A 72,089-nucleotide genomic window follows, 5' to 3' on the forward strand; every position below is an offset into this window, starting at 1 on the left:
ACAAAGCCAAACCTAAACATTGTTTTATTACAAACAAGAGAAAATCTGCAGATGTTGGAAATCCAAGCAACACACAAAATGCTGGAGGAACTCAGCAGGCCAGGCAGCATCTATGGAAAAAAGTACAGACTGTACTTTTTTCCATGGATGCTGTCTGTCCTGCTGAATTCCTCCAGCATTTTATGTGTGTTGCTTTGTTTTATCTTCTTTTCTTAAATCCTGCGACATTTCAAATGTCATGTGTAAAAGAATCACAGATCTCTACTTGTCCCCAAGCATAGAATGTCCATGTCAACTTTCTTTTTATCTATCCAATTTTTGAAACATGGGCATCAGGGCCCAGGTTTATAGCCATCACCAAATGCCTTTGAACTTGGAGGCTTGCAAAGCTAATCTTCTCAGTGGGTCTGGAGTCACAGATAAAGGATATCAGTCTTCCTCTCAAGGGATAGAACAGCTTTTAGAAAAATCAAGTAATTTTGCATCCTTATTACTAAAGATGATGTGTGTGTGTGTTTTAAATTTAATTCCAGATTATTAAAACTGAATTTAAATTCCAAAGCTGCTACACTGGGAATTAAATTCTGATCTTCTGGCTGGTAACTTAAGCACAGCCAAACCCAAAAGTGAAACTTCATCTGGTCTTTCTCATGGGCAAACCTTGATCTTCCACTTCTCAGCCAGTCTGACTATGAGCCATGTGATTTTCTCCCTAGCCTCTCCAAATTCATCTCTTCCATAGGATCTGAAGTCAATGCAGGGATTAATGGCGTACTTATGCAGGTTTATTCATTACAATGTCCACAAAGTTTCCAACTCCCTTCAATTGCAATAACTACAGCACACCAATGTTTATAGCACACTTATACAGTGTTACATCACATCATTGATGTCACATGTCGGGGCAACCCAATCTGTTGTAGATGTATCAGGCTACTCAAAAGTTAGCTTATTCAACAAAAAAATTGGCCTAGATCTTTTAAAGGGGGGGGGGGGTGTTGTTTCTGCAGATATTACTGGGATCATTCAGATATTATAGCCAGCCGGTGGTGTAGTGGCATCACATCATACTTCCAGGTGAGTGGTCCCAGGCATTGAATCCAGCCAGTTCCTTGGACGCTTTCCATCCATGCTGGGTTGAGTGTTGAGTTAGCAACTCGGCCTCATAAAAACAGACAAAATGCTAAAAAAAAACAGCAAGGCTGCCACCCAATGCACCACAAGGAGCAGAGAGGAGCAACATTCAGTTATTATGACATGTAATGCAGAGTTTACAGAGGCTGCACAGACTATTTACAGACAATGTGAAACAAAGTAAGTTGTCCCTGTCCTTCCACAGAGTTTCCTCTGAGATTGACTGAGAATTAATGCAAGAGGTAAAAGTGAAGGTCAGTGTCTATTCCTTTAATGTTATCTCCAACCTGCACACTCAGAGTTTGAAACTACACATTTGCACTTTTTCTCAAAGCCAGCTCTTACCAAATTGGAGTTACTTCCTTGACCCACTGTAGATAGTTTTTAATAATTTCTCTCAAGTAGAGAGATTCATTAAAGCACCTTGAAATGCTCTTTTAATTGCACTGTTAGTGCTCAGTTAACCATATCCATAGTTACCATAGGGCTCATGCCAAAATTCATAGTTTTCACTTTGCCCCCACCCCCTGCTCCATATACTTACCACTGCTACAAGCCTCATACCCACATCTCACAGTTGACATTCTTCAATGGCTATTCTACAATGACAACCATATTGCCCAAATTAACTACATAACACACCAAAAGGTGCTTCCCACTTTCTTCCTAGGAAACATGGTTCAGAACATAGGGAAGAAGGAATTAGATGGAAAAGCAGACCAATGTGAATTAACCCTATGGGTGGGATAGTAGTGGGTATCGTGGTAGAAACCAGCACTGATGCCCGTGTCTATTGAAACACCAGCACCTTGTTACATACACCTGTTAGGGTGCATTCTCCAGTTACCTTATAAGGTAACCGTAGCCTTCAGCCAGGAGCAAATGTCATCAGGTGGTTCCCAACCTTCACAGGGTGTTTCAACCCTTAACCACGACACTCTCCAGTTGGTGGGCCGGCAGTGGTGGCCAAATCACTGCCTATCTACCCCTGGCTTCCAGCTTCCCTCCTCTCGCCTACTCCAAATCCAACAAGAGGCTCGTTCTGCCTCTTCCCCCATCCTACGAGCTGCTTGTTTTTTGTTCCTTTCGTCCAGGCCCAAACCTGACAACACCCTCCATGCTGATTTGGCTGGGAAACCTCTGCAGCCAATCTCCACAGGGAAAAACCATGCCCTCCTTCCCTGGTCTTTACATTCCTGCACGAAGGGCTGGTACTTCAAGGGCTTTCTCTTGTGGGCCTCTTCCCATCCCTCCTCCCACGGCACAGTCAGCTCAACCAGAATTATTTTCTTGTCTTCGGTTGACTACAGTACAATGTCCGGGCGTAGGGTTGTGTGCACCACATCCGGGAACTGCAACCTCCCTCCCGCATCGACCCTCATCTCCCAGGACCTGACCGTTAGTAGCAAATTGGGCTTTGGCTGTTTGGTTAATAATACCATGATTAACTGCATACGGCATCTCAATTATTTGTCCCACATCTCCCTCATCCCTCAATCTATTTTGATCTTCAAGTTGCAGATAATATCAGCACTCATCTCTTACTTTCTCCTCTGCCCTCACCTCAAGTCATCCTATATCACTAATTAATTTCTGATACTAAATAACTGGAATCAGCCCAATCATTGGAGAAACAAAGAGGGTGAATGATATCACTAGCTTATATTACTGACAACACATACTTTAGAGGAATCCTAGAGGCATAATCTAGGCATGTACACTACAGCCAGGTGTGAGAAAAGTACAGCAGCCGTAAAAGCTCACCTTAACCATGATTATGTAAGATAATGTTTCCTGATTCGAACTGTGCTGTGAAAATTTGAAATGCTTATTAAAATTTGAGTGTCATTGGAATGTCAGACCTGAACAAACATCTTAAATCATAACACTGAAAAGTGTCCTTGGGCTAAGGCACACTGATTTACAAAGTCTTTTGCGAGTAAACTATTGACTTTGTCATCTGCTTCTAGCTTTTAAGACATTGCAAGCTTTCCACTGGGATGTATCAGGCTGAATTGTTTATGACTGAGCCCTTACCTCCATTTCTTCTGCTGCTCCCCCCAGCAAAGACGGAGCAATTCATCACAATTAGCTAAAGAGTAGCAGACACTCTTCCCTTCTCGTTCAATACTTAAGTGGATGAATGAATAGCTAAGCTATGATTGGACCCTCTAATTTAGGGAAGAAAGTATTTCAGGAAAGTTAAACCTCTTGAATAGCGTTTGAAAAGAAAAAGAATTGATTTTTAGAGCAGTCACTGTGTATTTACCAGGAAATGAACTTCACTCAGTATAACATTATTTCCATCCATATGAGAATCAAAAACATTCTATAATTTTCTCCTCAATTCTTTCCATACTATTGTAATGAGGTTGCACAAGAATCAAACGTCTTGCAGTTTGGTTACGTAATTTTAACAATGGCTTTACAGTTCTGCTTGTAATTTAAAAGCTGCTCAACAGAAGTCAGCAAATCTGAACTGCGACAAGAAAATGACTTTTACATTACTGAAAATATAACTTCAATGGGAAGACTAATATTTATTGTCCACCGCTGATTATCCATAGAAAGGTGAAGCTTCATCTGCTGTTTGTATGGTGATGGTACACTCGGTGGCCAGTTTATTAAGTACCCCCTGTTTGTGGGCTTCTGCTGCTGCAGTGCATCCACATCAAGGTTTGAGGTGTTGTGCAGAGATGCTCTTCTGCATGCCTCTGTTATAACGCATGGTTATTTAAGTAGCAATCACCCTCCTGTTAGCTTAAACCAGTTTGGCCATTTTCCTCAGATCTCTTTCCTTAACAAGGCATTTTTGTCCATAGAACTGCTGCTCGCTGGATGCTTTTTTTTTTCTTGCTCGCATCATTCTCTGTAAGATCTAGAGACTGTCGCATGTGAAAATCTCAGGAAGTTATCAGTTTATGAGATACTCAAACCACCCCATCTGGCACCAATAATCATTGTTACGGCAGATTCTGGAGTTACAGTATATAGCAAATACTAATTTTAACAGCAGCCAGTCTTCACTCCTGAACACAGATTGTAGGTTGAACTTAAAATACAGCTCTGTACAATGGTCTTCCATTTGAGCGCAGAAGCCTGTATATGCATGAATGTGGCACAGAGTCAGTGAGAACTAACATTCATTTTGGGTGTCTGGAATTTGGGTGAGAAGAAAGAGGTGTTTGAAACCTATATGTAATTCAAAGGAAGCATTGTAAATCAAAGGTACATTGTAACGATAGAATTGTCCTGCTGTTACCTTTAATCTTTAGCATATAAAAATGTCAAAGGCCTCTTCTTCTAAGAGTGTCTCAATATCAATGCTTGTTTCTCATTTTTGCAGAATAAATCACTTCTATAGCCGCAAACACGAGGAAATCTGCAGATGCTGGAATTTCAAGCACACTCATAAAAGTTGCTGGTGAACACAGCAGACCAGGCAGCATCTATTGGAAGAGGTACAGTTGACGTTTCGGGCCGAGACCCTTCATCAGGACTAACTGAAATCTCTTACTAGCTCTTCTTTCAGCTAGTCCTGACGAAGGGTCTGGGCACGAAACGTCGACAGTACCTCTTCCTAGAGATGCTGCCTGGCCTGCTGTGTTCACCAGCAACTTTTATGTGTGTTCACTTCTATAGCCATTAGCTTCACATCTCTCCAGCCATTTTGTTTATCAATAACATTTAGGGGCTTGTCCAGGATGCGTTAGTAACCCACCTAATGACCAGTGATCTCACCAGTCTAAGTGGATGAGTGCTTTTAAAATTAACACTCACATTTGGATCTGTTCGGGTCAGTCACCACGGGATCAGGAAGTATTACCAACATGGCGGAGAGCTGAACTGGTCGATGTAGAAGTAGTGTGGTGTGAGTGTGCGCATATGTGATTACATAAGAGACTACACTTTTGTGTTAATTTGGTGAGACAGGGCTACCAGTTGTGAAGGGTGGTAACTGACCATTCAGGACCCCAGTGGAGTGAGTGTAAACTCATTCGGAAACTGTATAGTAGTAGAGGATGCATTTGCAAGTGTGTGTGTGTGTGTGTGTGTGTGTGTGTGTGTGTGTGTGTGTGTGTGTGTTTTAATAATAAGTCTGTAACGTTTGTGTAACAGTTTAAAATGCAAAGGATTACAACAGGCATCCTGAGTTCAGATGCACATAAGTGGCAGGTTACAGAGTACATACTCTGCATTTTAAGTATGTGCTGTTTAATTGGTACCTGTCATTTATGCTTTGTGTGGTGTGGGAGTCGGTGTGGAGAGATTTGAGGGAGAGGTTATACCCAGATATATCTGTCAGGATGGCACCGCTTGAGGTCAGGTAATGTCAGATTGAGAACACTGATGACCCAAGCTAGCCCTTGACCTCAATTACAACCATCCATAAGCCCTTCACCCCCAGGAAGAAGCAAAGCATATTGTCAGAGTTACTCTCACTTAAGGTCACCTGTGAGAAAACAGATATCTGGCACAAGCTCGAGGAAGTAATTGAAATTCACCAGAGGCACGCCAAAGATACACGTGCACTGGTAAAAGCGAAGTGCCCAAGGAATATATGGGACAGTATGGCCTGACAGGGTGCAGGATGGTACATGGCAACTACCCAGAATGTCAGCAATGAAGAGAGATATCATTTCTTTAAAGGGGATGTGAGGCCGTGACCGGGAGGAGGTGAGAATAACTGGGGAATGATAATGTTGGTGACTCAGAGAGCTGATGAGACAGCCATGGATTATGCAGAACATAAATATTGAATTTATGAGGGGTATTCAGGGTTGGATAATCCAGTGAGGGATAATCCATTCTTCCTGAAAGTGCTGAAGAAAGGCCTCTCAGCCCACCAGGAAGCTTTATAGTTGGGGATAGTGGTGGGATCAACCTACTCCGATATAGTATCCTGGGCCAGTGAGATAGACCACAGAAGAGGGAAGAGAAATCATAAAGTGGCTGTAATGAACGTAGCTGCTGTGACATCACAGAAAACTTGCTTTGTGTGCCAGCAACTGGGGCATGCAACAAGGAACCACTGGAACAGACGTGGGAGAGTAAAGGAGATGATTTATTACAGCTGCAGCTTCTTGGGTCATGGTTGGAGGCAGTGTCCTAAAAACAGAGGAAAGTGTGAGAATCACTCACCAAAGCAGGCAGAATCAACAGCAGTGCCCGTTCTTTCGGATTTGACTGCTGACCAGATTATAGAGCCGATGAGGTCAGACAAACAGCTGATGGCCACTTCTTTTGCCAGTGGTGGGTATCCACAGATGTACACAACAAGTTTATTAGAGGACCAGCAACGTGAAATGTCAGGGGACACAGGGTCAGCAGTATCAATAACTGATCTACCTTTGCCCACGATTGGAGAGGTAATTTATATTACCAATGAGGGCAGAAGGAAGTCAACGCCTGGTACTTGAGATTGAGCGAATGGAGCTTCCTGTAGATTTCTGGGTGTGAAGGTACTATCCTGAGGATAGACACACTGAATAAGGCAGTTGCTATCGTAGACTCAGGGAAAGAAGAAAAAACATGGACAAGACAGGGACAGCAAACATGTGTGACCCACAGAACAGCTAACATGGCCCACAGAGATAGTAGCCTCTCCTGGAAGGGGAGACAGGAGAATGTGTGAAAATTATGTTAGGAGGTCCAAGGGTCAGGGTCAAGCTCAGTGCAGACACCTGAGGAGGTAGCAGTGATTACAGTAAAGGCTCACCAGAAAGGGGATTGTAAGGAGCAGAAGGGGAACAAGTGGGCAGACATCAGTATGAGGAGGGCAGTGGACGAATAAGAAGCAACAGAAATTACAAGGGGGCAGGAAGAAACTACAACTGCCAATTTAGTAAGATTACATCGAGATGTGAAGGACCACTGAAACCAGGGTAACACACTGAGGGATTGACCAAAGCAGCAGCAATATATTGTGGATTGAGAGAACCAGAGGGAAAGAAGATAGTCCTCCCAGAGCCAGGTGATCAAGTCATGGTAAGGGAGCTGGTTGAAAAGACAGGTTTCACTCCCTGGAGGATAGAACCACAGGTGGTGCTCTGGGTCAATGACGCCTGTGTTGGTGAACAGACCCGGTCAGGCCACCAGTGGAAACACTAGACTCAGGTTAAACCATGTGACTCACCTTGTTGCCCTCACAGACAGAGCAACAGATCAAGTGCACCCAGTAACAGTAACATGGTAGAGAACCCAAGTGATGAAATCCAGATGGCTGCCTCTGTTCTGACCACACCTGATGGAAGCAGATCCACAGCCAACTCAAAGACAGAGGACACTGAGAGAGCACGACAGCAAGCTGGGAATAGCATGTTAAAGTATAATGGTAACTACCCTCTTCAATGAAAGCTGGTTGTTGAAGGTATATGATTAGTTCTATATGTAACCCTCAGGTTCGACCAGCAAGTGTTTGTCTAGGGGAAGATAGCCTCTGGCCCAGCCAAACTGAGAAATCTTGTTTGTGTGGATGCTGCATGATATGTTGCCCAGTTACAAATCAGTACCACAAATATCAGACAGTACACCATATGCAATTAAACGATTGAGCTTTATAATTCTTAATCTGACTATAGGGTCAGTAAAGAAAATAAAAAGAAAAAGGGCCCATTTTAATGAAACAGTCTAAAGTGCACATTGGAGCTCATGGTTGTCCATCCATTCGTTCCCCATTGACCTCACCAACTCCCGGACCCTCACTCCATGTCCACTCCGTTCTACGGTCTACCAACTCCCTCCACTCGCATCTTTTCTCTTCATCTCTCCCCAACAAAAGATCACAAATACCTTCTCTCAGACACACAAGAAGAAACAACACGCCTCTCATTGGATGGCACACATTCCAAAGCCCCCGTTATCGCTAGTCATAACCCAAACAACTGCTGCTACAGATAAACCATTACATTAGCAGTGAAACATTACAGAGCGTTACATATAGCTCAAAATAGAAAATTTATTGGGGGAAGTAGATGGGAAGGGTTCCGAGTTACAGCAGAGATATCTGGCTCCAAAGCCTCAACAGTGTGGCAGATCGAGAAAGAAAACAAATTACACACAATATCTGCAGGCAGTCACCCCAGCCTGAATGGGGAGTGCATACAAATGAGATGGGCTCTTTCAGTGGTTGGGCCAGCAATCAAATGGGCAGTCCAGAAGGGGGTACCACTGGAGTGAGGTCCTTGCAGTGATTCAAATAGAGACCACCCCAACCCCTCCTGTACATTGCTGAGAGAGTTTGAGAGACTAATCATCAAGATTCGGACAATCCTTTGTCATGGCATGGAGTGTGAACTGTTGATACATTTACCTTGCTGGTGCCCCTACCCAGAGAGTAACCACTGACAGCCACTGCTGTGTTTCAGCTATCAGACTATAAAGGGGTGAAGATGAAAAATGTGATTAAACTACAATCGGCCTGCAGGGAAGGAGGCAGCAGATATAGAACTGACAAAGCTGTATTGTAAAGACTGTCAAATTTCTCGAACAGTCTCTGCTTAGAGTCATGTAGATAGCCGTGTGGGATAATGGCGTACAGTAGATGTAGATGCACATAGGGATATGACAGGTAATTGGGGAAGGGGCCCCAAGTACAGGGCATTTTTTGCTGCCCTATTTGAATAGATCCTTCTTAAATTTTGGTCTTTCCTGGAGCAAATTTATTTTTGTTTAGGAGGGCCAAAAGAAAGGACTGTTACGGCATATTCTGGAGTTACGGTACACAGCAAATACTAATTTTAACATTAGCCAGTCTTCAGACCCAAACATGGATTGTAGATTGAATTTAAAATGCAGCACTGTCCCTTCATTTGACCACAGACGTCTGCATATGCATAAATGCAGCCTGGAGTCAATGAGAATTAACATTTATTTTGAGTGCCTGGAGTGTGGGTATGAAGAAGGAGGTGTTTGAAAACTATATGTAATTGAAAGGAAGTGTTGTAGATTGGTTGTAACTATAGAATTATCCTGCTGTTACCTTTGACTTTTAGCATATAAAAATGTCCTGTAATATTGGGTCGAGCAGATCTCTTCTTCCAAGTGTATCTCAGTATGATGCCTGTTGTTTGTTTTTGATCTGGTGACTTTGTTCATGTCACTGTCACTTAGATCACATTTCTTCCCCATTTTGATGCTTGGTCTGAACATCAGCTGAACCTCTTGACCATGTCAGCATGCTTTTATGCAATGCGTTGCTGCCACATGGTTGGCTGATGATATTTGCATTAACAAGAAGGTGCATCCAATAAAATGACCACTGAATATACAAACCCACAATGCTGTTTAATGGAGATATTCAGGATTTTGACCCAGCAAAATGAACAGTGATATCTTGCTAAGAGTGCTGTGTCAACTGGATGTTCCATGTGTCTGCTACACTTATTCTACTAGGTGGTAGATGGCATTAGTTAACTATTGTTGATGAAGCCTTGGTAAACTGGTAAAATGGAATTCTGATACCGAAGGATGTGTTCAGAAAACATGATGGCTCAGCTATAAATTAGCCTATTTTAACTGGTGTTTTTGAGTTCCTGAAGTCTTTAGATGTAGCAATCATCAAAGCTAGGGGAAATATTTCATCACATTCCTTAGAGAAAACCTCAGCAGTTAAGTCCATTTATTAATCCCTTTTTAAACACATTGGAAGAACTCAGCCAGTCAGGCAGCATCTATGAAGGGGAATAAACAATCTACAAGACCCTTCATCAGGTGCTCATTCAGCCAGATCACCACCAATATGCCACACATCATGTTGTCAAGGAAGAGAATGAACCATATCGGATCAACTGCAAGAAGGTGACAAGTGTACATGGGACCAATCGAACACGCAGTGAATCGATTAGGCCTCCTACACATAGCGGGCTCTCTCTTTTTGCATGGGCTTTCAAGTGTGAAAGTTTTTCTGTCCTGGCAGGTCCAGTTTGTAGCTCCCATACTGTAAGTTGCCTAATATGTATAGTGGCTAACATGACTCAATACAAATGTTTAATCCTACAGTTCTATTGACGTTCTTGCTCCGAACAAACACAGCAGTTAGCAACGAGGGTCAGTACAAGAATGGCCACTCTACTCCAAGCACCAGATCTATTTTGGGCTGCAGCAATGGCAAAACCAGCCTCTGGAACCTGGCTGTAATGGAAGTAAACCTTCCTCGACCAGTTTTACCACCAGTAGCAAAGCTGGACGAAGCAGCGAAGCTCAAACAGCTCTGCCTGTACTTGGGAAAACTTGGGCAGAAGTAATTCAATCCTCTGCACCTATGGAATGAATCTGAACTGACAGACATGCTTGAGGCTTTGGACAACGCTTGGGGGACACAGGATGATGTCTTTATGATATGCTTCAGGCTCTCACAGCTGCAGCAGACCTCTCGGTGAGAATGTAGATGACTTCATCACAAGATTGGCCCTAGCGGTGCTGGAATGCTAGTACAAAGATTCCTAACATTCAAGTCAAATGCCTCGAAGATTGGGTACACGATTTTAATAACGGTTTTGTAATTCTGCTTGTAACTCAGCAGCTAAAAGCAAATCTGAGCTGGGACTGGAAAAAGTATTTTTAACTCATTCCTGAGATTTGGCTTCAATGAGAATGCTAGCATATATATCCATCAATATTTGTCCATGGAAAGGTAGACCTTGAAGTCCTGTTGTCTGCATGTTGGAGGTATATCCATAATGTAATGATGGGGACCTGCAGGATTTATTGCTAAGGGTAGTGTGTTATCTGGATGGCAAGTTGGAAGTGATAGTGTTACCATATGTCTTTACAACTGTTTCTAAATGATAATGAGACTTATAAAAACAGTTGAAACTAATTTAAATAGTTAACAATTGTTTAAAAAAAACACATTTAACTGATACAAATTAATTGTCCAAAGGTGGAGCAGAAGATGTGGACATTGTAGTGTCTGTACAACCACACATTAATGAAATAAAAGCATGCACTCAGGGGATGGCTTTAACTGGTGTATTCACATAACCGAGACAGAGACAGAACAGATCAATGTGCGGAGGTAAGTTATCAATCCATACGTAGTGCTAAGGGGAGTCATTGATCTAAAAGGAATAGTGTAGATCCATACATTACACTTTCTCCCCCTTTAGATTAATTTAACACAAAATTGTATTTGTAACAAAACATTCAATTTCCCTTTCACAAACCATATTCAAAAAAATAAACATGCTTTCACTATAGCAGTCTGTAACTAACTTCCACTATACAATCTTTTGGGCTTCCTACACAGTCTTCTGGGTGGTGTTCTGTTTCTTTCAGGATAATGCCTTCAGACCTGTGGAGTGGCATCAGTTTAGGTCGGTGTCTTGTCAAAGACAACTTTCTCTGTTGCAGGTGTTACGTTACTGTTAGTGGCATGATCATCACTGAGAGCTAAGTCCAGTGACTGTAATATGTCTGTCTTGTTGGATGCAGTTGACTCAGGTGTGTTCTTTGGTTGAGCATCCAGTATCTGGTCCACATGACATCTCCATGTATGATCTCCAACATCAACTGTGTACATCAGTGGTCCAGTTCTTGTAGCGATCCTACCGGGTGTCCACTTGTCTTCTTGGTAATCAAATGCTAGGACTTCCTGTCCAACTTCAAAGCTCCTTGCTGGTTTGTTTGACAACTAACTGAACTGTTAATTTTGCACTTCCCTCTGTCGATTTGGTTTCAGGAGATCTACATTCCTGCTCATGGACAGCATTGTAAGTGTTAGATTTGTCATCGCATGAACAGAGTTTCGATATACAAAAAGGAAGTTGTCCACCTTGTGCTGTAGAGAAATGTCCTCCTTCTCCATCACTTTAATGGACTTCTTGAAGGTTTGGATAAACATTTCAGCTAACACATTTGTTGCTGGGTGGTGAGGAGCTGACTTGAAACATCTGATGCCATTTTTCATCATGAATAGTCTATACTCTTCTGACGTGTATTGTGGTCTGTTGTCATTCACAATTTGTTCAGGTACGCAATTTCTGGAGAAGATAGTCCTCAAGAGTGGAAACAGTCTTTTCTGATGGGGTTGACTTCATTGGGATAACATCCAGCCGCTTCGAATGAGCATCCACAGCAATCAGAAATATGAAGTCTATGAATGGCCCAGTGAAGTCAATATGCCCTTTGCCATGGTGAAAACAGCCACTCCTTTGGGTGTAACAGTGCCTTTCAGGGTGTATTTTGCAACTTTATGGCATCCAGAACAGCTTTTGGTCAAGTCCTTAATCTGTCTGTCTATTCCCGGCCACCACACATAGCTCCAGGTGAGACTTTTCATCTTGATTGTACCCAAGTGTCCTTCATGCAAATTCTCTAACACTCTGGTGCACAGTTCAGAGGGAAACTCAACACGAAAACCACACATCAGCATTCTTTGACATACAGACAGTTGGTCTCGTCTCACTGAGAACTCTGGAAACATAGGATTTCCATGAGCTGGCCATTCTTGCATGATGATGTCATAGACTTTTGACAATGTCATGTCATTCCTTGTTTCCCTTTGTATTGCAGAATTTGTTACCAGCAACTGGTCCACCAATGTGGTGTGGAACACTTCAGCTGGGTCACAGTATGAAGACTTCCCTTCTTCAGTTGCCAATAGTAGAAGACGTGACCAAGCCATCAGTGTTGCTGTGTGGTTTGGTACCCCTGAGCTCTATGTCATAAGAATAGGCTCCTGGGAAATTGGGTCACTGTCAGATGAGGGAAGAGGAAAGGGCAGGCAGAGCAGGGTTCCACTGTGGCCATTCCCCTCAACAACAAGTATACCGCATTGGATACAGTTGTGGGGGGATGACTTACCTGGGACAAGCTGCAGCAGCCAGATCTCTGGCACTGAGTCTGGTTCTGCAGTGCAGAAGGGAGGGTGGAAAAACAGGAGAGCGGTAGTGATAGGGGACTCGATAGTTAGAGGTACAGATAGGAGGTTCTGTGGTCGTGACAGAGAATCCAGGATGGTTTATTGCTTCCCGGATGCCAGGGTCAAGGATGTCTCTGATCACTTGCATGACATCCTGAAGTGAGAGGGTGATCAGCCAGATGTCGTGGTGCACATCGATACCAATGACATAGCAAGGAAGAGTGAGGAGGTCCTGGAGAGTGAGTATAGACAGCTGGGTAGGAAGTTGAAAAGCAGGGCCTCGAGGGTGGTAATCTCAGGATTGCTACCTGTGATACATGCCAGTGGGGTTAAGAATAGGATGCTCTGGAGGAAGAACAAGTGGCTAAGGAACTGGTGTAGGGGGCAGGGTTTCAGATTTCAGGATCATTGGGACCCCTTCTGGGGCAGGTGGGACCTGTACAAGAGAGATGGGTTACACTTGAACTACAAGGGGACCAATATCCTTTCAGGGAGGTTTGTTAGTGCTATTGGGGAGGCTTTAAACTAGATTTGCAGGGGGATGGGAACCAGAGTGCCAGAGCTGACAGTGTGGCTGGGGTGAAAATAAATGATGTTAAAAGTTCAAGCAAAGCCACAAATAGAAAGGTTGTGAGTGGTGGTAAAAATCTTCTGAGGTGTATATATTTCAATGCTAGGAGTATTGCGGGGAAGGCGGACGAGTTGAGGGTATGGATTGACACGTGGAATTATGACGTTATAGCAATTAGTGAAACTTGGCTACAGGACAGTCAGGACTGGCAGCTTAATATTCCAGGGTTCCGATGTTTCAGATGCGATAGAGGCAGAGGAATGAAAGGTGGGGGAGTAGCATTGCTTGTCAGGGAAAATGCTACAGCAATGCTCAGGCAGGACAGATTAGAAGGCTTGTCTACTGAGTCCTTACGGGTGGAGGTGAGAAACAGGAAAGGTATGGCCACATTAGTGGGGTTGTATTATAGACGACCCAATAGTCAGCAAGAATTGGAGGAGCAAATCTGCAGAGAGATAGCAGGCAACTGCAGGAAACATAAAGTTGTGGTGGTAGGGGATTTTAATTTTCCATATATAGATTGGGACTTCCATACTGTTAGGGGTCTAGATGGTTTAAAGTTTGTAAAATGTGTTCAGGAACGTTTTCTAAATCAATATTTAGAGGTACCAACTAGAGGGGATGCAATATTGGATCTCCTGTTAGGAAACGAGTTAGGACAAGTGACGGAAGTATGTGTAGGGGAGCTCTTTGTTTCCAGTGATCATAACACCATTAGTTTCAACTTGATCATGGACAAGGATAGATCTGGTCCTAGGGTTGAGGTTCTGAACTGGAAGAAGGTCAAATTTGAAGAAACGAGAAAGGATCTAAAAAGCATGGATTGGGACAGGTTGTTCTCTGGCAAGGATGTGATCAGGAAGTGGGAAGCATTCAAAGGAGAAATTTTGAGAGTGCAGAGCTTGTATGTTCCTGTCAGGATTAAAGGCAAAGTGAATAGGAATAAGGAACCTTGGTTCTCAAGGGATATTGCAACTCTGATAAAGAAGAAGAGAGAGGTGTATGACATGTATAGGAAACAGGATGTAAATAAGGTGCTTGAGGAGTATAAAAAGTGCAAGAAAAAACTTAAGAAAGAAATCAGGAGGGCTAAAAGAAGACATGAGGTTGCCTTGGCAGTCAAAGTGAAGGATAATCCAAAGAGCTTTTACAGGTATATTAAGAGTAGAAGGATTGTAAGGGATAAAATTGGTCCTCTTGAAGATCAGAGTGATCAGCTATGTGCAGAACCAAAAGAAATAGGAGAGATCTTAAATGGGTTTTTTGTGTCCGTATTTACTAAGGAAACTGGCATGAAGTCTATGGAATTAAGGGAAACAAGTAGTGGGATCATGGAAACTGTACAAATTGAAAAGGAGCAGGTGCTTGCTATCTTGAGGCAAATTAAAGTGGATAAATCCCCAGGACATGACAGGGTATTCCCTTGGACCTTGAAGGAGACTAGTGCTGAAATTGCAGGGGTCCATTGCTGTTAGCCAAATTGCTGGAGCTGATGCGATGCCAAAGATGAAACAATTGTACTGCAACAGTCCTTTGTGCGTGTTGAATGTGAGTAACTTCCTGCTTGACTTCTCAATCTCCATTTACAGATAGGCTTCTGGTAAGTTAATCTTTGAAAACCTCTCCTCACCTGGTAAAGATGCAAAAATGTCTTCTATTCATGGCAGTGGATACTGCACAGTATGCAGCACTAGGCTGACGCTCAGTTTGAGGTCCTCACATATGCGAACAGCTCTGGCCTTCCCTTTCTTGATCACCGGGACAATGGCATGGCCCAATCTCTCCACTCAACCTTGAAGAGAATCCTAGATGTCTCCAAGCTCTGCAGTTCAGCATCCACTTTAGGATGTAATGTACAAGGCACTGGACGGGCTTTATGGAATCTTGGTGTTGCTGCTTCACCCAGTTCAATTCTGGCCTTCATGCCTTTGAGTTTACCAATCTTCTTCTCAAATACTTTCTCATCAGCATTAAGCAACTGTGACAGTCTCTGGTTACTGCTGCTACTTGGGCTGCAGTTTCCTATGATGTCACACTGAGAGCTTTAATTGTATGCCAGTCTGGTTGGATTTTCCTCAACCATTCACGTCCAAAAGGCGCTGGTCCTCCACCTTTCAATTTCTAAAGCTCTAACTGCTTAGCTTGACCTCCATAGGTCACAGTCATTTTCAGTTTACCTTTGGAGGCACTTTTTCACCTGTATAGGTCTTTAGCATCACCGAGGTCGTTTCTAATGGTAACTTAGAAAGCAGTCTATTGTGGACAACCTCTGAAATTATAGAGAAAACTAACCCTGTATCCAGCTCCACACCAGACACATCTATTATGATCCACCTGGTTTTGTGATCTGCTTCAGTAATATTATGCAGATCAAGGCATGACAGCTCACCTTTGTCAGAATCTGTGTTGTCTGATTCTGTTGCATGTTTAGTCACTTTATGCATTTTTTTAGTTTTGTGTTTGAAACGTTTCATTCTGTGTGGTTTTTCTCTTTGTGCTTTTTGTCTGACTTGCACACTCTCTCTATGTGACCTTATCTATGGCACTTCCTGCAAACTTTTTCTGTGAACCAACAGTAATTTGCATCATAGGAGAATTTGTCACATCAATAATATTTTTGCCTTTTTGCACCATCCAGAGACATTTTGTGCATTTCACATTCTGAACTCTTTTTCTGTAGTTCTGCTGCATCCTTTTCTGCAGTCTCTAACAATATTGTAATGGTCAATGCCCGTTCTAAGTTTAGATCTCTTTCTGAGAGTAATGCGTTTAGAGTGCTTTGACTATGCATGTCACATTCAAGCCTTAATGTGTCAGAAAGTCCACCTCTAAAGTCACAGTATTGGTAAATTTGTGCAATTCTGCAATGTATTCAGAAACATTTTCATCCTTTGACTGGTTCCTTTTATTAAATCTAAATCTCTCAGCTATTACCAGTAGTTTAGGGCTCAAGCGATTTTGTAAATTGGTAACAATTTTGTTGAACGTCTTGCTCGCTGGTTTTCAGGAGTTGCTAAGTTGTGTAAAAGCTTGTATGCTTTAGCACCCATGAAGCTCAGAAGTATGGACACATTCTTTTCCTCATCCACGTCGTTCGCGTTACAATACAGTTCAATCTCTTGATATGTGATTCCCAGTCATCATTAGCTCTATCAAATTTGTCAACTTTTCCGACTAAGACCATCGTCACATTATCTTTACTTTAACTTTACTCTTTGTGCATCTCTGATTGTCTACTATGCAGATACTCATGCACCATTTATTAGTGTCTGTGACAGCCTTCTCCGTACTGATAAACTCTTTCCTCTCATTGCCTCTCTCTGAAGTCTGTCATTCTGTAACTGTGTGTGCAGTTGGTGATATTCACTGACATTCAGCTTCATAGTCGTTGCTAATTTGTTGTGTCTGTGCAACTACATATCAATTAAATAAAAGCATGCATATGGGAGATGGATTTAACTTGTGCATTCATGGTGCAGTGAAAGAGAGAGCACAGATCAATGCGCATAGGTAAGTTATCAGTCGATACGAAGTGCTAAGGGAAATCATTGCTCTAAAAGAAATAGATCTGTACATTACAGAAGTCAAAAATGTACTGACCTGCATGTAGGATCTCGCCATTAGTTCAGGTTAGGGTGATTATTAGCTTACTATTCCTGCTCAAAACAGCATAAAGCAACCAGCAATGAAGGGTGATCATAACTTGACTTGCCAGGCCACCCATAACCAGTATGAATCTGTTTGGAGTTGACCTGCTTCTACATTAACCTGTTCTGCTCAGCTGTATCCACTCATAAACCCAGCATGGCTGAAGAGTCAGCCAGATTCCTGCCCAGCCATAACAAAAGGGAAACAGATCAAGAGTAGTAGAAATCATTTATGTACCAGAAGGAGCTGGACAGGAGGAAGCACAAGTAGGTTTGATTAAAGATGAATAAAAGGCCACTAAATGTCATCCCCATGCTTGCAAACCTCATCCTAAGGCAACAATTTTTCCTCTTTATGTAGACATAGTCCGCAACCTAAAACAAGGACTTGAAGAAGAAGAAGAAAGCAGGAGGTAGAATTGCAGGAGAAGGAAGAGGAACTGAAATAGGGGAAGGGTATAAAAGATAGTAGCATAGTGAGACTAAGGCCACTAGAAATTGAATAGTAATATAAAATCAAAGAACTGCATCAAATAAGACAAAATGTTATTTAGCATAAATAGGGAAATGAACATGAGTGGATTAAGGAAAAACATTTTCTCCTACTGAGTACGTTTCACTGCCTGAAAGGATAGTGGAAGCAGGTTCAATTGTACCTTTTATAAAGAGAAGTTAAATAATACCTAGTTATTTTAGTCTTTTAGAGATAAGCATGGGACAGGCAATCCAATTATTTAAGCCTAGCCTAATCACAAGACAATTTACAATGACCAATTCAACTACTAACCAGTACGTTTTTGGAGAGTGGGAGGAAACCGGAGCACCTGGAGGAAACCCACGTGCGCGTGGAAAGAAACGTACAAACTTGCTTACAGAGGACGCCGGAATTGAACTCTGAACTCCGACACTGCAAGCTGTAATAGCATTGAGCTAACTGTTATTCTACCGAGTCACCCCTTTTGTAGGGTTAATGGGAAAGAGCTGGACAAACACAGCCTCCATATCCTGCTACAATAATCCCACAGTTCCATGGAGATAATGACCATTGAAATGTAGCTGAACAGTTTTGTTATAAATTCCAATTCACATAAAGTTTGCCTTTGTTTTTTTTATTATTGTAATTTATTGAGAGTTTATTGAACTTCTGTTGGTACAAGGTTTTTCCAATGTTATTACTCTAAATGTGGACTCGGTTTTCTTCTCAAGCAAAATAAGAGACAGACTGAACACTGTATTGCACAGCAATATCAAATACACCCGTGATTCTGCAGAAGCATTTTGTATGTATTGCACAGCAGTAGTTAAAGTATTCTGTAGACACCAGGTGGCGATGTAGTCCTGCATTTTGTTGCAAACTAATTTCAGACAGAATATCAAAGAGAATATTATACAGATCATATAGTTAGAGGTCATTGTAACAGGAATTTACTGTTCTTTGTAAACCCCAATTTTATTATATTTTACCATGTTTACAATAGCTTTTTACAGAAGTTTAAGAGTTTCTCTGGAAGTAGGCTGGGCAATCTGATGGGCCTTTGCTAGCTCTTTATAAAACAAATCTGTTTAATCCTTAACCCATTTTCCAATTATTTTCCCAATTAGCCCTAAAATTGCTTACATACTTCACTTTTAAAAATGACAATAGAACCTGCAAATGATAATCAGGTTCTTGTCTCAAAGTAAATGTCTAAAGTTGAAAGTAAACTTATTGTCAAACATGTCACCGTATACAACCCTGAGATTCATTTTCTTAAGGGCATGCTCAGTAAATCTATACAATGATAACCAGAAGAGAATCAGTGATAGAGCACCCAACTTGGATGTTCAATCTGTGTGCAGAAGACAACAAACTGCAAATACAAAAAGAAGGAAATATAATAATAAATAACTAAGCAATAAGTATCAAGAACATGAGATGGAGTCCTTGAAACTGAGTCCATTGGTTGTAGGGCGTGAGCTTGAGTGAAGTTATCCCCTTTAGTTCAAGAGCCTGATGGTTGAGGCTTGATAACTGTTGCTGAACCTGGCAGTATGGGTCTTGAGTCTCCTGTACCTTCTTCCTACTGGCAGCAGTGAGAAGAGAAAATGTCCTGGGTGGTGAGGACCCCTGATGATGCTGCTTTCTTGTGACAGCGTTTCATGTAGATGTACTCCATGGTGGGGAGCATGCTGATGGAGATCATGGAGGAGATGTTGTTGCTGATCCAAATTGACTGGGCTCTGTCTGCAAGTGAGGAAATTGAGGTAAAGGTTATCCTGATGTGTGCATTTTTGCTGTCCAGCTGTCTCAGGATTGAGTGAAGAGCCAATGAGATGGCACCTGGTGTGGACCTGTTGCTCCAGTAGGCAAACTGGAGTGAATCCAATTTGCTTCTCAAGCAGGAATTGACATGTTTCATTACCTGCTTCTCAAAACACTTTATCAGTGTGGATGTAAGTGCAACTGGACGATAGACATTGAGGCAGGTCACCACATTATTCTTAGGTACCGGTATGATTGAAGTCTACTTGAAGCAGGTGGGTACATCAGACCACCAAAGTAAAAGATTAATGACCTCAGTGAACACTCCAGCCAGTTGGCCAGGCACCCTGTCTGGGCTGGATGCTTTTAGTGGGTTCACTCTCCTGAATGCTGCATGCATGTTAGCCTCAGAGACTGACATCATATGATTATTGGGGGATGTGAGAGTTTGTGATGGCTCCTCCAAGTTTTGATGGTCAAAGTGAACATAAAAGGCACTGAGCTCATCTGGAAGTGAAGCACTGCTGTGACCTATATTGTTTGATTTAATTTTATAAAAGCTGATAGTATTCAAGCCCTGCCACAACTGTTGAACATCCATCATTGATTCAAGTTTAGTTTGGAATTGCCACTTTGCCTGAACTATTTCAGGTTTCTTTCTTCCATGACCTTCAATGGCAAAGTGACATCTATCTATCTTTCTGTTTATTTTCTCATTCATGTTATCCATATCTCATGATAACAGTATTACGTTTGTGCATTTGGAAATATTCCTACCTTTACATATCTGAATTTGCTACCATATTAGGTGACTGGAAAATCAAGACTAAGATGATAGTTAGAAATTGCTACAAAAGTAATGGCTTGACTACTCATCATTGTTCAACTATAAACAGGATGGCACTTTCACAATTGTGGATAAGAGTAGAAATCCAGAAAACATGATCAAGTTCACTCTTCTTCACAAACTTTGTTGTAAATGGCATCTGGTTAAAAGACTCAACACTTAAGTGTTTAGATGGAGAGACGTCACTCTATATCTAATAGATCTCCATCAAACTCACCAGAAAATTTAGGTTTATCCATTCATGGAATTGTTTTGCAGGCATATTCAATTGAAATATTACCTATCAGTATCCAGGAGCTGAATATTAGCATCTGTGATCCTATTTCTGATAATGATTGTTTTTTTAAATAGCATCACTTTTTACTTCTTTCTATTTTATCTCTTCCTCTTCGAGTGTGGCAGATGTTTGACTGCCTAATTACAAAGGCCCATTACCAAATGTCTTACAAAGTATCTGTTAAGTGAGCAAAGAACAGAGAACAGCTAGTCGGATTGATTCACTGTGAGGGCAAGAACTAGTCCATCAGTCAGAAGCAAAATAAAACTTGAGAGTGGCCATGCAGGTGGTTTGAAACAATTCTCACCTTTATATTAGACTTGGCCAATCAAGCAAATAACAATGCACTATCTCGGGCACAACGTAAAATAACATGGAGAGCTGTCATTTACAACCCATTTATCGGACATATTGAATACTCTTTCCTTATATTATTAAAGTATACCATTACTAGCAGGACCCTTAACAATATTGATGTATAAAGGATCTTGTGATCCAAGCCCTTATCTCCCTGAATGCAGCAACACAAGTAAACAGAGTGGTAAAGAAGGGTGTATGTCATGCTTATATTCATTGTTAGGAGTATAGGACAGTAGAGCAAGGAAGTCATGATGCTGTTGTATGAAACTTTGTTGAAGTCGTACTTGTTCTATCATGTCAATCTGTTCAGAGGTCTGTTCTGGGACCCCTTCTCTTCGTGATGAGGAAGTGGAGGGATGGGTTAGTAAATTTGCTGATGACACAAAGGTTGGAGGTGTTGTGGATAGTGTGGAGGGCTGTCAGAGGTTACAGTGGGACCGATAGGATGCAAAACTGGGCTGAGAAGTGGCAGACGGAGTTCAACGCAGATAAGTGTGAGGGGGTTCATTTTGGTAGGTCAAATATGATGGCAGAATATAGTATTAATGGTAAGACTCTTGGCAGTGTGGAGGATGAGAGGGATCTTGGGGTCCAAGTCCATAAGACACTCAAAGCTGCTGCGCAGGTTGACTATGTGGTTAAGAAGGCATATGGTGCATTGGCCTTCATCAACTGTGAGATTGAGTTCAAGAGCCAAGAAGTAATGTTGCAGCTGTATAGGACCTTGTTCAGACCCCACTTGGAGTACTGTGCTCAGTTCTGGTCACCTCACTACAGGAAGGATGTGGAAACTATAGAAAGGTCGCAGAGGAGATTTACAAGGATGTTGCCTGGTTTGGGGAGCATGCCTTATGAGAATAGTTTGAGTGAACTTGGCCTTTTCCACTTGGAGTGACAGCGGACGAGAGGTGACCTGATAGAGGTGTATAAGATGATGAGAGGCATTGATCATGGGATAGTCAGAGGCTTTTTCCCAGGGCTGAAATGGCTAACATCAGAGGGCACAGTTTTAAGGTGCTTGGAAGTAGGTACGGTGGAGATGTCAGGGGTAAGTTTTTTTATGGAGAGTGTGGTGAACATGTAGAATGGACTGCCGGCGACGGTGGTGGAGGCGGAAACAATAGGGTCTTTTAAGAGATTCCCGGATAGTTACATGGAGCTTAGAAAAATAGAAGACTATGGGTAACCCAAGGTAATTTCTAAAGTAATTACATGTTCAGCACAGCCTTGTGGGCTGAAGGGCCTGTATTGTGCCGTAGGTTTTCTATGTTTCTATGTGCAGTTCTGGTTATCCCATTACAGAAGGATCGGGGGACTTTGGAAATGACGCAGAAGAGGTTTACAAGGATGCTGCCTGGATTAGAGGGCATTAGCACCAGACATGGATCATTTTCTCTGGGGTGTCTGAGGCTGAGGGCCACCTACCTAATAGAAGTATATAACATTATAAGAGGCATAAACTGTCAGAGTCTTTTAATTTAACCTGGGGTTGAAATATCAAATACCACAGGGAACAGCTTTAAATTTAAGATGAGAGGGGCCAAGTTTAAAAGGGGTGTGCAGGGCATGTTTTCTGACACGGTAAGTAGTGGGTGGCTGGAAGGTGCTGCCAGGGGGTGGTAGTGGAAGTAGATACGATAGAGACATTCAAGAGGTTTTTAGTGGAGAAGGAGCATTAAGGGTGGCATTGAGAAACCAGTGTCCGTGCACTGAAAGCACACAGAGGTCTCAGCCCACCAGCTCCGTCAGCCATCTCCATCTCATCTGAGGAAGCATCTACAGTTGCTAACTTGGCCTCATCGGCTAGCTCAGAACCTTCAAAACCAGACAGGAGGCAAGTTATCCCCAATCCAAGGTACTGCCTAAGAAGAGGAAGGAAGTGGATTAGCTACCCATTATTCACCCTGCTTTATTTTCCTTAATGTTGTTGGCCGTTCTGTCCATGCCCATTTGGATTTTCCACAATCCAGATGCCAACTGCATGCATAATATGATGCTGCAGGAGAAATTATTAATAAATCCCAGGTCCTAAGAAAATTGTCGAGAAGAATATCTGTGGATGAAAATCCTATCATGGCTAGATTTGGTATGGCATTATTGCCTAGAAGTACACACGCACACATATACACGTTACCATCCCAGAGGCAGCTTATTGGTCCAGGTAATAAAAATACAGGAATAAATGGGCCCCTTCTCCACTCGGGCTCCAGTGTGATTATACACAATTTAAAAGTGGCTTCAAACTAAAGTTGTTAGTATCACAGGTCATATGAAGGTACATTAAATACTTGACTACTTCTCACTCCCCTAAGCGAGAAAAAGGCTTGGAGGATAAACAGAGATTGAGGACAGGAAACATGAGAGTTCATGATGACATCAGACCTCAAAGTGTTCAATGTGTACAATTATCATATTACAATGTGTTAATATGGTACATTTGTTAAGTCTTCCAGTGTTCTATCCAATATATAAACTTCATCCAACATCCAAACGAATGGCAATAGAAACCATTTTGCCCAAATTGTTTGTTGTTACTTCGATAAGCATACATTCACCCACAAAAACACGGGCCGTAGGCACATTAGGAACCACAGATATATTAAGAACTATAATTCACAAGTTCCTCTCCAAGTCACAAACTAACCTGATTTAGAAAACCATTGGTGTTCCTCTATTATTGCTGGGTCTAGATCAGAGAACTCTATGATAGAAGGGCAGGATAGGAACAGATTCAGCACACCAACTGAAGCAGCTCAAGAAATGTGGCCTTTCACTGTCTTAGCAAGGATATTTAGAAATAGCTAACAACCTCATATCCAATTACCTGAGTACACGGGCTAAGAGGGTGCTTCTCAAAACACCAGTACAGTTTCTTACTGAGTCACAGGGCAGAGTTTTACAGTATATATGTATTCAAAGAGTCATAAGTGTATATATGGCACAAATCTTAAACTTTCAGCCCAGATAAGTGTAATTTCAGGAGTTATATGGGAACTGCTAATTCATGCAGGTGACCTCACACTAGAGCTGGAATTCGTAAAGGAACCGTTCTCAATGGGAAAATTTGGCAATAACGCAGCTGTCCTCTCATCTGTAATGGCAAAATAAGTAGGATTTCAAGTAAAAATCCTGCTAGCAGTGTGTCAGCTGGAGCGAGGATCAGGGTGGTTGGTCTTGTCCCTACAATGAACACAAAGGAAGGAGAAAGCTTCATCTGTAACCTTTGGCCTATTCGTTGTCTTCATCACTCATTTCCTAAAAGCTGCTTAAATAGGTAGGATACACCTTACCTATCACCTGCCAACATGTAGTCTTTCCCCTCCCCCTATTTACTTATTCTGCACTCTTTCCAGTCCCGATGAAGGATTTCAGCCTGAAACATCAACTGTTTATTCCCTCCAGAGATAATGTCTAATTTGCTGGGTTCCTCTGGCATTTTGTGTGTGATATTCATTGACTACAAAGTACTTAGAGCAATACTGAAGTCACAGAAGGCAGGTCATTTTCTTTTCTACTTATGATAGAACAATTATTTTCAGCACAATTTTAATATCAAAGTGAAAAGTAAGAGAAATATGTTGTGTACCAGCAGATTTTTCCATGTGATCTCTCGAAAATATTTAAAATTTTACCTTACCCCTCAGTACAGAGGGGAATTCCTTCCAAAATGGGTTGTTTGATGTTGATTTGCTTCTTTGGTTGTTTCACGTTCTCTTTTGTTCCTCACTGTATTCTCTACTTAAAATTTTTATCTACCAGCTATGAGCAATGCTAATTGTGTAACACTGTTCAAGAAAAACTCAAGTTGTGATAATATTAAGCAATGTTCAGTTTACTTAAAGGTACCAAAACATAATGGACAATTGATTTTGGCAATGTTGAAAATGGATTTTCAGAATGGTCACAAACCATATTAAACAAGTCAATTTTTTTTTGCCTATGTAATCAGCCTGCATATAACTAAAGCTAAAGTACAAAAGAAGTCAGCACTAACAAATTAAGTAATTTTTTAAGTCCAATCATACAAATGTAACTAAAGTAAATACAGACACAAGTAATCATTTGTTATACAGAAGTTCTGGGGGTAAGTGAAAACATTCCTGTTGCAGGCAGATTTGAACACAATTTTATTGAAAACTACAGAATCAGTAAACATTTGCAATTACTACTATGTCACTGATAAATGAACCATGCATTGAAGAGTAAGCAGATTTTTATAGTAGAGTCAGCGTGAAACATAAAGGTGCTGGCTCCACTTTTCTGGTTGATCTCAGCTACAGAGAAATAACAATGCTCATCATGAAACTACCCACATGTCAGCATTAGCACCATTATCACATGAACACTCTTAAGTAAAATGAGAGAGTGCAAAATGAAATTTAGCAGATTTTTCAGTTTTATTTCTGTTGAAGTTAATGCACTATTGTCAATCATTATACACAATCACAAGTCAATTTAAAATCAATATTTTCAAGTTTAGTTTATTTTTGTTTTTAATCCGCTCATCATTCTTCCATTTTTTTCATTTTATCACCTTTCTTAATATAATTACAATTATAATTATAATTTAAAAAACTGCTTTTTATTACAGCTGAGATTTATTATCACATTCTTAGTTTTAAGGAAATATTTCTGTTGTGACTCTCATTCTTGATAAATTGCCCAGGTCCTATTGTTGGAGTCAGTAGTTCTAAGAGACATCCTTGTTAACATATAACCTCAGATCAGTCTGTGTGATCAATGAAAGAGCATTTCAGCAGAGCAGGCTCCAGAATGCCTCTAAAATGAATTGCAGTTTAGCAACATGTTTCACATTTCCTCTCTTTAGAGGAGAAGCCTTCAAATCAATTGTTTTGTTCTGGGTGTCTTTGCTCCCTATATCTACAATACAGCAAGTCAGTACAAGTGATTCAGTTAAGTAATTTCCTATCCAAAAGCATTCAGTAAGAGTACAGCTCAAGCTGTTAGATCCAAGACACCTTCAGTTCAGCTTGTATAGGATATCTTATTAGCATTGTAGACACAAGGGTGCCTCTGAAATGATTTCTCTCTCATGAAATTGATTAGCTTTGTAATTGAAACAGACATCTCACCAGTAATTTCTCAATAGCATTTAGGGGTAGCTAACCTTCGCAGCAATGTACAGGTCCGGTAAATGTACAAGAAGTTCTTTTAGACTCGTATGCTATTTTACCAGGAAATTTGAAAATAATGTGCAGTGCTACTGGGTAGTAATGGTGAAATGCTCTTTGGAGTTCTCATTTATTGGACTAAGTACCCCAGAATCTATTTGAATTTCACCCCTTTGAACCTGTCATACTTGGGCATTTCTGCTTCATGCCTCGAGGAAAGGTTATTGTAACCAAAATGAGAGTGATTCTATTACTCATGGGGCAGAGGAAGAATTTATTTTATTATTATTTTTAGTCATTTAAAGATTCAGCATGGATTCCCCCTTTCCAGCCCTTCAAGTAACCCATGATTTAACAGTGGTTTAGTCATGGGACAAGCCAGCCGGTGGTACAGTGGCATCCACACAAGACTTTGAGGTGAATGGTCCTGGGATTGAATCTGGCTAGCTCTTTGCACTTTTCCAATCCATGCTGGGTTGAGCATCGAGCTAGCAACTTGGCCTCATAAAAAAAAAGACAGAAATGTTAAAGAGACGGCAAGTTTGCCGCCCAATGAGTCACAAGGAATGGAAAGGAACAACAACAACAATCACGGGACAATTTACAATGATCAATTAACCTACTAATGGGTACATCTTTGAACTATGGGAGGAAACCGGAGCAGCCAGAGGAAAGCCACACATTTCACTGAGATTACGTACAAACTCTTTACAGAGAATGCCAGAAATGAACTCTGAACTCTGACACCCCAAGCTGTAATAGCGTCACCATTAGCTAGAAAAGCAATAGCAGCAAAAAGCTGGAATATTCAAGGCTCTATAACACTGAGGAAGCAACAAGGCAACAAGGCAACAAGGCTAAATTCAGGCATCCTTATCCTGTCTGTAATGTTCTTGGTCCCAAAATCACCAGTCCTAAGGAACAGTGAGCCGGGAAGCTGCCAAAGACCTGAGCAACATCTTACCACAAGATCTGCAGCTTCAAATAAAAGCTAAATATACAGATAAATTCTTTCCAGTTAAAGAGAGAAGACCATTTGGAGAAGAGAGGTCTAAGGAGAGAAAACCTAGAAATACAAATTAACAGTGAATATGACAACATTATCACTGTACACCATGCAAATTAATTTTATTCCACACAACATACAAGAACATCTTTGAGAAGCTACAAATGAAAACACGGAAGTTTAACCTTTATATACATTTCTGCATTCATTAGATGACTCAGTCCTCAATTTCAGACAAAGGGATTCCATTGCAGGAACTGGACTCCAGCACTGTGCAATGGGATGTCATTCTGTTTACACTTGTTGAATATTGTGTGGGTTTGTAACTTTGGGATTTGCGCTTGCATACCACTTCTTTAAACATCTCTCTGAATCTGGTGGACATGAGATTATAGAGGATTGGATTGACAGCAGAGCTAAAATAGAAAAGCACTCCAGAGATAACATGTACAATCTGATACAATATGAGCATTTGTCCATTCTTGTACGCAATCTGGATCCACATTAATCGATCTGTGTGAAAGGGCGCCCAGCAGATTCCAAACACAATTACCAGAATAACTGCAAAGAACAAAATATAATCAGTAGTATAATAAAATTACATATGTATGTAAAAGACTTATCTTTAAATGAAAAGTTTATATTAAAAAGACTATAAAACATAACTGACCATAAGGAAAGTTCAACTAAACTTATTAGGTTACCCAACCCTATCAGTAACGGAAACATTCATGGAACTGAAAGCTCAGGACTACCAGGAGTGGCAAAATTACACCTGATAATTGTTCCCAGCCACTCCAACATCAAAGTTTATCATGGGAACTGACCTACTTCTTAATATCTTTCTGCCTGAACCAACAATCACGGGATTAAAATTTCCCTTTGGTGAATGTTGTCAATTCAAGAGCGAGTGCGGCTGGAAAATTTATTCATAGATATGATGGAAGGACTGGTAGTCAACATGATTAAAAACTTTGGGCAAAGTTCACATCAGTGAGCACTGCCATTAGTTCTGACATAATCAGCTGACACAGAACAAACCACAGAGTGGAGAAATGAGCCTCATTCAGCATGATTTAAAGGGATACCCTCTAGATTCCATTTAAATGCCAGAAAAAAAAACCTTTAGGAATTAATTCCATGAATCAGTTATAGTGATTATTAGCTAATCAGATGGCTTAAATGTTTACCACCTCAGGAATCATTTCTTTCCCTCTCCAATTGGAACTGATGTAGCAAATTCACTCTTCCTTCAGGCAGAGAGGAAAGAAAATTTCTTGTAGCGGGAACAGACAGAGCTATCACTGTAAGAAGCTTAGAGAGAAGAATAAAAACGTGAAAGTGTGATCAGTTTTCTAGTTCTGCAGTCCCTTTTCAGCATCAGTATTAAAGTATTGATGACTGCCGCCATTACAATAAAAACAGAAGAACCCATTGAAATGCATTAAATATTTTATATAGAGTCTAATTTCAAAATAGCTGCAAATTGTACATCATTTGTCATTTAAATTTTGTATATAGGCAATGGTTTGAATGTAACTGCTCATCTCCTTTCTTGCCACGTGCTTGTTTGGCACAATGTATAATACCATAAAACCATAAGACCATAAGACAAAGGAGCAGAAGTCGGCCATTCTGCCCATTGAGTCTGCTCTGCCATTTTATCATGAGCTGATCCATTCTCCCATTTAGTCCCACTCCCCCGCCTTCTCACCATAACCTTTAATGCCCTGGCTACTCAGATACCTATCAATCTCTGCCTTAGATACACCCAATGACTTGGCCTCCACTGCCGCCTGTGGGAACAAATTCCATAGATTCACCACCTTCTGGCTAAAAAAATCTCTTTGCATTTCTGTTCTGAATGGGTGCCCTTCAATCCTTAAGTCATGGCCTCTCATACTACATTCCCCCATCATGGGAAACAACTTTGCCACATCCACTCTGTCCATGCCTTTCAACATTCGAAATGTTTCTATGAGGTCTCCCCTCATTCTTCTAAACTCCAAGGAATACTGTCCAAGAGCGGACAAATGTTCCTCATATGTTAACCCTTTCATTCCTGGAATCATTCTGGTAAATTTTCTCTGTACCCTCTCCAATGTCAGCACATTCTTTCTTAAATAAGGAGACCAAAACTGCCCACAGTACTCCAAGTGAGGTCTCACCAGTGCCTTATAGAGCCTCAACATCACATCCCTGCTCCTATACTCTATTCCTCGAGAAATGAATGCCAACATTGCATTTGCCTTCTTCACCACCAACTCAACCTGGAAGTTAACCTTAAGGGTATCCTGTATGAGGACTCCCAAGTCCCGTTGCATCTCAGAACTTTGAATTTTTTTTCCCATTTAAATAATAGTCTGTCCATTTATTTTTTCTGCCAAAGTGCATAACCATACACTTTCCAACATTGTATTTCATTTGCCACTTCTTTGCCCATTCTTCCAATCTATCCAAGTCTCTCTGCAGACTTTCTGTTTCCTCAGCACTACCGGCCTCTCCACCTATCTTCGTATCGTCAGCAAACTTAGCCACAAAGCCATCTATTCCATAATCCAAATCGTTGATGTACAACGTAAAAAGAAGCGGCCCCAACACAGACCCCTGTGGAACACCGCTGGTAACCGGCAGCCAACCAGAATAAGATCCCTTTATTCCCAATCTCTGTTTCCTGCAAATCAGCCAATGCTCTATCCACATATGTAACTTTCCCGTAATTCCATGGGCTCTTATCTTGTTAAGTAGCCTCATGTGTGGCACCTTGTCAAAGGCCTTCTGAAATTCCAAATATACAACATCCACTGCATCTCCCTTGTCTAGCCTACTTGTCATTTCCTCAAAAAATTGTAATAGGTTTGTCAGGCAGGATTTTCCTTTAAGGAATCCATGCTGAGTTCTGCCTATCTTGTCATGTGCCTCCAGGTACTCTGTAACCTCATCCTTGACAATCGACTCCAACAACTTCCCAACCACCGATGTCAAGCTAACAGGTCTATAATTTCCTTTTTGCTTCCTTGCCCCCTTCTTAAATAGCGGAGTGACATTTGCAATCTTCCAGTCCTCCGGAACCATGCCAGAATCTATCGACTTTTGAAAGATCATCGCTAATGCCTCCGCAATCTCCACAGCTACTTCCTTCAGAACACGCGGGTGCATTCCATCTGGTCTGGGAGATTTATCTACCTTTAGACTATTCAGCTTCCTGAGTACTTTCTCTGTCGTAATTGCGACTGCGCACACTTCTCTTCCCTGCCACCCTTGAGTGTCTGGTATACTGCTGATGTCTTCCTTAGTGAAGACTGATGCAAAATACTCGTTCAGTTCCTCCACCATCTCCTAATCTCCCATTACAATTTCTCCAGCATCATTTTCTATCATCCTATATCTACTCTCACCTGTCTTTTGCTCCTTATGTACTTGAGAAAGCTTTTAGTATCCTCTTTGATATTATCTGCTAGCTTCCTTTCATATTTAGTCTTTTCTCTCTTAATGACCTTCTTAGTTTCCTTTTGTAAGCTTTTAAACTCTTCCCAATCCTCTGTCTTCCCACTAATTTTTGCTTCCTTGTATGCCCTCTCCTTTGCTTTAACTTGGCTTTGGCTTCTCTTGTCAACCACGGTTGCATCCTTTTTCCATTTGAAAATTTCTTCTTTTTTGGAATATACCTGTCTGGCACCTTCCTCACTTCTCGCATAAACTCCAGCCACTGCTGCTCTGCCGTCCTTCCCGCCAGTGTCCCTTTCCAGTCAACTTTGGCCAGTTGTGATGGAGTCTGGTTAATTGCGACACACTATGACCAGAACATTTTGGCCCAATTAAGCAGCTGCTCCAATTAGCCAAAACTTCACAGAAATAGTTAAAATATATAAAAAGGACAAACTGGTTAAGGTTGTCTTTTCCGGGCAGGTGAGTGTGGGGGAGGGAGTGGCAATAAGCTCCCACTACCTATTAAATGCCTCAAATGGCGTGCATCTCAAATAGCCTCTGACAACCAAGTCCTGCTCCCGTCATTCAGCAGAAAATAAAGAGGTGAGGCTACGCTAGAGCTTTCCAGAGCTCTAGTTATACTCAGTCGTGAATATAAGTATTTACTACAGGACATCCTTCCCCTCAGCAGACAGCTAGCTCATTGCCAGGTATGTTACTGGAATTGAAAGAGTTAATTTATGGACCTTTACACAGATTGGACATCGTCTCAAGCAAAGAAAGTCACTGAAGAATATTAAATGCTTGGATAAGTAGTTGGGAATAAATTATTATCTCTAATAGCCAAATCTAGAACAAATAAGCATAACCATAATAATAAAGCTCTGTCGTTCAGGGGCAAACTAGAAAGCTAATCTCCAGGGGCAGCAAAATCTCAAACTCTCACCTTATAAAAGCCATTGAGACCAGTGAGTTGATGAGAAATTTTAAACTGAGACTGAGGATTTTGGATAGGCAGGGAAATTAAGGTAGTATCTGGCAACAAGAAACAAACCATCCATAATCTTATTGAAAAGACTGGAGGGGGCAGGGTAGATGCCGAAGGGTTCAACCCCATGTTCCAGCAAAAGTGCATAGGCCAGAGGATTGTTTCTGCACTGTTGTGAAGAGTTACACACAGCAAGACAGTTGCTTTTTTTAGCAAACACTTCAGAGGATTGTGCTGTCTCCTTTAACTATTCTCTGGTACAACACAGCGTGATATGTTAAACGTCACTGAATCTCCATACACTTTGGCCTTTGGTTCCATGGTAGCTGCAGCAGGATGCAACAATAAAATCAGTGGCTGTACACAACTGCATTAAGCAGGTGTTGATACCATATAGAGCAAACACTTTCATTAGATTTCCCATGAAGTCTGGGGTCACAACAAAGATCACAGTTGTGGGGTTCAATAAAAGCCCTGGAGTTAAAGAACTGATTTCCAGGAATAAAAATATATGAAATTGTTATGAGTTTTCTAGTTCTGCAATCACTTTTCAGCATCAGTATTAAAGTACTGTATTGTTGTTGCTACTATTACAATTGAAAACAGAAGAACCTATTGAAATGCATCAAATATTTTATATAGAGTCGAATTTCAAAATAGCTGCAAATTGTACTTCCTTTGTCATTTAAATTTTGTATGTAGACAATGGTTTGAATGTACCTAAAATGCCCATCTCCTTTCTTGCCACGTGCTTGTTTGGCACAATGTATAATACAGTGGAGTCTGGTTAATTGCGACACACTGGGATCAGAACATTTTGGCCCAATTAAGCAGCTGCCCCAATAGCTGAAACTTCATAGTTACAGTTAAAAGATAGAAAAAAGACAAACTGGTTCTTTAAGGCTGTCGTGGCCAGTGGGGGGTGGGGGGGGGGGGTTAGTGACGATAAGCTCCCACTTAAATGCTCCTAATGGTGTGCACCTCAAATAGCCTCTGACAACCAAGTCCAGCTTTAGTCCTTCACAAGTGGTTTAGCTACTAAGCCCAGCAGAACCAATGCTACTGACAGGAGAAGGGGCAAAGGCTGGTACTAGCAACTTAAAACTAGTTGCTTCGGGTAGATAAGAATCATCAGTCATGGTTAGCAGCTTATCTAGGTTAAAGAAAACCCTGATCTCAAACCTCCACTGTCTTGCAGCTATGCCCACCCATCGGAAAGGATTCAGGAGTAAACTCGGTGGAAAAGTCCACAGCTGCAGTCCATAAGGCAGTCCTCTGGTGAGTTCAGTGCTGACTGGCAACTCCTGTGATGCCACCGGTGCCAAAATGTATCAGTATCTGCCGTTCCTTTGGATTCATCAGCTGTGTGGAGAGGAGAAACCTGCTGCATGGACAATAGATTGTTCTCGATATCGTACTGCACTGGCTTACATATTATATAGACAGCTACAATGCATTATCCATGGTCAACCTGACATATGGATGGCCTCAACACTTAACTGAGTAACAAACTATGTATTTAAATGAAACACAGAACAAATTAGAATATTACAAATACCTCTACAGCACTATAAAACTCCGTATTAATTCCTAATAGTTATTGATGGAGGAATTAAACTGTGTATTCTTTTGATTGACTAAATCAGCGGTCCCCAACCACCGGGCCGCAGACTGGTACCGGGCCGTGAAGAAACGATATGATTTGGCGATAGGAGTCAGCTGCACCTTTCCTCATTCCCTGTCACACCCACTGTTGAGCTTGAACGCACGCGAGGTCATTACGCACGCGTCATCCATGTCAGCGCAGGAAGGAGATCAACTCCTCGAGCTTGCAAATGATGGCGGGCTGGAAAACATATTTGACATAACATCTCTGCTGGCATTCTGGATCAAAGTCAAGACTAAATATCCTGAGATAGCCACGAAAGCACTGAAAACGTTGCTTCCATTTCCAACATATCTCTGCAATGAATGCAATGAAAACTAAATTGCGGAATAGACTGGACATAAGGAACCTCCTTTGAGTATCGCTGTCTCCAATCACCCCTCGATAGGACCGTCTTGTTGCCGGGAAACAAGCCCAGGGCTCCCACTGATTCAGCAATATTGGTGTGTTGCAACTACTTTATATGTTCAAACGGGGAAAATATGTTCTGTGTGTTTAATATCCAAACGTTACTTAAAATGTTATGATGCTATTGACTTATATAACCATATAACAATTACAGCACGGAAACAGGTCATCTCGGTCCTTCTAGTCCGTGCCGAACGCTACTCTCACCTAGTCCCACCAACCTGCACTCAGCCCATAACCCTCCATTCCTTTCCTGTCTACATACCTATCCAATTTTTCCTTAAATGATAATATCGAACCTGCCTCTACAACTCCTACTGGAAGTTCGTTTTCGTTCAACACTTACTTCAAGCTCCCCTGATAATTGACTTGTCGCTATATTCATGCGAGGAAAATAAGCGCTGTGTGTTTAATATTAAATTCGTTAGATTAACCCTTTTAGAAACGAAATTGAGTGTATTAGCCACTTATCACCTATATTGCGTTCGTGATTAACACCCCCCCCCGAAACAGAATCGCCAAAGACGAATTGTCAGAAAAGGGCACGTACACGCATGCGCAAATCACACATGTGCACTGGTGCCCGCGCAAGGCTTCATGGCCATTGTAGTCTTTCTCAGGGTAAACCCAACGTATTTGACTGATACTCTTGTTCGTTGGCAACCCTACCACCTCCCCCCCAACCCCGGTCGGCCGGTCCACAAGAATATTGTCAATATGAAACCGGTCCGCAGTGCAAAAAAGGTTGGGGACCCCTGGACTAAATGAACTAAATCAGCACACATAATGGACTGTCTTCATACAATGTTTTAGATGATTGTATCCTTCAAACGTTCATTTTCATTGTAACATTCAAAATGGTTGTTTATACCTTCAAATTCTTTATAGTTCTTAACTTAGTGAAATTGTTTTATTTTCACTCCCGGCCGTTCCTGACATCGCCAAACCTAAATATTGGAAACTGCAGTGAGCAAAACAGTTCTGAATTGTCTTGTCGCTTATTTCTCACCAACTATCAGTAACAAAAATCACTGCTTTTTGAACACACACAAACACAACTGGTGTTATTTTAAAAATGATCTTTGTAAGCATGGTTTAATGTCTAACAGCCACACAAGTGTGCACGACTGACATGAGTGAGAAACAGTTCAGCAACAGTGTCCCGCCTCAGTTAAGTGGCATATTGTCCCAAATATGTGAAGGGAACCCCAGCTATTTTCCCAATGTAGATTTTGTTCTTTAAGAGTTGGCTCAAATAAAAAGCTGTCCCAATTAACCAGAAACCACTGTATTCAGAAACAAGAGATCTGATTTAATGAAACACAAAATATGAAAGCTAGATGGATCACAATGATAACTCAGAAGGAAGACTATGTAAGTCGCCCCATTTGCAAAGATACTGTCACAGGAAATATGCCGACAGCACACTGGCCAGATAAATGGAGTATCAATCAAGTTATGAAACTGTGGTTGTCAGAGGATAAAAACAACAATCACAAAATAGAAGAATGGATAGCCTTAATAGACATTTGGAGGAAGCCATTACAAGAATGGTTAATGGTCTGTGAAGTTCTCAAAGATCGTTAAGAAAGTATAAGCAAGGAGATTAGTAATGACTTAATCAAGGAGTGAATCTTCAAAACCGATTGATCGCAAGATTCTAAAGCAGGAATTGTTCTGAAAAGACATCAGCGACAAATAAGATTCTTAATAAGTCAATAGATTCTGGCATGGTTCCGGAGGACTGGAAGATTGCAAATGTCACTCCGTTATTTAAGAAGGGGGCAAGGAAGCAAAAAGGAAATTATAGACCTGTTAGCTTGACATCGGTGGTTGGGAAGTTGTTGGAGTCGATTGTCAAGGATGAGGTTACAGAGTACCTGGAGGCACATGACAAGATAGGCAGAACTCAGTATGGATTCCTTAAAGGAAAATCCTGCCTGACAAACCTATTACGATTTTTTGAGGAAATGGCAAGTAGGCTAGACAAGGGAGATGCAGTGGATGTTGTATATTTGGATTTTCAGAAGGCTTTTGACAAGGTGCCACACATGAGGCTACTTAACAAGATAAGAGCCCATGGAATTACGGGAAAGTTACATACGTGGATAGAGCATTGGCTGATTGGCAGGAAACAGAGAGTGGGAATAAAGGGATCCTATTCTGGTTGGCTGCCGGTTACCAGTGGTGTTCCACAGGGGTCCGTGTTGGGGCCACTTCTTTTTACATTGTATATCAATGATTTGGATTATGGAATAGATGGCTTTGTGGCTAAGTTTGCTGATGATACGAAGATAGGTGGAGGGGCCGGTAGTGCTGAGGAAACAGAAAGTCTGCAGAGAGACTTGGATAGATTGGAAGAATGGGCAAAGAAGCGGCAAATGAAATACAATGTTGGAAAGTGTATGGTTATGCACTTTGGCAGAAGAAATAAACGGGCAGACTATTATTTAAATGGGGAAAAAATTCAAAGTTCTGAGATGCAACGGGACTTGGGAGTCCTCGCACAGGATACCCTTAAGGTTAACCTCCAGGTTGAGTCAGTGGTGAAGAAGGTGAATGCAATGTCGGCATTCATTTCTCGAGGAATAGAGTATAGGAGCAGGGATGTGATGTTGAGGCTCTGTAAGGCAGCGGTGAGACCTCACTTGGAGTACTGTGGGTAGTTTTGGTCTCCTTATTTAAGAAAGGATGTGCTGACGTTGGAGAGGGTACAGAGAAGATTCACCAGAATGATTCCGGGAATGAGAGGGTTAACATATGAGGAACGTTTGTCCACTCTTGGACTGTATTCCTTGGAGTTTAGAAGAATGAGGGGAGACCTCATAGAAACATTTCGAATGTTGAAAGGCATGGACAGAGTGGATGTGGCAAAATTGTTTCCCATGGTGGGAGAGTCAAGTACGAGAGGGCATGACTTAAGGATTGAAGGGTGCCCATTCAGAACAGAGATGCGGGAAATTTTTTTAGCCAGAGGATGGTGAATCTATGGAATTTTTTGCCACAGGCGGCAGTGGAGGCCAAGTCATTGGGTGTATTTAAGGCAGAGATTGATAGGTATCTGAGTAGCCAGGGCATCAAAGGTTATGGTGAAAAGGCTGGGGAGTGAGACTAAATGGGAGAATGGATTGGCTCATGATAAAATAGCGGAGCAGACTCGATGGGCCAAATGGCCGACTTCTGCTCCTTTGTCTTATGGTCTTATGGTCTAAATAAACACAGCCACAGGGAGGAACGAAACTATCTTGCAATTCGTTATATTAGCCTATTGTAACATCTCCCAGCTTCAGCAAGCAGCCACCAGAAATTGGAACAATAACTTGCTTTACTAAGATCCAAATGGAAGCAACAACCTGGGCTATCTGGTTCTTATGAGATAAGAAACAATGGGTTCACCCCATGACACCTCCAGGAGCATCCAGGGCCTCAAGTGTAGGATGAAGAGCTGGCTGCAATGATAATTAGAGATAACTGGTAATCTGAATCAAAACATCAAAATTTGTAAATGGTGGAAATTGGCAATGAGACATAAGTGGAGTGAGGGCCTTGTATAAACTATCAGAAGCAATCAATTCCATTGATCTGTACCTGCTTGATTCAGTACCAATAACTGCACTACTTCACAACTGAAATGGAAAAAGGTGAGATTGTGGAACCCAACTACAACAGAACTAAATGGATGAAATAGATTAGATATGGTATTGGCCCACTAACATCAGAGAACATTATTATCTTTGCAATTAAAGACTGATTAAAGCTCATACATTGCCACCCATATGCAGCTCTGTGGGGACAAAGGTTCTGTTTAACCCTTTTTGCTAATGCAATGATGGCTCGGAGAAGGGGATTGGGAGGGGTGGGTCGGGGCAGGGAGGCAACTAAAGCATAACTGTACTATGGGTGCAGCTCTTTCATAGATGTGAATTGTATATTTGATACATTTGTTATGAAATGCACACACCTCCTTTATACTATGCTCTATTTTAAAAAAATAAAATATTTGAAAAAAACTAGAAAAAAAGCTAATACATTTCACGATTTGTCAATAATAAATCTCCAACCAAGTTCAAATTTAGTACAGCTCAACACTGAAGGCTCACATCTCACTTCAAAGGCACATGCATGATAAACCAATTTGATATTTTAAGCACGCTACCAATCAAATAGATTTATCAAATTATTTCTGCATCTTCTTCCTCAGTGGAGATAATAGATCCCATGTCACAATACTGAAAGGGAACAGGGAATTATCCCTGCCTTCCTGGTCAGTATTTATCCCTTGTTAAACAATACAAGAATGGATCATCTAGTTATTGTTGCATTATTGCTTGTTAGAACTTACACATCTATAAGCTAGCTATTTTGTTTCCTTCTTTACAATACCGATGACACCCCAAGACCAATGTAATGGCTGTAAAACTCTTTAAGATGTGTTGAAAAGGAAATACTCAATTGCAGATCCATATTTGATATAGCAATCAGCCAGTAGTATGGTTTTTAAGAACCTATTGGCAAGAAATTTCCTGATGGAGTAAATACCTTCTGCAGCAGAAGCAATCCTATATCAGGTGTTATATAGACTATAATATATTCTACTCACAAAATAAGATGCAAATAAGATCACAGGACCGTAAGACATAGGAGCAAAATTAGGCCATTCAGCCGATCAATTCTGCCCCACTATACCATAATAGCTGATCCCATACACTTGCCTTCTCGCCATATCCTTTGATGCCCTGACCAATCAGGAAACGATCAACTTGCGCCTTAAATATATGCACGGACTTGGCCTCCACCGCAGTCTGCGGCAGACCATTCCACAGATTTACTATTCTCTGGCTAAAGAAAATACTCCTTACCTCTGTTCTAAAAGGTCACCCCTCAATTATGAGGCTATGCCCTCTAGTTCTGGATACCCCACCAGGAGAAACATCCTCTTCACATCCACCTTATCTAGTTCTTTCAACATTCTGAGGGTTTCAATGAGATCCCTGCGCATTCTTCTAAATTGCAGTGAGTAAAGGCCCAAAGCTGCCAAACGCTCCTATATTAACCCCTTCATTCCTGGAATCATCTTCATGAACCTCCTCTAGATTCTCTCCAATAACAACACATCCTTGCTGAGATATAGGGCCCAAAGCTGATGACAACACTCCAAGTGTGGCCTGACTAGTGTCTTATCTCCTCAGCATTATCTCCTTGCTTTTATATTCTATTCCCCTTGAAATAAATGCCAACATTGCATTTGCCTTCTTTACCACAGACTCAACCTGTAAATTAACCTTCTGGGAGTCTTACATGAACACTCCTAAGTCCCTCTGTACCTCTGATGTTTGAACCTTCTCCCCATTTTGATGATAGTCCACACTACTGTCCCTTTTACCAAATTGTATTATCATACATTTCCCTACACTGTATTTCATCTGCAAATAGGCTTGATTAACCTATCCACTCATTCTTAAGTGGGTAATAACCCACAATTCATTTGATATTGTGTGTACGGTGGGTAGAGCATTGCCCAAAGTATAAGGTTACATCCAAACAACACAGATAAAAGCTGCTGGTGAATGCAGCAGACCAGGCAGCATCTGCAGGAAGAGGTACAGTCGATGTTTTGGGCTGAGACCCTTCGTCAGGACTAACTGACAGAAGTGCTAGTAAGAGAGGGGGAGGGGGAGATCTGAAATGATAGAAGAAGACAGGAGGGGGAGGGATGGAGCCAAGAGCTGGACAGTTGATTGGCAAAAGGGATATGAGAAGATCATGGGACAGGAGGCCTAGGGAGAAAGAAAGGGGGAGGGGGGAAGCCCAGAGGATGGGCAAGGGGTATAGTCAGAGGGACAGAGGGAGAAAAAGGAGAGAGAGAAAAAGAATGTGTGTATATAAATAAATAAATAACGGATGGGGTACAAGGGGGAGGTGGGGTATTAGCGGAAGTTTGAGAAGTCAATGTTCATGTCATCAGGTTGGAGGCTACCCAGACGGAATATAAAGTGTTGTTCCTCCGACCTGAGTGTGGCTTCATCTTTACAGTAGAGGAGGCTGTGGATAGACATATCAGAATGGGAATGGGACATGGAATTAAAATGTGTGGCCACTGGGAGGTCCTGCTTTCTCTGGCGGACAGAGCGTAGGTGTTCAGCGAGATGATCTCCCAGTCTGTGTCGGGTCTCGCCAATATATAGAAGGCCACATCGGGAGCACCGGATGCAGTATATCACCCCAGCCGACTTACAGGTGAAGTGTCGCCTCACCTGAAAGGACTGTCTGGAACCCTGAATGGTAGTGAGGGAGGAAGTGTAAGGGCATGTGTAGCACTTGTTCCGCTTACAAGGATAAGTCCCAGGAGGGAGATCGGTTGGGAGGGATGTCCAAAACTTGTTTTTTAATAATTTATTTATTGAGATACTGCGCAGAAAAGACCCTCCCGCCCCCTAAAGCTGCGCTGCCCAGCAGTCCCCCAATTGAGTCCCAGCCTAATCACAGCAAAATGTCCAATCAACAATTAACCTACCAACCTGTATGTCTTTGGAATGTGAGAGGAAACCAGAGCATCCGGAGAAAATTTAGCTACCAAGCACAGAAACAAGCTATTCAACCCAATCACAGTATTGTGTTATTTATTTTCCTCTGGAGCAAATGGTCCCTTCTCTCCTTCATAAACAGAAGCAGTTACTTCCATTACAGTTCTGTTGGATCTGATGAAGTGCTCTGTGGAGGTCCACAGACTCTGTCACTGACTGGTGGGTGCTTTAAGGACCCTATGGGCAAATTGCTTGGGATGTTGTGAGCTGCTTCCTTTCTATGCACTCTGGCTCTACACATTCCAATTGTGGAGTCTTATGGTTCTCAGTGGCTTCCCACATAATAAGTGTCTCTGGGACAGGAAGATGTACTTGCTCAAATGCCTTTTAAATGCTGTTATTGCATCTGCAACATCATAATTGCATCTGCAAGTATATCATAAAGTATTTGAGATAAAACTTCCCTCTGACATATTTTGAACTCCCACAGATGTTGAGTCGGTAGTGAAGAAGGTGAATGCAATGTTGGTATTCATTTCTAGAGGAATAGAGTATAGGAGCAGGGATGTGATTTTGAGGCTCTATAAGGCAGCGGTGAGACCTCACTTGGAGTACTGTGGGCAGTTTTGGTCTCCTTATTTAAGAAAGGATGTGCTGACATTGGAGAGAGTACAGAGAAGATTCACTAGAATGATTCTGGGAATGAGAGGGTTAACATATGAGGAACGTTTGTCCGCTCTTGGACAGTATTCCTTGGAGTTTAGAAGAATGAGAGGAGACCTCATAGAAACATTTCAAATGTTGAAAGGCATGGACAGAGTGGATGTGGCAAAGTTGTTTCCCATTATGGGGGAATCTAGTACGAGAGGACATGACTTAAGGATTGAAGGGCGCCCATTCAGAACAGAAATCCGAAGAAATTTTTTTAGTCAGAAGGTGGTGAATCTATGGAATTTGTTGCCACGGGCAGCAGTGGAGGCCAAGTCATTGGGTGTATTTAAGGCAGAGACTGATAGGTATCTGAGTAACCAGGGCATCAAAGGTTATGGTGAGAAGGCGGGAGAGTGGAACTAAATGGGAGAATAGATCAGCTCATGATAAAATGGCAGAGCAGACTCAGTGGGCCGAATGGCCGACTTCTGCTCCTTTGTCTTATGGTCTTATGGTCTTATAGATGTTCTGCCATTGAATTGCCACAATTTTGTGGGATTTACTTGATTAAGCAGGGTTTCTTGTACACTGGAAGTTACACAAGAGCAACAGTAAAAAAAAATCCACAAATTAGAGTTGTCTTGCAGCCTGCAATTTGAAGATAGTCAACTGACCTTCTAAAGTGTACAATCTTCAGGGAGCTCCCCCTAAGCTTTCCAAGCATTTAAAAATATGCAATTCAGTCTAAACATCAACATACGCATCTGCAAAAAACTGTGATGCTAAAAAAACTCACACATCAACATGGAATTTTCAACCGAGTGTCAAGCTACACAATGCTGTTGACATGTTATCTTAACTATAATCTTTGCTAAAAATTTACAGCTGAACGTTAGTAAGCTTAAGTGAACCAACACGTTAATCTCTGCTTTATATCCTCACTAAATGAAGCTCTTTCAATGTTATACTCGCATTTGATTTAAATAACCTCATAATGTAACTATTGCACATTAATATTACACCTGTATTGATAGTCCTCTTTACGACAAAGTACATATACTTATTTTTATTGGAATTTAAACGAAATTACTCAAGGCAGGAATAATTTGGGGAATCTTATTTCCATTTAATTAGCATCGCACAGCTCATCACAATCTTGTTTTCATTTGAATTGTTCTATTAAGTCAGTAAGATAGGATCATGAACGTCTATTTATCATCACAATTCACCTTTAAAACTGAAATGTCAGTTCAAGGAGATGAACTGTGTTCTTCAAAGTGCCTTTTTTTATGAACAGAGGACTGGGATTTGACTAAGTGAGTCATTCATTGAACGATGCGCCAAGATTTTGAACTTACACAGCATTTTGGTGATTTGACGGTTCTTTGCCTTCTCCTGTCGGTTCCGGCCGGTCTGGTTATTGCCATTTGTCGAGGAGGGCTTGACCCCGGAGAATGCTTTCTCTCGCCTTAGCTGCAGACCGATTAGCAAGTACAGTACACTCAGGGTGATCATCGGGATGAAGTAAAAAAGCACGGTGGTGATCTGAATGATGACATTATACACCCAAATAGGCTTTAGCAACATGCACAGTGCGGATTCCTCAATGAGTTCTCCAGACGGTGTCTTCAGATACCGAATGCCGTGCAGGCTAGTGTTGGGAACGGCCAAACAAACCGAGAGAACCCAAAGCGCTATAATAACACGTTTCACATGAGTTCTGGTAACAATGTATTTCGCTTTAAAGGGATGAACCACCGCAATATACCTCTCGGCACTGAGCGCCGTCACGTTAAGTACAGAGGCAAAGCAAACAGTCTCGAAAAGGAACGTTTTGAAGTAGCATCCCACCTGACCGAAGAGGAACGGGTAGTTCCTCCACATTTCATAAACCTCCAAAGGCATGCCCACGATTAGGACCAGGAGATCCGAAATCGCCAAACTGAATAAATAATAATTGGTTGGTGTTCGCATAATCTTGTGCTTCGCGATAACAAAGCACGTTAACGAATTTCCAACGGAACCCACCAGAAAGATGCAGAGGTAGGTAACACAAGCCGGTATGAAGAAGTTCCATCTCCTGGGGCCCAAATTCTGAAGCAGGAACTCTCCTCTCGTCACGACACGGTTCTGTTCGTTAGTGGAGGTCCGGGAGAAGTTCTGCTGTTCTAAGGTTGAGTTGCACAAGTACTGGAAGACGGTTTGAAGAAAGTGCATTTGATTGTCCTGCAAATACAGCTCGGTGCAGTTTGGGATGAATTCTTCTCTCGGCGATAGTTGCATGTCTTAAAAAGGTAATGAAAATGGGCACGTAAAGAGGATGAAAACAAATTTTACCTAGTTTTAAACTGCTAAGTTCGTCATTTTCCATACTTTGCAACATTCCATAGTAATTTGGAAATCTTTTACAACTTTCTTAAAAATTTCCGACAGAAAATACGATTAACTCAAGAAAGCCAAGGACACTAAAAGTTGGCCCTTAAAAAGAAAAACTGAAAAATTACGCAGGTTGAATATTTCGGAATTTGAATGTGTAAATTTACAAATGTGGCGGAGTAGATGGGAATATTATACACACAGTGTGCGATGATTTGCTATATTTTCCCCTGGATATAAAGTATATCTACTTACCGCACTGGATTGAGCCGAAGCGGCGTTTCTCCGCTGGAAACTAGATCGTGATTAGCGTTTATGTGACTGACACCACGAGAAGCTGATATGCAGTTTGACAGCTCGATGTGGGTTTACGCAATACACCATTGCTTATACTGAGTAACTGTCCTCACTCCCTCCCACTGCAAGGCGTCAAGAGTAATTGCCACTGCGACAGGTTTACAATTCGAAGAGATTGAGAGAGGCTCACGCCGTTATAATGACCTTGTACTTTGCCACGATCCTGATGCGTGGTAGAAATCATCTCGTACTTCCAGTTCTTGTACTGATGTGCGCAGTTTTAAAGTGAATAGTTTTATTCTGTAAAATCAAACCCCGTGAAGAGAAACGGACTTTCCTCATGGAATTATCATGTAGTGGCCATTACAGAGTCTTGGCTGGCACCAGGGCAGGAATGGATTCTCAATATTTCTGGATTTCAGTGCTTTAAAAGGGATAGAGAGGCGGAAAGAGGGGAGGAGGGGTGGCATTACTGGTCAGTGATACTATTACAGCTACAGAAAGGGTGGGTAATGTAGCAGGATCCTCTTTTCAGTCAGTATGGGTGGAAGTCAGGAACAGGAAGGGAGCAGTTACTCTATTGGGAGTATTCTATAGGCTCCCTGGTAGCAGCAGAGATACAGAGGAGCAGATTGGGAGGCAGATTTTGGAAAGGTGCAAAAATAACGGGGTTGTTATCATGGGTGACTTTAACTTCCCTAATATTGATTGGCACCTGATTAGTTCCAAGGGTTTAGATGGGGCAGAATTTGTTAAGTGTGTCCAGGATGGATTCCTGTCACAGTATGTGGACAGGCCGACTAGGGGGAATGCCATACTAGATCTAGTACTAGGTAATGAACAGGGTCAGGTCACAGATCTCTCAGTGGGTGATCATCTGGGGGACAGTAACCACCACTCCCTGGCCTTTAGCATTATCATGGAAAAGGATAGAATCAGAGAGGACAGGAAAATTTTTAATTGGGAAAAGGCAAATTATGAAGCTATAAGGCTAGAACTTGTGGTTGTGAATTGGGATGATGTTTTTGCAGGGAAATGTACTATGGACATGTGGTCGATGTTTAGCGATCTCTTGCAGGATGTTAGGGATAAATTTGTCCTGGTGAGGAAGATAAAGAATGGTAGGGTGAAGGAAACATGGGTGACAAGTGAGGTGGAAAATCCAGTCAGGTGGAAGAAGGCAGCGTACATGAGGTTTAGGAAGCAAGGATCAGATGAGTCTATTGAGGAATATAGGGAAGGAAGAAAGGAGCTTAAGAAGGGGCTGAGAAGAGCAAGAAGGGGGCATGAGAAGGCCTTGGCGAGTAGGGTAAAGGAAAACCCCAAGGCATTCTTCAATTATGTGAAGAAAAAAAGGATGACAGGAGTGAAGGTAGGACTGATTAGAGATAAAGGTGGGAAGATGTGCCTGGAGTCTATGGAAGTGAGTGAGGTCCTCAATGAATACCTCTCTTCGGTATTCACCAATGAGAGGGAACTTGATGATGGTGAGGACAATATGAGTCAGGTTGATGTTCTGGAGCATGTTGATATTAAGGGAGAGGAGGTGTTGGAGTTGTTAAAATACTTTAGGATGGATAAGTCCCCAGTGCCTGATGGAATATTCCACAGGCTGCTCCACGAGGCGAGGGAAGAGATTGCTGAGCCTCTGGCCAGGATCTTTATGTCCTCGTTGTCCACGGGAATGGTACTGGAGGACTGGAGGGAGGCGAATATTGTCCCCTTGTTCAAAAAAAGGTAGTAGGGATAGTCCAGGTAATTACAGACCGGTCAACCTTACGTCTGTGGTGGGAAAGCTGTTGGAAATCTCTGGGCATTTAGAGAAGCATTGTCTGATCAGGGACGGTCAGCATGGCTTTGTGAAGGGCAGGTCATGTTTAACGAGCCTGATAGAGTTCTTTCAGGATGTGACTAGGCATATAGATGAGGATAGTGCAGTGGATGTGATCTATATGCATTTTAATAAGGCATTTGACAAGGTTCCACGTGGTAGGTTTGTTCAGAAAGTCAGAAGGCACGGTATCCAGGGAAGTTTGGCCAGGTGGATTCAGAATTGGCTTGCCTGCAGAAGGCAGAGGGCAGTGGTGGAGGGGGTACGTTCAGGTTGGAGGATTGTGACTAGTGGTTTCCCACAAGGATCTGTTCTGGGACCTCTACTTTTCATGATTTTTATTAATGACCTGGATGTGGGGGTAGAAGGGTGAGTTGGCAAGTTTGCAGACAACACAAAGGTTGGTGGTGTTGTAGATAGTGTAGAGGATTGTCAAAGATTGCAGAAAGACATTGATAGGATGTAGAAGTGGGCCGAGAAGTGGCAGATGGAGTTCAACCCGGAGAAGTGTGAGGTGGTACACTTTGGAAGGACAACCTCCAAGGCAGAGTACAAAGTAAATGGCAGGATACTTGGTAGTGCGGAGGAGCAGAGGGATCTGGGTGTACATGTCCACAGATCCCTGAAAATTGCCTCACAGGTGGATAGGGTAGTTAAGAAAGCTTATGGGGTGTTAGCTTTCATAAGTTGAGGGATAGAGTTTAAGAGTCGCGATGTAATGATGCAGCTCTATAAAACTCTGGTTAGGCCACATTTGGAGTACTGTGTCCAGTTCTGGTCACCTCACTATAGGAAGGATGTGGAAGCATTGGAAAGGGTACAGAGGAGATTTACCAGGATGCTGCCTGGTTTAGAGAGTATGGATTATGATAAGAGATTAAGGGAGCTAGGGCTTTACTCTTTGGAGAGAAGGAGGATGAGAGGAGACATGATAGAGGTGTACAAGATAATAAGAGGAATAGATAGAGTGGATAGCCAGCGCCTCTTCCCCAGGGCACCACTGCTCAATGCAGGAGGACATGGCTTTAAGGTAAAGGGTGGGAAGCTCAAGGGGGATATTAGAGGAAGGTTTTTCACTAAGAGAGTGGTTGATGCGTGGAATGCACTGCCTGAGTCAGTGGTGGAGGCAGATACACTAATGAAGTTTAAGAGACTACTAGACAGGTATATGGAGGAATTTAAGGTGGGGGCTTATATGGGAGGCAGAGTTTGAGGGTCGGCACAACATTGTGGGCCAAAGGGCCTGTACTATTCTATATCATAACAAAGTGGCTTTTAAACTATTTGAGTTCCTAAAGAAATTAAAAACAAAACGCTGCACGAGTTGTTGAAATCCCATGATAATTATGCTTTTATTGTACTCATATTAATGCTCTCATAAAATAGTCTGGAAGTATATCGTTCATCCTATATCTAGAGCTGTAGGCACGTGATTTTTATGGTTCGAAATATAACTGGGTGTTGGACTTCCTAACCAACAGACTTCAGATAGTCAGGATGCACAAATGCTCCTCACCTCCCCCTTCCCCCTGCCCACCCCTCAGGCCATGTGCCGAACCCATTGCTGTGCACTCTGCTCACACGTGACTGCACAGCTAGACACCCGAGTGATCACGTTGTCAAGTTCGCTGATGACACGACGGGGGCTCATCACCAACAACGATGAAACAGCCTACAGAGAGGAGATGGAAGAGCACAAGGCCTGGTGCCAGGCAAATAACCACTTCCTCAGTGTCAAAAGACAAAGGAGATGGTTATGGACTTCAGGAGAACTGGCATCACTCACCGCCCCCCCCCCTTACATCGGTGGCACAGCAGTGGAGTCTGCCAGCGTTTCAAACCCCTCCGAGAGTGTGCATCACACACAACCTCTAGTGGTCCCAGAACACATCCAACACAGTCAAAAAAGCTCATCAATGCTTTTACTTTGTGAGCAGGCTGAAGAGAGCTGGGCTTTGTACTTCTCTGTTCATGTCAATCTACAGATACATAGTAGGGAGCATCCGCAGTAGCTGCAAAGTGGCTTGGTATGAACCTGGACTGCAGTGGACAGCACGGCTCGATGATGGAGAGTCAAAACTGCCCAATGCGTCACTGGTACCACTCTACCTGCCAATAAGGATGTATATATAGAAAGGTGCTGGAGAAGTGCCAGTAACATCATAAAGCATAACATCTGCTTTCCTCATGAGCTGATGTCCCACTCCCATCAGCGAGGAGCTTATGTAGCATATATGCCAAGATCACCAGACTTAAGATTAGCTACTTTCCTAAGGAGCAAGTCTGATCAATACCTCCACCCACTAACTCCACTGCTACTTTATTATTTTCCATCAGCCACCTTTTGCACGGCCTAGCGTAACTTTATGGAGATACAATCAATCTACTTGTAAAAGCTATCTGATGTATTTACGTTTGTTGTGCTTTTTAATTATTATTATTATGTTCTTTACCTTTTGTGATTTTGGGGGGCTGCATAGGATCAGGAGCAATAATTATTTCCTTCTCTTTTACACTTATGTATAAGAAATTACATTAAACAATCATGAATCTTGATTTATTTTCATCCACATATCAGAAGTTTTCATGTTGTGTATAAATCTGAGCAAATTGCACTCCATTCATAACCCCATCTTTTCAGACAGTAAACATTGCATTCTAAAGATAGGTGCATGGCCCTACATACAAACATGCTCCCACAATAAAACATCCAAAAGTCCAGCATAATTACATACATTGGTTCTTGTAAATAGCAGAACTAGTTTGTTCTCCCTTCCTTTTAATAATCTTACTATTAATTGTCCGCTGTACTTTTGATGCTACTTATTACAATATTGTGGAGTACTACATATCAAGTGATTTTTTTGTGTATTTTCCAATATATGAGTAAAATCAACTGAGACCATAAGACACAGGAGCAGAAGTAGGTCATTCGGCCCATCAAGTCTGCTCTGCCATTCAATCATGGTCTGATCCAATTCTTCCAGTCATCCCCACTCCCCTGCCTTCACCCCATTCCCTTTGATTCCTGGCTAATCAAGGACTTATCTATCTCTGCCTTAAATGCACCCAATGGCTTGGCCTCCACAGCCACTCATGGCAACAAATTCCACAGATTTATCACCCTCTGACTAAAGTAATTTCTCCACATCTCAGTTCTAAATGTTCATCCTTCAATCCTGAAGTCATGTCCTCTCGTCATAGAATCCTGTACCATGGGAAATAACTTTGCCATATCTAATCTGTTCAGGCCTTTTAACATTTGAAATGTTTCTATGAGATCCCTCCTCATTCTCCTGAACTCCAGGGAATACAGCTCATGAACTGCCAGACGTTCCTCATACTGTAACCTTTTCATTCCTGGAATCATTCTCGTGAATCTTCTCTGAACCCTCTCCAATGTCAGTATATCCTTTCTAAATAAGGAGACCAGAACACCACACAATACTCCAAGTGTGGTCTCATGAGTGCCTTATAGAGCCTCAACATCACATTCTTGCTCTTATATTCTATACCTCTAGAAATGAATGCCAACAATGCATTTGCCTTCTTCACAACCAACTCAACCTGAAGGTTAACCTTTAGGGTATCCTGCAAAAGGACCCAAGTCCCTATGCATCTCTGCATTTTGAGTTCTCTCCCCATCTAGATAATAGTCTGCCCATTTATTTCTTCCACCAAAGTGCATGACCATACACTTTCCAACATTGTATTTCATTTGCCACTTCTTTGCCCATTCCCCTAATCTATCTAAGTGTCTCTGCAGGCTCTCTGTTTCCTCAACACTACCCACTCCTCCACCTTTCTTTGTATCATCGGCAAATTTAGCCACAAATCCATTAATACCTTAGTCCAAATCATTGACATACATCATAAAAAGCAGCGGTCCCAACACAGACCCCTGTAGAACTCCACTGGTAACCTGCAGCCAGCCAGAATAGGATCCCTTTATTCCCACTCTTTGTTTTCTGCCAACCAGCCAATGCTCCACCCATGCTCATAACTTCCATGGACTCTTACCTTGCTAAGCAGCCTTATATGTGGTATCTTGTCAAAGGCCTTCTGAAAATCCAAGTACGCCACATGTACTGCATCTCCTTTGTCCACCTGCTTGTAATTTCCTCAAGGAATTGCAGTAGGTTTGTCAGGCAGGATTTTCCTTTTATAAAACCATGCTGGCTTTGACCTATCTTGTCATGTGCCTCCTGGTATTCTGTAATCTCATCCCTAACAATCGATTCCAACAACTTCCCAACCATTGATGTCAGGCTAACAGGTCTATAGTTTCCTTTCTGCTGCCTCCCACCCTTCTTAAATAGCAGAGTAACATTTGCAATTTTCCACTCATCTGGGACAGTGCCAGAATCTATCTATTCTTGACAGATCATCATTAATGCCTCCGTAATCTCTCCAGCTACTTCCTTCAGAACCCAAGTGTGCATTCCATCAGGTCCAGGAGATTTATCCACCCTCAGACCATTAAGCTTCCTAAACACCTTCTCAGTCGTAATTTTCATCGCACAAACTTCATTTCCTTGACACTCTTGAATGTCCGGTATACTGCAGATGTCTTCCACTGTAAAGACTGATGCAAGATACGCATTCATTTCCTCTGCCATCTCTGCATTTCTCAGTACAATATCTCCAGTGTCATTTTGTATTGGTCCTATGTCTACCTTTGGCTCTCTTTTACCTGTTATGTACTTAAAAAAGCCTTTAGTATCTTCTTTAATATTAGTCGCCAGCTTCCTTTCATAATTCATCTTTTCCTTCCTAATGACCTTCTTAGTTTCCTTCTGCAAGTTTTTAAAAGCTTCCCAATCCTTTATCTTCCCACTAGCTTTGGCTTCCTTGTGTTCCCTCTTTTTTGCTTTTACTTTGGCTCTGACTTCACTTGTCAGCCACAGTACTGTCTCTATTCCCTTTGAAAATTTCTTCCTATTTGGAATATCTCTGTCTTATACTTCCCTGATTTTTTGCAGAAACTCCAGCCATTGCTGCTTCTGCTGTCCTTCCTGCAAATGTCCCTTTCCAGTCAACTTCGGCCAGTTCCCCTTTCATGCCATTGTAATTGCCTTTATTCCACTGAAATGCCAACACTTTGGATTTTATTTTTTCCCTCTCAAATTTCAATGTGAACTGGGTCATATTGTGATCACTGTTCCCTAAGGGTCTCTTTACCTTAAGCTCTCTTACCACCTCTGGATCATTGTACAACATCTAATCCAGCATAGCCGGTCCCCCATGGACTCAACAACAAGCTGTTCTTGTTGCAAGGACGAGGCTGAGGATGAATCCAAGTGCAGGACACAGGCGCGGAGGCAGAGTCGTGAGGCGTTAGCACCACTGCAAATGGGGAACCGGTATCCAGGAGAGTCTTTACACAGAGACAAGGTTTACGTAGAGTATCCAGAAAATGATGCGGAGCTCAGAACTGACAGTCCCAAGGAATCAGGAAATGAGGTTTACTCACACTAGAGTCAACCAACGAACTGGCAAAGCATGGCTGTGCCGTCCGAGTTTTATCCTATGTTCGCTAATGGGAACCAGGTGTTTTGTAATTAGTGGAACTGGGAATGATTGGAAATCAGACAAGGGGATTAAGGCCCAAGTAAGGAGGTAATAACAAGGTGGAGAATTGCCAGACGAGACCATGACAGTCATCTCCCCTCAACGGGAGCCTCCAGGCGGTCCTCCAGGCTTGTCCGGATGGTCCTGATGGAAGTCTTTGATGTGGGAGGGGTCCAGGATGAAGGAGTGCGGAACCCAGGAACGTTCCTTTGGGCCGCACCCTTCCCAGTTGACCAGGTATTGGAGGCCCCTGCCCTGACGGCACACATCTAGTAGTCGACGGACGGTGTATGCCGGATGGTTGTCAATGATCCGGGCGGATGGAGGGCTTTGGTCAGAGGACACAAGGGGCTGACGGAAAGTGGTTTTAATTGAGAAACATGAAAAGTAGGATAGATGTGCATAGATCTTGTTAGTTGAAGTTGGACTGCTGTGGGATTGATGATACTTTCGACCTTGAAAGATCCCAGGAAGTGAGGGGCGAGTTTCTTAGACTCATTTTTGAGAGGGTTGTCTTTGGATGAAAGCCACACCATCTGCCCAGGTCAATACTCAGGCACGGGAATCCAGTGTTGATCGGCAATCCTCGTATTGCGATCGGCTGATCTGAGCAGGGCTGTGTGTGTGTCCTCCCAAACCTTGTGGCACCGCTCAACAGGCAGCACTGCAATCTCCTCTTCTTGTGCGGGGAACAGCAGGGGTTGGTACCCAAAGAAGCACTCGAAGGGAGACCTTCCGATGGCAGTACTAACCAGAGAGTTGTGGGCCTACTCAACCCAGGTGAGGTGGTCACTCCAGGTAGACGGGTTGTTAGTTGTAATACAATGTAGCGTCACCTCCAAGTCCTGGTTGACCTGTTCTGTTTGCCCATTCATCTGTGGGTGGAAGCCGGGTGACAGACTGACTGAGGCATCTAGGGCTTGACAGAAGGCCTTCCATACCTGCGAGATGAATTGGGGACCTCAATCGGAGACGATGTCCGTGGGGATTCCGTGGAGGCAGAAGACAAGAAGGTCTGCAGTTTCCTGAGCAGAAGGGAGTTTAAAGAGGACTACAAAGTGCACCGTCTTGGAGAACCGGTCTACCACGGTGAGTACAGTGGCGTTTCTGTGTGAAGGGGGTAGACTGGTGATGAAATCTAGGGCGATGTGCAACCAAGGATGACCAGAGACAGGTAGGGGACGAAGTAATCCCACAGGTGGCTGATGGGAGGCTTTCCACGGGCACAGACGGAACATGCAGAGACATAGGAACTGGTATCCGCCTCCATGGAAGGCCACCAAAAGGGTCTTTTCAGGAGTGTGCCCCCACCAGAGAATCTCCCAAGTGAGGGTTGCCACCACACAGGATGGTGGGAGGATAGTCTCTGGGCTGGAAGTGTCCTTCTTGGAGTTGTATTGGCGGGAGAGCACATCCAGCTTCCCATTCTTGGACCTTGGACGGTATGTGAAGGAAAACTTGAACCGTCTAAAAAATAATGCTCAATGGACCCGGTGGGAGTTCAAACGTTTGGCGGTCTGAATGTATCGCAGGTTCTTATGATCAGTCCAAACAATAAACGGGTGTTTCACCCCCTCCAACCAGTGCCTCCTCTCCTCCAATGCTAGCTTGACCGCCAGTAGTTCCCAATTCCCCATGTCGTAATTTCACTCAGTGGGGGACAGTCAGCGAGAAAAGAAGGCACAGGGATGAAGCTTTTCATCCGGACTTGACCGTTGGGACAGGATTGCTCCTACCCCGGAGTCGGAGTTGTCAACCTCAACAATGAATTGAGGGGAGGGGTCCGGTTGGACCAGGATGGGAGCAGTTGTGAACCACCTCTTCCGGTCAGTGAATGCGGAATCAGCCTCGGAGTCCCAACAAAAAGGTATGGTAGGCGAGGTAAGGGCCGCCACCCGACTGTAATCCCTGATAAATTGGCGATAAAAGTATGCAAACCCCAAAAACTGCTGAAGTTGCTTGTGGGTCGTGGGTCTGGGCCATTCTTCCATTGCCCGGATCTTCACAGGATCCTCACCTGCCCGCTGTCGATGATGCAGCCCAGGAAGCTGACCGAAGGGACGTGGAACTCACATTTCTCCACCTTCACAAATAACTTGTTCTCCCACAGTTTCTGGAGGACTAGACGGACATGGTGAAGTGTTTCTAGGGGCTGCTAGAAAATATTAAGATATCATCTAGATAGACGAACATGAAGTGATTAATAAAGTCCCTCAGTACATCATTGATTAGGGCTTGAAAAACATCGGGGGCATTGGTGAGGCCAAACGGCATGACCAAGTATTCAAAGTGGCCCAGAGGTGTATTAAAGGCCGTCTCCCTCCCTCATCCTGACTAGATGGTAGGCGCTACGAAGGTCCAACTTTGTGGCTCCGTGAAGTGGTTCAAATGCTGAGTTACTGAGGGGTAGTGGGTACTTATTTTTAACTGTTATATTGCTTAGGCCTCTTTAATCAATATAAGGACAAAGTGACCCATCCTTCTTCTCTACAAAGAAGAAACCAACACCCACCGGGGAGGATGAGGGTCGAATAATGCCCGCCGCGAGGGACTCACTAATGTATTTCTCCATAGCCTCTCTCTCTGGTTGGGATAAGTTATAAAGACAACTGGTGGGTAACCAGGCCCCAGGGAGAAGGTCAATAGTGCAATCATACAGGTGGTGCGGAGGCAGGGAAAGAGCCTGTTGTTTGCTCAATACCTGTCCCAGATCATGGTATTCTGCAGGGACTCTGGACAAGTCGAAGGGTTCCAAGACAGGCGGGGTCGCAGTAGCCTCACGAGAGGATGGAGCCGACCGCAGACAGGTGGCGTGGCTAAACGGGCTCCAGCTGGCTATCCTCCCGGTAGACCAGTCGATGTAGGGGTTGTGGTGGTTCAGCCAGGGCTATCCTAGAACTACAGGGGCTTGAGGAGAATGGATGAGATTAAATCATACCTCCTCTCGATGGTTTTCGGACAGAATCAAGGTCAGGGGTGGCGTACAGTGGGAAAACCAAGCCCGCAGTTTTCCGTCCAGAGCCCAGGCCTCCAGATGGGTACTTAACGGCTCCCAAGGTATTCCGGCCCGGGAGGCTAGGTCCTCGTCCAGCAGATTTCCCTCAGCACCGGAATCCACCAAGGCCGATAGGGACAGGGACTGTTGTTGATAAATCACGGTAGCCGGGATCTGCATCCGAGTCTGGGGGACTGAAGGGAGTGTCATCTGGCTCACCAGGGTCCCCTTTTCTACTGGTGAGCCCTCCCTTTTGGCTGCAGAGGACAGTTATCCCAGAAATGTCCCGGCTGGCAGAAATAGTAACAATCTCCCGCTCTCCACCTCCGAAGTCGTTCGGCAGGGGAGAGACGGTTCCATCCCAGCTGCATTGGTTCCTCCCCCAGGGTAGTGGGGACGGTTGAAGCAGGAGCTATAATTGGAGTGGCTGGGGAAGGGAGGCTGGCTGAAGATGGTACGGTGGGATGTGGGCTGACCCGAGGAGCGGGGCGACTGGTCTATTCTCTCAGGCGCTCTTGAAGTCGATTATCGAGCCTGGTGGCTAGAGAGATCAGAGAGTCCAGGCTGCCTGCATCATCACTCGCTGCCAGTTCGCCTTTTATCTTACCTGAGAGGCCCTGCTGGAACACCTCCCGTAGTGCCTCGTCATTCCACCCAGAGTGGGCCGCTAATGTTCGGAACTTGATGGAGTATTTTGCTACACTTCGCGAACTCTGACAGAGAGTTAACAAGTGCTTAGCGGCATCCTTACTGCAAATGGGCTATTCAAAGAGCTTCCTCATTTCAGAGACGAAGGAGGGGAAGGAGGAATAGTGGATGCATTAGTGATAATTTTTCAAAACTCTTTAGATTCTGGATTAGTTCCTGACGATTGGAGGCTGGCTAATGTAACCCCGCTTTTTAAAAAAGGGGGGAGAGAGAAACCAGGGAATTATAGACCGGTAAGCCTGACATTGGTGGTGGGGAAAATGCGAGACTCAGTTATCAAAGATGTGATAATAGCACATTTGGAAAGCGGTGAAATCATCGGACAAAGTCAGCATGGCTTTGTGAAAGAAAAACCATGTCTGATGAATCTCATAGAATTTTTTGAGGATGTAACTAGTAGAGTGGATAGAGGAGAACCAGTGGATGTGGTATATTTGGATTTTCAGAAGGCTTTTGACAAGGTCCCACACAGGAGATTAGTGTGCAAACTTAAAGCATATGGTATTGGGTGTATGGTATTGATGTGGATAGAGAATTGGTTGGCAGGCAGGAAGCAGAGAGTAGGAATAAACAGGACCTTTTCAGAATGGCAGGCAGTGACTAGTGGGGTACTGCAAGGCTCAGTGCTGGGACCCCAGTTGTTTACAATATATATTAATGACTTAGACGAGGGAATTAAATGCAGCATCTCCAAGTTTGTGGATGACACGAAGCTGGGTGGCAATGTTAGCTGTGAGGAGGATGCTAAGAGGATGCAGGGTGACTTGGATAGGTTAGGTGAGTGGGCAAATTCATGGCAGATTCAATTTAATGTGGATAAATGTCAGGTTATCCACTTTGGTGGCAAGAACAGGAAAACAAATTATTATCTGAATGGTGGCCAATTAGGAAAAGGGGAGGTGCAACGAGACCTGGGTATCATTGTACACCAGTCATTGAAAGTGGGCATGCAGGTACAGCAGGTGGTGAAAAAGGCGAATGGTATGCTGGCATTCATAGCAAGAGGATTTTTGAGTACAGGAGCAGGGAGGTACTACTGCAGTTGTACAAGGCCTTGGTGAGATCACACCTGGAGTATCGTGTGCAGTTTTGGTCCTCTAATCTGAGGAAAGACATTCTTGCCATAAAGGGAGTACAAAGAAGGTTCACCAGATTGATTTCTGGGACGGCAGGGCTTTCATATGATGAAAGACTGGATCGACTAGGCTTATACTCACTGGAATTTAGAAGATTGAGGGGGATCTGATTGAAACATATAAAATTCTGAAGGGATTGAACAGACTAGATGTAGGAAGATTGTTCCCAATGTTGGGGAAGTCCAGAATGAGGGGTCACAGTCTGAGGATAAAGGGGAAGCCTTTTAGGACCGAGATGAGGAAAAACTTCTTCACACAGAGTAGTGAATCTGTGGAATTCTCCACCACAGGAAACAGTTGAGGCCAGTTCATTGGCTATATTTAAGAGGGAGTTAGATATGGCCCTTGTGGCTAAAGGGATCAGGGGGTATGGAGAGGAGGCTGGTACAGGGTTCTGAGTTGGATGATCAGTGTGATGAAGGCCCGTCACTGACTACGGACAGCACATGGCGCTCAGTAAAACACTCATCCCCGGCTGTAATAGTGACTGGGTCTGAAACAGAGCTGCTGCATGGAGCTGTCTCATATAGAGGCAGCAGCAACCTGCACAGGTGTGCTGATGGTGGAGGATACCATCTTTAATTGGATAATTGAGTTAATTAGCTTTTGGTTGCTCTAGGGGAAGGGGCTTAGCAGTTATAAGCCTCAGGTTACCAAGGCTTTGGGGTTAGTTTTCCCACAATTGACCCACAGTTTTTTTGTGACAATCAGCCATGATCATACTGAATGGTGGTGCAAGCTCGAAGGGCCAAATGGCCTACTCCTGCACCTATTTTCTATGAACAGACCTCTGGTCAGTTGTCCCAGATTGCGGTGGCCTATGCCAAGGCATCCCCTCGTAACAGCCCCATGATGTATGCAATCTTTGATCTGTCCAAGGTGTACGTACGTGGCTGTTGCTCAAAGACCAAAGAGTATTGTAATAAAAAGGCCCAACACTTCCCTAGGTCCCCAACGTAGGGTTCCAGTTCGGGTATGTACGACTCTTGAGGGGAATGTGTTGTCGATCCAAGGGGCGTCGCCATCCCAGGCTCTTCGGTTTGGTCAGTCGGGGTTCTTGGAAGGGACGGAGTAAGAGAAACGGATACCCAGTCAAACTACTCACTGCCCTGCCTCACATTCATGGACAGCGCACGAAGGTTTTCCATGACCTCTCTGAGCAGTTGGTCATGGGCGTCCAATAGTTAGCCCTGGCTGGCAAAGGCCTGTTGCACGGGGTCCGTGTCTGCTGGGTTCATTCTGAGCCAGTTCGTTCTGTTGCAAAGATGATGCTGAGGGTGAACCCAAGTGCAGGACACAGGTGCGGAGGCAGAGTCATGAGACGTTAGCACTGCCGTGAACGGGGAACCGGTATCCACCGGAGTCTTTACACAGAGACAAGGTTTACGTAGAGTATCCAGGAAATGATGCAGAGCTTAGAACTGACAGTCCCAAGAAATCAGGAAACAAAGTTTACTCACACTAGAGTCGACCAACGAACTGGCAAAGCATGGCTGTGCCGTCCGAGTTTTATCCTATGTTCGCTAATGGGAACCAGCTATGCTGTAATTAGTGGAACTGGGAATGATTGGAAATCAGACGAGGGGATTAAGGCCCAAGTAAGGAGGTAACAACAAGATGGGGAATTGCCAGATGGGACCATGACAGTTCTAAAAAGCCATCCCTTAGACATTCTACAAATTCTCTCTCTTGAGATCCAGTACTGACCCAGTTTTCCCAATCCACTTTCATGTTAAAATCCCCAACAATTATCATTTCCTTGCCTTTCTGACATGCCTTTTCTATCTCTTGCTGTAATTTGTAATCCACATCCTGGCTGCTGTTTGGAGGCCTGTATACAACTGCCATTAGGGTCATTTTACCCTTGCCGTTTCTTAACTCAACCCATAGAGACTCTACACCTTCCAATTCTATGTCATCTCTTTCTAACGATTTAATATTATTTCTTATACACAGAGCCACACCACCCCCTCTGCCTACTAACCTATCTTTCTGATACACTGTATATCCTTGGACGTTCAGCTCCCAATGTCAGCCATCCTTTAGCCAAGTTTCAGGGATGGCCACAATATCATATTTGCCAATCTGTAGCTGAATTTCAAGGTCATCCATTTTATTCCTTATGCTGCGTGCATTCAAATATTACACTTTCAGTCCAGTATTCATTGCTTTCTGTTTTAACTGTACCATGCCTCTATTGCCCTGTAACTCACACCACTGGCTGTGATTAAGCCTCATCTCCTGCCTGTTCTTTCTATCATCTCTGTTGCACGCTATCTTTGATTTATTTCTGTTTTCCCCTTCTTCAACCCTATCACTCCAGTTCCCATTCCCCTGCCAAATTAGTTTAGCCCTCCCTAACAGCTCTATTAAATGCGCTGCTAGGATATTGTACTCCTTTGGATTCAGGTGTAACCCATCCTTTTTGTACAGGTCGTATGAGCAGGTGTTTGAGAGTTGTCACCTGGCCTCAGCAAGGTAGAGATTAGTCTGTCATTCTTCAACAGCACACCCCCTTTCTCTGTGTGTGTTGATGGTAATGTTGGGAGTAGTGCAGAGAGAGTAGGGGGCAGTGTGTTCAGAGGGGGTTAAGGTTCAAGGAGGAGAGAGAAGTGCTGAAGTTGAGGCGGTTGATGTCTCGTTGGCCCCAGTGATCCAGGAATCTGAAGCCCTGCTCCCTACACCAGTCTCTCAGCCACACATTAATACACCTGTTTATGTTACTCTTGCACTCACTAGCACGTGGCACAGGCAGGAATCCTGAGATTACTACCCTAGAGGTCCTACTTTTCAGCTTCCTACCTAACTCCCTGAATTCTCTCTTCAGGACCTCCTCCCTTTTTCTACCTATGTTATTCATACCAACGTGTACCAAGACTGTTCACCCTCTCCTTCAGAATACTCTGCACCCGATCCGAGACATCCCGTACCCTGGCACCTGGGAGGCAACACATCATGCAGGTATTTCTATCAGGCTGACAGAACCTCCTGTCTGTTTCCCTCACTATGGAATCCCCTATGACTACCTCACTCCTCATCTTCTTCTCTCCCTTCTGCACTACGGAACGAGGCTCAGGGCCAGAGACCGGATCGCCATGGTAGTCCTCTGCAGGTCATCCCCCTCAACCGCATCCAAAATGAGATAATGATTACTGAGGGGGATGGCCACAGTGGTGCTCTCTACTATCTGAACTCTTCCCTTCACTTCCCTGACCGTCACCCACTTATCTAACTTCTGCAGTCTCGGGGTGACTAATTCCCTGTAGCTCCTCTCTATCTCCTGTTCACTTTCCCTAATAAGCTGTAAGTCATCAAGCCACAGCTCCAGATCCCTAACGCAGTCTCTCAGGAGCTGCATCTCGGTGCACCTGGAGCAGATGTGGCCATCTGGGAGACTGGAAGATTCCCATGATTCCCACATCCGACACCCAGAGCAAATAACTAACCCTACCAACATGCTCTCTATTCCTCAAAAAAATGCAAAGATAAACCAAAAACAAAGTCCGCCTACCCACTTACCTCGCCGAAGCCCACTTTCAACGAAGACTAACTGAGTCAAAGCCTGTCGCTGCTATTCTCACCACTGGCCTACTCCCGACAATGGCCGCTCCACTGATCCCTCCTGTACTTTTATTTAGTTCGTCGCGCTTATGGATGTCTGTAAATGTTCAACACATAAAACACTGGAGGAGTTCTGTAACATAGACATTTGGTTTCAGACATTTCATCTGGAGTCCTGACCAATTGCACTCAGTGCCATTTTATTAGACACCTCCTGTACCTAATAAATGGCCATTGCATGTATGTTCATGGTCTTCTGCTACCGTGGCCCATGTACTTCAAGTTTTGACATGTTGTCCATTCAATGATGCTCTTCTGCATAGAACTGCAGTAACAAGTGGTTATTTGAGTTAATGTCGCCTGGAACGAGTCTGGCCATTCTCCTCTGACATCTCATATTTTTGCTCACAGAACTGCCACTCACTTGATGTTTTTTGTTCATCACACCATTCACTGTAAACTCTAGAGTGGATGAAAATCCCAGGAGATCAGCAGGTTCTGAGATACTCAAACCACCCCATCTGGCACCAGCAACCATTCCACAGTCACTTAGATCACACTTCTTCCCGTTTCTGATGTTTGATCTGAATAACAACTGAATCTCTGGACCATGTCTGCATGCCTTTATGCATTGAGTTGCTGCCGTATGATTGGCTGTTTAGATATTTGCATTAATAAGCAGGCATACAGGTGTACCTAATAAACTGGCCATTGAGTATAATTTTCCACTGTGTTTTGTGTTTTGCTCCGGATTACAGTATCTGCAGTCTTTTATGTCACTGGTCAGTAAATGATAGCTTTACTTTGTTTCACACAAGCTCAATGTTCACAGAGTGACAGTTTCTTGTGCAATTTTTTGCCTGTAGTTACAGTTTATTTGCTTGAAAATGTAATGGATGATGTTGATTTTAAATATCATTTCTCCCACAAAATAACTGCCCATTAGAAAAGGAAAGAAAACCTATATGGAGCTGGTTTCTGATAAATCACAGCAGGGTGCTTTGGTCATTCATCTCAGTAATGATATTTGAGTTAATTGTGTTTTTTCTACAATTCTGGCATTAGCCTGACTCACTCCTGTTAGACTGTTTGTGGTAACTTATTTTTTATTCTTTCTTCTTCTCTTCTAATAGTTATATCTGTGCACTTGTAATGCTACTGTGACACTGTAATTTCCTTTGCAATCAATAAAATATCTATCTGTAGGTATAGTGCCATTCCAAGGAAGCTGCAAGAGATCAGATCTGTCAGCGTCTGATATCCATAGGTTCTTTACTTTCACACTCCAGAGCCCAGGGACAGAAATGGGCAACTGTGTCACACATGGTAGAGGTAAATTGCACTTCTAGGAAATTGCCTGACAGCCACCAATGTGTTCTACTCCATGACTGATGAAGAATGGATCTGCAGCATGCTCAATACATTTCAAATTCTCAGTTCTTCCATTGACCTGAAATCTTAACTATGTGTCCTTCTCTGCAAATGCTGCTTGCCATGTTGAGTATTTTCTGCGCTTGCTGTTTTATTTCAGATTTCCAACATCTGCAGTATTTCACTTTATTCCCCAGTCTCATTGTTTGGTTTTACAAAAATCTGGCCAACCTAGTCAAATCGAAATTATTAATCTGCCTAGACCCATCAACCAGAACCTGGACTACAACTCTCCACACCCCTCCCATCCATGTACCTATCCAAATTTCTCTTGAATGTTGAAATTGAACCTTCATCCACCACTACTACTGGCAGTTTGTTCCACACTCTCACCACCCTCTAGTGAAGAATTTCCCCCTCATGTTTCCTTTAAACATATAACCTTTCACCCTGAACCCATAGCCTCTAGTTTGAGTCTCAGCCATCCTCAGTTGGGAAATAAAACCCTTACTAGTTCTTTATCAAATGAAAACTAAATTACCCCAAAAAGCCGTATAGATTTTAAATAATGAAAGACAATATTTCAACTTAAAGTAAAGTCAATTCCATAACTTAGAAGTTTTTAAATGAAAACTGTCAATCCCCAAAGCTAGTATCAGCCTGTATTGCATTCTTTCAACCTTGTAGGCTTCACATTGTAAAAGTGTGTTCAACTGTTCATAATGATGACAAAACCTGCATGCCCAGGAGTGATGTTTTCCCACAAGATACAAGGAATAACTAAGCATAGTATGCCCAATTCTAAGTCGAGTCAATACAATTCCTTCCCTTCTTGTCTTACCCCCTTCTCCCATCAATCCATCAGTTTTATGTATTCTGTATCCCTTATACCCATTACCCCACAAGTTTTGCCACAATCCCCCAATTCATAGCCCCACCAAACCCTTAGCTTCTAATTTGCTAAGTGGAAGGTTTATACGTATCACAGATGAACTTTTAACAGCTTTTTTGGCCAAACAATCAACCTGCTCGTTCCTCTCAACACCTCTATGTGCCGGGACCCATAAGAAGAAGACATGAAGACCAATACTTTGAATGTGAAATAAAGTTTGAAGAGCTTTCAGCAGTAAGTCGTTCCTACTGCTAGAATGACCTGTTTTAAGATTAGTCAAAACCAAAAAAGAATCTGAACAAATTATAACTTTGGAAGGACAGACTTCCTTCACCCTCTGCAAATCTAAAATGATAGCAACCTGTTCTGCAGTATATATTGATAAATAGTTAGCAAGAAGTTTCTTTATTGTTACCTGTAATTCAGGTACAAAAGAGCCACACCAACATTCCCTATTAAATTATTGTTCGATCCATCAGTGAAAATGGTTAACATATCACAATAGTTTTCCTTCACATACTGATGAACCAACAGACTCAGGCATATTAGGATCCTTGGATTTCATGAAATCATGCAACCTAAAATAAACTAAAGCCTTTGGAGAAAACCATGGTGGGACAGATTAAATAATTCAACAAATTTATATTCCTGGTGTGATGAGAATCCAGCCATCCAAAACTAACACTCTTACTGTGATGTTCCCAACAGTCTTCTAACACATTTTTAACAGTGTGATTATTCCTCTGCCTCCTCAAGTTAAGCCAGTATGTTAACAGCAACTTCAACCTCCACAACTGTAAGGATAATCATCCCATTTCAACCAGTAAAGCTGAAACAGGAGATAACCTTACTGCACCACAGTCTTGAAGCCTGTGCTTGTATCACATCCTCAAGCCGCTTGGCCATATCAAGTACCAATCTAATTAAATATATACCATCAACAGTAATTTTCATGTAGCCCGTCAAGAATACTCACATACACACCCAAGAATATTTAATGCCCCTTTACATTTGTTAATTATCTTACCGATATGGTGCTTCCATGTCAGCTTATTATCCAGCCACATGCCAACAAATTTTACCACTGACACTTCAATAGTTTGACTATATGATTTCAAATTAAGTGGATGTCTATTGATCCTCTTTGTAAAATATAACTGTGTTTTAGCTACTGAAAACTTAAAACCCCATTATTCGCCCACTGTTCAACATTAATTGGTAATTCCATCCTATCAAAGGAATTTTTTTCCTCTGCAAAAAGTGATTTACCCACTCCAGTACATATCTTGGAGAAAATATTATTAAGCATAATATTAAACAATAAAGGGCTACAGTAAAATACTGCCTTCTGGAGTCCCATTTTCTATCTCATAGAAGCCCGAATATATCTTTCCTACCCTTACGTTCATAGACCGTCCAAATAAACTCAGAAAAAAAGTTATATAGCCTTCTTCTCTCTCCTAATTTCCATAATTTAATCAAAAGACTCTCCCTGCATAACATACCATATGTTTTTTCTATATCAAAGAATACTGCTATTAAAATTATGTATTTACCTGTGCTTTCCCAATATCATCTTCCAAACATAAAAGAGAATCCAATGTCATTCTACCCTTTCCAAAATCCACTCTGATAAAATGCTATATCACTTCTTTTTTCCTAAATTTAATTCAGCCACTCTATTATCATACGTTCCAAAGTTTGCACAAATGGGACGTTAATGATATTGGTCTATAACTAGGAGGAACCGACAGGGGTTTTCCAGGTTTTAGAATAGGCACTACACTGCCAGTTTCCATGAGGAGGGAAGATGGCCTAAATTCCAAATATAATTCAAAAATGTTTAATATTAACTTGAGTGTTGTTGGCCATATGTTTAAACATACAATAATATACATCATCCTTACCTGGAGTTGTCTGAGCTGTAATATTAATAGTTTTCTAAATTCATAAAGAAAACTCTACATCACTAATATCATTGCTACAGCTGGCTTCTAAATTCAGGGTATTCATTTCGAGCTTTATCCCCACTTTGTTTAGCCTCTTCGCTTAAATTATCTTGATTATGAATTGCAGCAAATGACTGAGCCAGTAACTCAACCTTCTCTATTTCAGTGACAATCATATGACCTTCTCTAATCAATACTGGAATATTATTAGCCCTATGAATTCCCCCCATTTTTTCAATCATTCCCCAAACATCTCCAAGTTTAATATCCCTTCCAATACGGGCACAATATGACCTCCAGTAAACCTCTTTCACAAGCTTCACCACTTTGCTCACCATAGTCTGTGCCCTTTTATACTTAATAAGGTCAATTGGAGATTGATACTTCTTAACTTTCTTGAACGCCTTATTTCTCTCCCTAGTTGCCTCTGCACACTCCTCAGTCAACCATGGTACAGCCTTTCTCCTATAAATGCCCATTTCAAATAGGAATCACTTCCACTGCAGTTTGATGAAGTGACACAACCTTTCATTGCAGAAATTCATATTATCCTCAACATTCAGCCCTCAAAGCTAAAGTTAAATGTATAGCAGTTTCAGAACTGCTTTGAACATTTATCTCATGCACCTCCCATCATTAAGACACACAAGATGTGAAATATCTAAAAAAATTCTTCTACAATCAAGCCATTGCCATCATCGTACGACACTGTATGACACGTAGTGAGCTAGAGCTACATATGTTTTCAACAAATCAATCAAGAGCTTTCCACAAGGGTTCTAAAATTTACTACTTTAATGCCCTGCCTGTTGATTCAAATACTTCTACGACAAGTGCCACATATACTTCATCTACATCCACAACTCTATGTCCTATCACTTTCATTATAAAAATTCCAACACCACCCCCTCTACCAACCAACCAATCACACCTAATTACAATGTAAACCTGCAAGGAAAATCTCTGGGTTTGATCAAGGCACAATTGCACAAGTGCATGGATGTCAGCAAGTTAGACTGGCGGGAAGGATTTAAAAGGAAAAGAGTTTTTTTCTTCAGCGCTTTGATTGGGGCATGACTGCGCAAGCGTGCGGACCTCAGCGAGTTAGACTGGCAGGAAGTAAAAAGAAGACAGCTTTATAGAGCAAGCGTCAGAGGAGCAGGTGTTGGCGTAGAGGGATTCGGCTCAACGGGGCTTTGGCGATAACGGGTCGAGGTGAGGTAAGTTACTTGTGTAGAATAGAAACAGGAAGTATGTCTGTGAGGCCGGTGTTCTGTACTGAGTGTCAGATGTCGGATGTCCGGAAGATGTCCAGCCTCCCAGACGGCCACATCTGTGCTAGGTGCATCCAGCTACAGCTCCTTAGGGACCACATTAGGGAACTGGAGATGATGACCTTCATCTGGTCAGGGAAGGTGAGGAGGGGATAGAGAGGAGCTATAGGCAAGTAGTCACACCGGGGCCTCGGGAAACAGACATGGGTAACAGTTAGGAGCGGGAAGGGCAAGAGTCAAATACCGGAGAGTACCCCTGTGGCTGTCCCCCTTAACAGTAAGTACTTGTGTTTGAGTACTGTTGGGAGCGACGACCTACCTGGGGGAAGCAACAGTGGTCGTGCCTCTGGCACAGAGTCTGGCCCTGTGGCTTAGAAGGGTAGAGAAAGGAAGAGGACGGCAGCAGTGATAGGGGACTCTATAGTTAGGGGGTCAGACAGGCAATTCTTTGGATGCAGGAAAGAAACATGGATGGTAGCTTGCCTCCCAGGTGCCAGGGTCCAGGATGTTTCTGATCGCATCCATGATATCCTGAAGTGGGAAGGTGAACAGCCAGAGGTTATGGTACATACTGGTACCAACAACATAGGTAGGAAAAGGGAGGAGGTCTTGAAAACAGACCACAGGGAGTTAGGAAAGAAGCTGAGAAGCAGGACCGCAAAGGTAGTAATCTCAGGATTACTGCCTGTGCCACATGACACTGAGTATACGAATAGAGTAAGGTGGAGGATAAATGCTTGTAGGCAGTGTGAGAGGGAGGATGGGCAGGTGATAGAGAAGGGATGCGCTCAGACTAATGGTTTGAGGTGTGTCTATTTTAATGCAAGAAGCATCATGAACAAAGCGGATGAGCTTAGAATGTGGATCAGTACTTGGAGCTATGATGTTGTGGCCATTACAGAGACTTGGATTGCTCAGGGGCAGGAATGGCTACTGCGAGTGCCAGGCTTTAGAAAGGACAGGGAAGGAGGCAAAAGAGGTGGGGGAGTGGCACTGCTGATAAGAGATAGCGTCACTGCTGCAGAAGAGGAGGAAGTTAAGGAGGGATTGTCTACTGAGTGTCGCAACCACAGATTCGGTAGCGCAGTAGATACAGCAATTGCGCTTGTGAGTTTCTACATGTCAATTAATTATTAGTTAATCCTGATAGTACTTGACTCCATACTTGTCGTCGTGGTGCTTGTCGAGACTTGGACAGAGCACAGCAAAGCTTCGCTGCTTGTTTGCTTTCGGCCTTCCCTGAGAAATTGGACTTCTGAGTCAAATGACTGAAGACGAGCGGTATTCGTTTAATGTTTAGATTTTCTTTTCAGCTGCAGTGTAAGTTTTGTTTCTCATTTGAGAATTTTAATTAATGGCCCTATTGTTTATTTTCCCTTTAACACTGTTCACATTAAAGTTTGCTAACTAACGACCTGCTTCAGTGTCTCTCACTCCGCACTTGGACCATATCCAAACCTGCTAACAGCAATCGTCCGTCCAAGTGAGACTGGCACTACGATGGCAAGTATGGAGTTAAATACTATCACGATTAAATAATAGTTAGCTGACACGTGCAAATTCACAAATGCAATTGCTGTATCTACTGCGCTGTCGAATCCATGGTTGTGACAGGGCTTGTCAGCACTAGGTTATCTGCCTCATTGCCTCCGTAACTTCACTGAGAATAGATTGCATTGCCTGTAGCTTGTCTCCTACCTGACTAATGAATCTCACAGCCAAGGTCAGCAGCTCTCTCTTTGCTGGGTGCATCCTTGTGTGGTCGAGACTTGCTGTTATTGGGTACGGATATGGCCCAAGTGCGGAGTGAGAGACACTGAAGCAGGTCAATAGTTCACAAACTTTAATGTGAACAGTGATAAAGTGAGTCTTAATTCAGTGGTTGGTAAATTGATGAGGAAGATCCTGAGAGGCAGGATTTATGAAGATTTGGAGAGGCATAAGATAACTAGGAATAGTCAGCATGGCTTTGTCGAAGGCAGGTCGTACCTTACGAGCCTGATTGAATTTTTTGAGGAAGTGACGAAACACATTGATGAAGGTAGAGCCATAGATGTAGTGTATATGGATTTCAGCAAGGCATTTAATAAGGTACGCCCCATGCAAGGCTTATTGAGAAAGTAAGGAGGCATGGGATCCAAGGGGATCTTGCTTTGTGGATTCAGAATTGGCTTGACCACAGAAGGCAAAGTGTAGTTGTAGACTGGTCATATTCTGTATGGAGGTCAGTGACCAGTGGTGTGCCTCAGGGATCTGCTCTGGGAACCCTACTCTTTGTGATCTTTATAAGTAACCTGGATGAGGAAGTGGGGGGATGGGTTAGTAAATTTGATGATGACACAAAGGATGGGGGGTGTTGTGGATAGTGTAGGGGGCTATCAGAGGTTACAATGGGACATTGGTAGGATGTAAAACTGGGCTGAGAGGTGGCAGATGGAATTCAGCCCAAATAAGTGTGAGGTGGTTCATTTTGGTAGATCAAATATGATGGCAGAATATAGCATTAATTGTAAGACTCTTGGCAGTGTGGAGGATCAGAGAGATCTTGGGGTCCAAGTCTATAGGACACTCAAAGCTGCTGTGCAGGTTGACTGTGTGGTTAAGAAGGCACACAGTGTTTTGGCCTTCTTCAACCGTGAGATTGAGTTCAAGAGCTGAAAGGTAATGTTACAGCTATATAGGACCCTGGTCAGACCCCACTTGGAGTACTGTGCTCAGTTCTGGTCACTTCACTACAGGAAGGATGTGGAAACTATAGAAAGAGTGCGGAGGAAATTTACAAGGATGATGCCTGGATTGGGGGGGCATGCCTTATGAGAATAGGTTGAGTGAACTTGGCCTTTTCTTCTTGGAGGATGAGAGGTGACCTGATAGAGGTGTATAAGATGATGAGAGGCACTGATCACATGGATAGTCAGAGGCTTTTTCCCAGGGCTGAAATGATTAACACAAGAGGACATAGTTTTAAGGTACTTGGAAGCAGGTACAGAGGAGATGTCAGGGGTAAGTTTTGTTTTTATGCAGAGAGTGGTGAATGTGTGGAATGTGCTGCCGGCGACAGTGGTGGAGGCGGATACAATAGGGTCTTTTAAGAGGCTCCTGGAAAGGTACACAGAGCTTAGAAAAATAGAGGGCTATGGATAACCCGAGGTAATTTTTAAAGTAAGTACTTGTTCAGCACAACATTATGGGCTGAAGGGGCCGGTATTGTGCTGTAGGCTTTCTATGTTTCTATGTTAAATATGGTAACAACTAGGTTTCCTGAATACATATAATATCAGGTAGATTTGATAAATCAGAAATAAACTTCTTGAAGCGTTGACCATTAGAAATCAGGTTTCTCACATTCCACTGCAATATTCTTATGCCCATTATGTACCTTCACAAAGAGACTGAAATGCAGACACCAACCCAGAGCTTCACTTACAGCTTTCCACATAACATCCATTATACCCAGATACTTTTCAGCAGCTTTCACATTATTTCCATTTTCTCAATACAACTGGATGTTTGAGCAGTACAATTCACCACATCACAAACTTCATTTTATCAACTAGTAAAGCACCTTTAGTAAGAGAAGTATGATGACAACATATAGCCTCTGACTTCACATTCTGTTCTCTGACTGGCAATACCTTATCAATGTTTGGTTTAACCTTTGCACAGCCTCTGCATAAGACACACCTAACTGTACTTTTGAACTTCAGCTGCCTTCTTAAGCACTTCACATCCTCTGTAAGCTGCGTTATGTTCTCCTCTGCAATTACAACAATTAATCTTTACGCCTTCACAATCTTCATATTTATGTTCCCAGCCACACTTACTATATCTTAGTTTCCCATGACATACTGCCACTACGGGCCCAAACCTCTGACATTTGTAACATCCAAGTGGGGGTGGAAATATAAGCTCAAACATTATAACTAACATACCCCAACATAACTTTATCAGGGAGATTCACCATCAAAGCATATCAATATGGATAAATTATCTATCCTTTCCCCTTTTCTGACTACTTGCAATCTCTTTACCTCTTTAACCTTGCCTCGCAATGAATGAGATTTAACTTCTTCTATCAAAATATCCACCAGAACACTTGTCATAAGACCCCAACACCTCTATTTTCATAGGCAAAATATGTACTATCTTTTAGCCAAGTGAAGTCTTCAGTCATAAGCCTTCTCACACTGCTTTTTATTCCCCTTACAATCAATTAACACCTTCCCTCCTCTTAAAGTATAAGCACAATCTATATTCCCTACGGCAACTTCTAGCTTTGCAGTTAATTTAATGGGATTGATGGAGGGTCAAATTTAAACAATATCTTGAAGACCTCTTTTTTCAAAAAATCTATTCCTTCCTCTCCACCATTTGAAATCATTCCATTATTATGATCCTTTTTCCATTTTCCAGATTCCAACTTCCTCCCACCAACCTACCCTCACCTGAACCCACCATTTGCAGTTCCTTTTCTAGATCCTTCCCTCTACCTGAACCGACACTATTTCCCAACATTCACACAGCCACCATCAATCACCATCACCGTCACCGTCACCGTCACCATCACCATCACCATCACCATCACCATGCCTCAAGCCAGGCCTGCCCAGGGTGTTCCCCACAAAATCACTGAATGGGAGACCTCTTTAAGTAATCATAGAATGCAGGAAACATGTGCCAGCTACAATTGACTTAGTAAGATTACACTGAAAACACAAGGGCTTAGCAACTCTAGTTAAGATAGTGAATGCAGGTACTCAAAAACCCTTGGAGCTCAATGCGCTATGGTAAGTCACAGAGCTCATGATAGGTTAGACATAATTTACCATACACAAAGCCATGTTGACTATCCCTAATCAGTTGTTTTCCATCCAAGCACTTAAATATCTAGTCCCTTAGATTACCTTCCAATATCATACCCACTACTGATGTCAGGCTCATTGGCCTATAATTTCCAGCCTTATTCTTAGAGCCTTTCTTAAATAATGGAACAACATCAGCTATCCTTCAATCCTCCAGCACCTCATACATGGTTAAGGTCATTTTAAATATTCTGCTAGGGTCCCTGCATTTTCAGTACTAGCTTCCCATAGGGTCTGAAGGAACACCTTCTCAAGCCCTGTGGACTTATCCACCCCAATTTACCTCAAAACAGCAAGCAGCTCAGTAATCTGTATTTGGTCCATGACACCACTGCTGCTTTGCCTCACTTCTATAGACTCAGTGTCTGTATCCCAAGCAAATACAGATGCAAAAAAAAGTCCATTTAAGATCTCTCCCAGCACATTCAGCTCCATGCAAAGATGACCAATCTGATCTTCCAGACTATTTTGTCCCTTACTATCCTTCTGTTCTTGAGTAATCTGTAGAAGCTCTTGGGGTTCTACCTCACCTTGTATGCTAGAGCAACAGCATGCCTTCCTTTAGACTTCTCAATTTCCTTCTTAAGTGTTCAGTTGCATTTCTAATGCTCTTCAAGTACCTCATTTGCTCCTACCTACCTATATCTGCTATGCACCTCCTTCTTTTTCCTGAACCTGGGCCTAAATATTTTATTTCATTTAGTGATACAGTACAGAGTAGGCAGTTCCAGCCCTTTGAGCCACACCCCCCAGCAACTCCTGACAAACCCGATTAATCCTAACCTAACTGTGGGGCAATTTGCAATGACCATTTAACTAACCCGACACTTCTTTGGATTGTCGAAGGAAAGCAAAGAACCAGGAGAAAACCCATGCATTCCACATGGAGGATATACAGAGACTCCTTACATATCAGCAGCATAATAGAACTCCAAACCCCAGAATGCCCCAAGCTGTAATAGTGTTGTGCTAACTGCTACCATGGTGACCAATATCTCTCTAATCCAAGGTCCTGCAGCTTGTTATCCTTGCCTTTTATTCTGACAGGAATGTACAACTCTGGGCTCTCAAAATTTCACTTTTGAAGGCTTCGTACTTACCAAGTACATCAGAAAACAACCTGTTCCAATGTACACATGCTAGATCCTTTCTGATACCATCAAACCTGGCACTTGTCTGATTTAGAATTTCAACCCGAGGACCAGACCTATCCTTCTCCATAATTATTTTGAAACTACTGGTATTATGTTCACTAAATGCGAAGTGTTCACGTACACAAACTTTTGTCATCTGTCCTGTCTCATTCCCTAATTGGAAATGTAGTTTTGCACTTTCTCTAGTTGGGACCTCTATGTATTGATTAAGGAAACTTCTCTGAATCAGAATCAGGTTTAATATCACTGGCATATGTCATGGAATTTGTTGTTTTGCAGCAGCAGTACAATACAATACATAATAATAAAAAACTACATTACAATATAAGAAGTATAATTAAATTCAATGAATAATGCAAAACGAGAAACACCCAAGCAATCACATCATCAAGTTCATTGATGACACAAAAGTGGTGAGGCTCACCACCAACAATGACAATGGGGCCTAGAGAGGGGAGGTGGAAGAGCTCGAGGCCCAGTGCAAGGCCTTTTCCCTAATGTCAACAAGGCAAAGGAGATGGTTGTTGACCACAGAGGAACTCTCTTTACATCTGTGGCACAGCATTGGAAACTGCAAGCAGTTTCAAATTCGCGTGAGTGCACATCACACACAAACACTTATGGTCCCAGAACACATCCTACACTGAAAAGAAAGCTCACTAACACCTCTACTTTTTGAGGAGGCTGAAGAGAGCTGGACTTTGCACATCAATGTCCACGTCATTCCACAGATGCGCAGTAGAGAGCATCCTGACAAGCTGCATCACTGCTTGGTACGGAAGCTGCTCTACGGCAGACAGGAAGGGTCTACAACGGGTAGCCAAAACTGCCCAACACATCACAAGCACCTGCCTACCCACCATCAAGGACATATATAAAGAATGGTGCTGGTGCTTGAATCTTAAATCTTTATTATATAAACTGCTTCCCTGATGCACAAGGAAGTGTAAGCAGAGTCAACAGAGAGGTAGCTGGTTTGCACAATGACTAGACTGCATTGACAACTCTCCAATTTCTTGCAGTTTTGGGCAAAACCATTGCCATACCATGCTGTGATGCATCCAGACAGGTATTGTAAGAGTCATCGGGTACATGCTGAATTTTCTAATGAATTGAAGATACACTGGATTCCAGTTAATCAGGATGCATCGGGACCAGTACATTTTGGACCAATTAAGCGCTGCCCCAATTAGCAGAAGTTTTATGGAAATAGTTAAAAACGTATAAAAAAAGATTAACTGAGTAACAAATTATGTATTTAATAAAATACAGAACAAATTAGAACACTACCAATGCCAGTACCAAAAGGCAGTGTATTAATTCCTAATACTTATAAATTTAGGAATTCATCCACATCACGTTCTTTT

At 42.6% G+C, this 72,089-nt stretch overlaps 1 protein-coding gene across 1 annotated transcript; it reads right to left on the reverse strand.

Annotated features, from left to right (window-relative positions):
- Window positions 1–25,330: 25,330 nt before the first annotated feature.
- Window positions 25,331–43,028, reverse strand: nmur1a (neuromedin U receptor 1a). The gene is made up of 2 exons (XM_072256955.1): window positions 42,104–43,028; window positions 25,331–27,640 (listed from the first exon to the last, which is right to left on the reverse strand). The coding sequence occupies exons 1-2, from the start codon at window positions 43,026–43,028 to the stop codon at window positions 27,297–27,299; spliced, it is 1,269 nt and encodes a 422-aa protein (XP_072113056.1). The 3' UTR covers window positions 25,331–27,296.
- Window positions 43,029–72,089: the final 29,061 nt, after the last annotated feature.

Source organism: Mobula birostris, chromosome 4, assembly GCF_030028105.1.
Source record: "Mobula birostris isolate sMobBir1 chromosome 4, sMobBir1.hap1, whole genome shotgun sequence".
NCBI classification, from domain to species: domain Eukaryota; kingdom Metazoa; phylum Chordata; class Chondrichthyes; order Myliobatiformes; family Myliobatidae; genus Mobula; species Mobula birostris.

Excerpts from the sequence above, each read along its gene's own strand:
- nmur1a (XM_072256955.1), bottom strand. The coding sequence starts at position 43,028 with ATGCAACTATCGCCGAGAGAAGAATTCATCCCAAACTGCACCGAGCTG. Across the intron at positions 27,641-42,103 it reads TCAAATCACCAAAATGCTGT|TTATTCTGGTAATTGTGTTT; the intron begins GTAAGTTCAAAA and ends TGTTCTTTGCAG.